General features: G+C 47.5%; 1 protein-coding gene across 1 annotated transcript; it reads left to right on the forward strand.

The window, feature by feature from the left end:
* Window positions 1-5,222: 5,222 nt before the first annotated feature.
* Window positions 5,223-34,535, forward strand: LOC146205053 (immunomodulatory peroxidase-like). Its single transcript, XM_084589739.1, has 16 exons — window positions 5,223-5,487; window positions 6,443-6,694; window positions 8,375-8,518; window positions 10,201-10,327; window positions 14,515-14,723; window positions 15,354-15,524; window positions 16,202-16,381; window positions 17,237-17,338; window positions 17,431-17,538; window positions 17,710-17,907; window positions 20,195-20,331; window positions 28,628-28,795; window positions 30,411-30,613; window positions 31,028-31,197; window positions 33,233-33,335; window positions 33,447-34,535. The coding sequence occupies exons 1-16, from the start codon at window positions 5,412-5,414 to the stop codon at window positions 33,526-33,528; spliced, it is 2,430 nt and encodes an 809-aa protein (XP_084445865.1). The 5' UTR covers window positions 5,223-5,411; the 3' UTR covers window positions 33,529-34,535.
* The last annotated feature ends 37,554 nt before the right edge of the window (window positions 34,536-72,089 follow it).

Consider the following 72,089-nt stretch of genomic DNA (forward strand, 5'->3'; position numbering starts at 1 on the left):
TTATTAAAAGCCCCATATTAACGCTGCATGATTTTCTCCCTGCCAAACATAACTGTTATCGCATATTTCGCCCCGTATATAATGACATTCATCAGGTACATAAGCGCACGCGCAGCATTCGGGCAAGGAGTGTGAAAAAATTCGACAGTAGCGAAAAATTCTTTTTCTCGTTCCAGTGTTGCTTCATCGTTTTTCGGATCGTCTCCTAGAGTTCGCAGCGTTTCCACGGTCTCGGCTGCTTCGCATTCTCGAGTCGGAGGCGCCTGTCGCCTTCTCACACTCCTTAGACCAACGAACTCTTCGACTAGACGGCTGCAGCATTCGTCGCCGGCGCCCGGTTTTCTGAGGCGTATCCTGTTGTGTCCCGGGTTTGGTGGCTGTTTTTGCACTCCAACTCGTCCCTCGCGCCATCGTCCTTGAAGCGAGGGTCCACCGGCGGGCCGGGAACCCGCGCACCGACGTTATTCGCGGCGCACCCCGCTGTCCCGAACCTGCCCGCCAGTGGGCCGTCGGCTCCCGAGCGTCCAGTCGGTCAACCCGCGCGGTCTCCATTACAGAAGCGCGTTGCGCCACCGATACAGCCGGTGCGAGTCCTTGACCGCTCGGCGGGCAGGGCCTATTTTTCTCGCCGTGGCACATGAGACAAACACGCGGCACGCGAGGACAAGAAATATGAGAGAAAAAATAAAATGCGCGGGTCGGCTGAGGGAGCGCACGCACAACACGTGCAAGGTGAAACTGGGAGGCAGACTGTTGCCTTCGACGAAGTGCAATCTCTGCGTCCATTTCGCAACGTGGGCTTCTTTCCTCGAATCATTTGCGAGCGTACGCTACGCGAAGAGAGGAGGTGTCGGGGTGAAGGTGGAAGAAAGCGCTTTTCATTATGTTGTTCTCCGACTGGGGCTCTCTCTGTTCTTCGCTCGTATTAACATAAGCGGAGACGAAAGGGAAGACGACGACAGTCGCGCCGAGGAGAAAGCTCCTTGCGAGAGCGTAAAGCCCCCCTCCAGCAGAAAGCAAGAAACGTTCGGCGGTCCGTCAGACGGAGCCTCTCCCTGGCTCCGACGGGCGCCTCGTCGACTTTGCGGGAGTGGAACTTGTTAGGGCTGTGCAGGAGGTACTTTCTTTTTTTTGTCCCCTGCATTCTTCTCGCCGCTTCTTCGCAAGCGACTCTTCGCTCGACGATCGGCCGTTAACACTGAGCGGCCGGCCCCAGCCACCCGCCTGACTCCGTCGGCGGCCACCGAGAAAAGCTCTTCGCCCTACAGCCCACTCACAGGTGAGATCCTCGTTGTCTGTACGCGCAAGCATGAGGCATCGCCCCGAGCAGGCTATGTATTGGAACTGCGCATGCAGGGAACGGAACAGTAATGTGAAGCTACCTTAACTACAGACGACCAAATGTCGCCACCTGAACGTTAACAAATGACGCAGTTGATTTATTTGTGATATGTGTCCGGAGACGACACAAAAACCTCAGAGAATTCCGAACGGCGTAATTATTTATTTTCAGGAAGAGTAAGCACAGGGAAGCTAGATGAGGTTTATAGGGAAGGTGGGGGATAAATATGACGTTACGAAATGAACACAGGCTGTAGGCTGCATGCAAGTCAACGAACTTGAGCGATTCACGCATTAAAACATTTTGCGCAGTGTGGGGTTTTTAGCTCAAATACAAAATTCACACTAACAAACACGCGCATGCGCACAAACAATACAGACACGCACGTGCGTGAAATTGGTGCATAATGCATATCTGCTCGTGTACACAAGATATTGCGAGAAGAGGAAGAAGCTTATGCAGTAGGCTGTTCTTTACCTCTACGTTTTGCTGTTGCATAGTTCAGATTGGCAGCATATCTTCTGTGCCACTTCTAGGGAAGAATAGGGAAGAACAGGAGTAAGAATATGGCTATACGGTATTAAAGAGAACGGAAAGAGGGTTGAGGGGGAGCTTCTCTCAAGCCGAGCCAACGTTTCGACAAGAGAAGTCCCCTTGTCGAAACGTTGGCATGGCTTGCGACCTGAGGCCCTCCTCAGCTCTTGTTCAGTTCTCTTTCATACCGTCCCACATCTAGCTTTTGCGCCCAGCCTTGACTGCCTTTGATATGGTACGAGAACTGTTCACAAGGATGAAAGGCGTATAAAATCAGATAGGCTGCATGAATGTCATGTGCGTACGTCTACGATGGTAAGATGGTTCCACATAAGCACTGACGGAGCGCATATAAATGCGCACATCCCATACCTAACAGATCAAGTTGTATTTTGTGTGATGAATTTCCTGCTTAATGTCCCGTCCAATCAACATTACCAGTGGGAAATGTGTGTCCGAGAACAAAGAATCCCTTACTAAATCTTTAGTGTAAAAATGAAGAGTTCCGGTAAATGAATTTGTTCCTGCGGTAAACGACTAAGTTTGTGCATCTGAATCGGTAATATAAAAAAAGCGATAAACGCCGTGAAGAAATCTTTATTGGCTTTCTGGCAGCCCCTTGAGCGGCAGGGAAATCATTCCGTTTCCCTCGTGGCAAAAGGCACATGGCGCCATTACACAAAGGCGCCATTTTCGAGGCGGCCTTTCTTTCGGCCCGGTCTACATGGCACCGACAGTGCACGCGAAGCACGTGTTTGGTTTCATGCCGGGCATTGCAGGCTACGCATTACAAACGTTTTCGGTTCTTATTCTATTCAGTATCAGAGACGCCATACAAATCGACCCTACTAATGGCCCCACAGTGCACGCCTTTCTTGCTAGTGTTTTTATATTTCCCGTTAGTTGACGATGTGTCAACTACGAGGGATTCTAAAACTCAAAATCCGCCACAAATAACTGTACAAAGACTACCGGGCCACTTGCTTTATGGAATAAAACATATTTATTCAATCATTCTTACTTTAAAAGACTCCGAGTTAATGATCTTATATTAATGGTAAACTGCTCACGCGTTCGAAGATGTAGCGTCAATTCTCACCTTTGAAACGCCTCATCTTTGAAAGATCTGAGGTGTTCGCGTCGATATTTCTAACAGGAAAGCACACGCGAAGTTTGGGTTTTGCCACTTGACTTACCTAGTATGAATGCGAACAGCATAAATGTGATCTTTTTAGGAATAATCTTAGGTAATTTTCGCAAGCAAGGTTGGCTCTTTACAGGTAAGCGGGCAGTCAATGACACCGTCTACCGGCTAAAGCTGCCGAGGGAAGAAGCCTCCCGTCGAGATTCGCATACGCAGAGGATGTCCAAGACGACTGGATAGATAACCATCGAACGACAAAGATTCTTCGTCTCCGGACTGGGAGCCACGTGGCCGGGCAGCACAGCCTTATCCTAATCTCTGTGGCACAGTGCCATATATGTTTTAAAGCGCGTTCTCATAACTTACAAGCTGCAGGCACCCGCACAAGTAAGTAGTTCAGAAGTGCACCAGGAAAACTTTTTGTCGGGCTTCTTTGTTTAGGCAACAAACGTGCACTGAATAATTCAGCGCATGTAGCAGAAAGAACGAATATTTCTGGGCCTTCACGTGAGGCGGATGTAAGCGACGCGACAGCGTTCACTCGGCGTAAAAGCGAGTGGCAGATGACTGAAAACGGCGCGCCTCTGTCCTCCACCGCAGCATGGCGCAACCTGTTTTCAGCGCTCCACACTGTCCCCCCTTTTTTTTTTTTCTCTTTCTCTTAAGTAATGTAATTTGTCTTACTGACGTAGTCGGAATGCCATGGAGCACTTTCGGGCTAACTCGACGAAACCGGAGACGTTGATGACGTTCATAATAAAAGAAAGAGGTATACGAAGAACTAGAACTGCTTGATTATTTTTTTCTTTTAACGCTCTCTACCGGCGTTTATGAAGTAAGGACTACGCAAACCTTACGGAAGCAGGTGACCGGTTGGCTTCCTTAGTGGCCTGGCGACTTTCCAGGAATCGATCTGGGGAACACGCCTTGTAGGTGGCTCGAGCACATATAGCCAGCAGCACACAAGAAAAAAACTGGCTGAAACAAAGAAACAAAATAACATACCGGTCATAACATGATCCATCATAACAACTGACTGTAATGGGGCTTGCACGCAATACAGAAGTACAATCAAGTCACGGTAGCAAGAGGAAAATGAAACTGAACTACGGAAAAGTTATAGAAGGGTCTTACAGCTATCGATCGTAAACAACTTGACTGAAAAAGCGAATATTTATTTTAAAAAATATTGATTCCCTGATAGCTGATGATAAAGCAGACGAATAAAAATTCCGCCAGCTGTAACAGCAAACGAAAAGATGCTGTAATACTCTCCCATGCCCTTTTTGTCCTAGGTTCCTCTATGTGCGCTATTTTTCCAAAACTGCGAATCCATGTAGAAACTTTAGGATTGCAGTGCCGTGACCGCTCCTGTAACGCAACTAAATCAGTCGACTCAGCTATTATTTAGAGTACATTGGCTCAGTGCTGTATACGCGCTGTTTATGAACTGCAATAAATGTTGGATGCAAACGATGCAAGAGAGGTTTATTGCAGGAGAATGAATCACATTCGTTTATTCAACTAGGCTTTCGACAGCCGTGCCAAGGTGCACGTATGTTATGCTGAGTGAGCAGTGACGAATGAGCTTTGGTGGGATCACTGACAACATAGAGATAGGGTTGCACTACAGCGCTGCCATAGGCGCCTTTCACGACATTTGCGGAACGAGGCACGTGCTTAAAATACAAGGAAGGAAAGAAAACAAAAAACATATTTCTTACGGACCAACTTGAAATCAGCAACGTTCTCTATTAGAACAATCTCACATTGCGAACTCTTAAACGAAGCAAGGAGGCTCCTTCTCAATCGTCAGCTTCAGTTTTCAGCCAAAACCGAAAACAAAGATGGATATTCATCTTCTCATAAAGGCTGCGCTGCTTAGTTGGACACTTGGACAGTTGGATAATTAGGCGCTTCTTTCGCTCGGAGTGGACGCGTTGTCCAGTTTCGCGGCCGATCTCGTTGCCCCAGAACTGTGCTGTTAAGCATCGTTGGAATCTGGCACTGAGAAAGTAATTCGCAGAGAGAAAATTCCAAGTTTTCGTGCGATAAGCTTTCGGGCAGCCGTCTTTTTTTAAGGAGTCGCTCGTGTCGCCTTCCGGCATCCGCGCGGCCTCTACCCCGCGCTTGTCCCTTTCGGCGTTGCGGCTGTGACCCTGAAACTCTGTTGCATTGCGCGGAAGAGCGCAGTCATATCTGCGGCGGTGAAGGCGCCCCCGCCTTGCGGTGCGGAAGACGTGCAGGCTTATCGGCTGCGAGCCCCAAGATCCCGACTTCCATCGGAAGGGAACGGCGTCTCCTGACGGGGGGAGTCTACGCCGGCCCTGACACCGGTCCAGTGCCAGTGAGGCGACTGAGCACTGCTCTCCTTTACCTGCAGGCGCCAAGATGCGGACCCTTCTCTTGACCGCCGCCTTGGCCTTGCTTCTCCTAGCCGGCTCGAGCAACGCGCAACGGAGGAGAGGTATGCACTTGTCCCGCCGTCGCCACCTGTGGAAGGCTAGAGCGGGAGAGAATTTGTGGCGACATTTACAGAGCCCCTGTTTCGTGAAAGAAGTTCATAACTCACTGTTGCCATTGCGATTGTCTGCCGCGATTAGCCAGTGCTCTTGTGCCGACCGATTTCGCAGCCTTCGACTGTAAGAGCAGCTTTGTGGGTCTCGCCTCCAGTTCGCATCCAGAATTCGATTTTTATTCTGCATCAGAATTGAACCTTTCTCGCAGCCTTCAAACTTTACAGTTCTGCGTAAATGATGCAACAGTGGCTTAAGTGTCACTGGGTTCGAGTCATATACACGACAAATCTAACATGGAAGCGGTCTATTATCAGTCAGCACCTTTCTTGTTAATTACGATTTAATTGGCCTTGATAGCGAGAACTCTTGTCGCAGCCGTTCGAAAGACGCTTCCAAATGGGAAAGGTTTTCTAAATAAGGGCTTCAATACTGCACATAAGATCCATTTGTTGCGGTTTGTCTAACCATAAAGATTGTGCTCATCAGACAACAGGGTAACAATCATTAATGTTGTTTCACTGTTATATTGCCGAAGTTTGCCTTCTTTAAAGGTGCGATAGGTTTAGAATGTGAACGAGAGTTTGTCTAAATGCTCGCCAAGGCAGGACGCTGTACCAGAGTCCTGGCTCGGTGGTCAAGACGCCGAGTTATGAGAACGTCGTATAACCTTTCATGATAATTCCTGCGTGTAAATTTTGTCTCGGAACTGCAACTACCTCCGCATACTTACATCAATGTGTGGCGGCTTTCAAGAGCGCTTCTTTTTTGCACATAACTCGCCTTTCCTTTTCGAGAGTCAGCGCCCTCGTGAAGTTGCAGCGCCAGGTTAGAACGAAGCTAACGTAGCATAGTTCTTCCCACAATAAACGTGGCACGATTATGCTGACTGGTGACTTGGCGCAGGACAAAACCAAGGCCGCGGCCAGGGCCGCGGTCAGTCCCGTGGCCGAGGTCCGCAGAACCAGAGCCAGAGACAAACTGCGTCGGCGGAGCGCCCCGTCTCCGACTGCCAGACAGCGTCCGGCCAGCCGGGCGTCTGCCAGGCTCTCAGTCACTGCGTATTCCAGTTCAACGTCATTGAAGACATCGCAACCTCCCGCTGCGGCGATGCCATCCGTGTGTGCTGCCCTCTGGACACGCCAGCAGCGGGACAGAGTAAGCGACTTCGCTGTCCGAATAGTTGGCCTGGTGCGTTAACAGAAGTCACGGACAATGAGTTCCAACATTCAAAGAAACCAAAAACTGGACTTTGAACGAGTTGCGTCCATGAGAACAAGACAATGTTTAATTTATTCGTTTTAGTGGCGAATATTAGATATATTTTTCAATTACGCTCATGCATCTTCTTCTAGTTCTTCGCATCTCACTCTTTCTGAAATTCACCATGCATTTCCTTGTATTTTCTAGCGTACCACCAAGAAAGTGAGTTGTCCTGTGTCTCTTGCATACGCGTGTTTACATATATATATATACCACTACAGAGACAATAAACTGGACAAAATATACGCTTTTGTTTCCTAACACCAGTGTAACGGTGGCTATTTTGACGGAGTCAGTCTGCATTGATACTGAATGTCAAGTGTAATATAGAGGAACGATGCTGTGCATAGGAATGAACTAGTCATTGTTTTTTTTTTAAGCAACGAGATTACAGAAAATGCGCTCATTCCATATTAAAATTGCGGTGCCTTGCGTGACATCACATGTGCACAGTGTTCCTCGAAAAATGCGACAGTTGGTCTACGCATTATTTTTGCAGCTTGCACATTTCTTCCACTTGTTTCCTTTTCCCCGCAAAATCGTCATTAATCGCTGCGTGTGGCTCTCCACCAGTGCTCTTACTACTTTTTGCAAACATCTTGCATTGCTAGATGCGCATAATGAGAATGCGCACTTTAAAAGCCGCATTTTCTGCTTCAGTGCGAACCAGTCCTGACACACGGCGTGCATGCATAGAGACGGAACGATGCAGGGATACAAAGGTTACGCGATGATACGAAGCAAAGCAGCTTGCTTCCTTTGAGCATGACGCGTGTTTGAGATTTATCTGGGCTCAATAGTAAACGCCGTTTATATTGCAACTAAATAAGTTATGGCGACAGCCTAGTGGCTCTGACTCTAAACCCCGTCACGGTGATTGGCCGGTCAGTGCGCTTGGCGGCTGATGTTGAGGACGCGGAATTGAATACCGGCCGCGGCGGCCGCTTTTCGGTGGAGGCAAAAAGAAAAAAAAAAAAAAGCGCCCATGTACTGTGCGATGCCAGTGCACGTTAAAGAACCTCAGGTGGTCGACGTTCTAGGTGCCTTCCACTACGGCGTTCCTCATAGCTTGAGTCGCTTTGGGACGTTAAACTCCCAAACTATAAACCTATAGCGGCCCTGAGCGAGAATTACTGGGCCGTGATCTGCCTTTCACAGATTTGCTGAGGTCCTACTGAGGAAAGCGAAAAGTGATTACTTTTTTAACTCTCTCTGGATCAAGCAGTACACCTATGCATCTCAATACTAATGTCACCTTTGCTTTCGCTATTCCCGTTTTTCACTATTACTAGCCACCTTTTCTTGACCACGTCCGATTATTTTATTCGCCCGGTTTCCGAGAAGCAACCAGGTGGCTTTATTTACAACCCTCCTCTTTAGTCTTGCATGGAATGCATATTATTGTGCCATTTATAGAAGTTTTTTTTTTTTTTTTTTTTTTTTTTTTTTTTTTTTTTTTTTTAGTGCTGTCACCGTTAACTACTACTGCTTTCCAAAATATTCAGTTCCTGGTTAGGAACTCGCCACCTGAGTTTTTGCGTCAGCGGCGGCAATAACTGAGAACTTTGCTCGCAGGTCCCGTCAGCCGGCCTGTGACGGTGATCGGAAGAAGAGTATCTGTGCCAAAAATCTCCAAGGACGACTTAGACATCGCTGGCCGGGCCAGTCTGAGCGTCGTCCGCGGTATAGAAGACGCCGAGAGAGCTCTGCTCAATGACGGTGAGTGGCCTCATCGTGCGACAGTGTTTGCAAAATGCCTGAAAGATCGCGCAACTCTCTGGTGCTTTTATCAAATGCCTCAGTGCATGAATTGCATAATAAGCATCAGTTTTGGTCACTTTTATTTCTCTACCATCTCTATGCGTGCAACAGAACGCCATATATAGCTTGCGGAACGACCAATACACTATAAGTATATTTTAGTTCTTCCGAGGCTGATACTTAAATAATAAAGGAGGCTGACCCCACATTCACTAGTTGAACGTCTGCATACCATCAAATAAATAGAAAGAATTGAGGACTTAGAAAGTTAGTTCGACTTTCAACCTTCGCATGCTTTTTTCATTTAGGGGCTTGTAATGCCTTTATAGAAGAGGTTTTGCGTTTGCTCTCCATCAATGAATTACGTTAAGCGTTAAGAAAAGCGTCTGTGTGCATAATTTTAGCGCATTAAAATTTAGACGCAAGACAAAGAAGAAATTCAGTCGGGGACAGCGTTTGTCCGGCGTGTGTGTGCTATTTGTTTGTCGTGTGTGTAAATTCTAATGAGCTGAATTTGTGCACTGAGACGACCGCGATCAACTGGCTCCTTTTTCTGCCTTAACAAATTAATGAATGTGATCGCTGTTGTGTAAAGGCGAATTCGGTGCACAAGAGAACATAACGAACCGAACAACCGTTTGCTACAGATGGTTCCAAAATACAAAAAAAAAAAATAAGAAGGTATCTCTGGCCTTTTTTTTTTTTTTTCTGTATTTCGTTTTCTCACGTTTATCAGCGGGCACAATATATGTTTCCTCTTGCGAATTTTTAAAAGTTATAGTGCGGCGTTTCTCGAGGGAACTCATCAATTTTATTTATAAAGACGCCATCAGAAGCGCACTGAGTTTTTCTTTTACTTTGCGCTAAGCATTTAAAACGTTTAGTATTCCATGGAGAAGTAATAGTTAAGATTCCGATGCTGCCCCTTCACTTAAGTAGGCTGCTTATAGTACACGCATCTAACACTGTAGAAGCATTATCACACGTGCAGCAACTCTAGACGAGATGTTTCTTCGTGTATTTTTTTTTTTTTTCGTTAAATGATTATGCGGGCTTATTTTCCGGTAAAGGTCAGCTAGAAAGGTCTTCGTATTTCTTCGTAAAGTATGATCTTAGGACTCAGCTACAAAGTATACTGCGGCTGGAATGCCGCTTCACCAGACTAGAGCCGAAGAAGAACGTTTTTGGGCCCTGTTTTAATCAATGAACTACTTCCTGAAGTTGAATAGAGAAAGCTAGGAGCTTTAAGTTCAACCAATTAATTTCTCTAATATACTATGCAATTAAGCGCAATATACTATTGGCATGTTGGTCACCGTTCCCGTCCCTGCTGCTTCGTGCCCTCTTTTTTTTTTTTTTTTTTTCTGAGGGGCAACGTCGCGTGAATGCGACTGTTGGGTGTGAAAGGGCCTGTGTCTACAGTTGTTTCTACGCGAGGTTACTGAACGTTTGGGTATATAAATTCCATAAATTAACTGCATCTTTAGCCTAGTTTAAGATGAACTCTATCATGAAAAATATAAAATCAGTTCCAGAGACTTCTCATTGAAACTTCACCGTGCCGTTCTACCTGGCATGATGCGATTTTAGGCATGCGCCAGCTTCCTTCTCGAGTTGTGATCAAGTGCGCACGGTTCCAGGTCTTTTTGCCAAGCGACACACGACCGCATCCCTGCACGCCGCCTTCTTCGGTTCCAAGCCGATCGTCCAGTCCCTGGGTAGAGACGGCCTCATCGGCCTCGAAGCCACGCGGGAACTCGCTCGCAGGTACGTGCGACCGCGGCTAAAGCGATTCTCCGCAGGCAGGGACATAAGAAAGGAACCAGCTTGTCTGAATGCCTCTTCGCCAGTCAAGCGGCTGCTCACAAAAATAAGGAAAGTAGCCATTCACTCAGTGGCAGAAGGAAAACAAAACATAGAGCTGGGGAGACGGTGTTGACCAGGAGAACGAGCGACTGGTCGCCAATTTAAAAACGCTGCTAAGGATGAAGGCAGCTTTATGCTGCGCTTGGTTGGCTGGCTTCAAATAAATATACCACATACCCACTGCAGGAAAGTGGATATGTGCCATTCTTCTTGCCTCAGAAGACATGACACATATCCGCAGCATGGGATCGGTGAGGATTTGGTGGAGACAACTATTTATTCAAACTGAATTGGCTGTACTGCATGTAAATTACGAATTAGGAATCATGGTTGCTGGAAAATGTTTGGGAAAAATTCGAAGATGGTAGGAATAGTACTGAAGGAAAAATATTTAGGTAAATAAATTTCGATACTGTAATCAAGGTTGTGGAGCTCTAACAAAAATATATATATATATTCCATTTGAATTATTATGCCCTTCGAGGAGGCCGGGAACCGTAAATGTAGCCCTAAGCGAGCGGGAGTCCAAATATTTTTTTTTTTTTCTCTGCGGACTGAATCCATACGTACCGTGCTTTGACGGCAACATCACCATCATCGCTTTTCTTTCTGCGATAGAATCGACTGGCGAGCTCCCAGTGGTGCTACCTAAGGCAGCAGCATCGATAGGGACGTTCACGAAGAACCAGTAACGCATACTGGCTTCAAGTGCTCCAAACTCTGGACTGAGAAGTCGCAGGTGCTCTCCAAACACAAGGGATGGTTCGTGGCTGGCCGGTGCCTTTCTCATCGGCTGTGGCCCTTCTGTTGGCGCCCCGCCGAGGTGGCGCAGTGGTTAGGGCGCTCGACTACTATTCCCACGGACGCGGGATCGAATCGCGGCCTCGGCGGCCGCTTTTCCATGGAGGCGAGAAGCCAGGCGCCCGTGTGCTGTGCGATGTCAGTGCACGTTAAAAACCCCAGGTGGTCGAAATTTCCGGAGTCCTCTACTACGGCGTCTCTCAGAGCCTGAGTCGCTTTGGGATGTTAAACCCCAAAACCAAAACTTCTGTTGGCCTTCTTGGACTGAAAAAAGTTGTGCACTGTCCAATGACACTGTGTTCTTGTGTAAGGGGCATTTTGCGGATACTGCTCCTCACCAGTGCGACCCGCAACTACCTCGCCACTTTATTATCTCCAGAATCGCGGAGACATTTCGGTAATTGCACCGCTCAATAAACTCGGACGGCCTCGAGATCTCAGCTACCTACAAATGGTGAGCAGGACTTCGACGTACCCTTGAGATGTGACCTCGCGCGACTGGCCACAACATGAGATTGCGTACCCTCGTGGCGAGGCTGACTCTACCAGAGGCCCCTATACGAGCCCCACAGATGATAGCCTGCGTCTGGTCGTCACTGGCACAATAAAGCACGGTTCTAGGGCAGTTCATTTAAACTTGTGAAAATAATTTTCGTAGCATGCTACAACAGCATGCTCAAACAACAACAACAACAAAAAAATACATGAGAGAGACGAAGTTACTAATGTGCGAAAACATTCCACGAAATTCCATTAACTGACAGATGGAATAAGTGTAGTAGATGGCTCGCAGCAATTGGCGGCCGACATTGTGGTGACACTATCTTTTCTAAATCAGAACCAGATTGTGAGAAATAAATAATTCTAAAGGAAGAAAGAAAACATGCGACCGCACCGTAACTGCTTTGCCTGATGCGAGAACATCGGTCACCAATTGCAGGAGGCGGATAAGATAACATAAAGCATCAGAAAGGGAAAGGGAGAAAGAGAAAACGCAGCTATTTCGGAGGCAGTAAACACCTTCAAATCGCGAAGCGATGCACAGGACGAAGATGTCTTACGTTGCAATTGTGGAAGCCAACTACCTGTAACCGCTGCCTGTAGATATCAGCAGCGCAGGGACAGACTCGGGCCCATCGAAAGAGCGCGCCAGCCTGCAATATGCAGCATCACGCGTTTCGGACATATCTCTGCGGCCACAGAGCTCCTTGCACGCTGTCGGCAACAGGGCCGAGCTTGCGATTGGTTTTGCGGTACGCTACAAATCCGCACAATGCACGTAAACACCAAGCGCTCAAAAACCTTTAATTTACCGCAGTCGCGACGAAAGGCTGACTGGATAAGCCGGACTTGAGCTTTGAGCGCCTGCGTCCATGCGCAGCCAGCTCCGGAAGTTCTCGTGTCACCGAACGCGGATCTCGGCAATCTGTTTTTATAGCGCGCGAAGTACGGATGCGGTACGACAAAAGGCGGCCTAGCACTTTGCATCCCTGTCAGCGCTGATGCCATCAAGGGCAGCGTAGCGTCCTTGTACGGTCATTGTACCGCGTCGGGATGCCCTTCGGCAGCGGCCGTGTTCACGTTGGAGGCGTCGCCTCCTTGGCTGTTCTATGATTGTGAGGAGGTGCGAGCAGCAGAGGCCGTGCCTGCACCGCTACCTGGCACGTGTCACTGTAATAAGAAAGAAAGAAAAGGATGCGGAGATAACCGCACCTCTCAGAGCGGCGCACCCTTCTCTGCGCCGCCACAAGTCCGCGTGCGGGAGGAAGTTTCGTTTCCCACCGTTTCCTACGTACGCGGCACGTGCAAGGTGACTTTGACAACTTGTGGCGGTGGTGGGCTCGCCGGACCGACAAAGCGTCGGTCTTTTTGGATAGTTACATTTTTGGAGCAGGAAAACTGCCAGTGAGGCTAAATATTTAGCTGACCTGCTGCCCTTTCAACGCAAGAGGAAGATACATAAAATACAAACAATGAAACGAACAATTTCAAGAAAAACTGGTTGTGATCAGTGAGTAGTAGTAGTAGTAATACTTTATGGAGGCGCAACACTTGGGCGCCTAACACATCGATGGCCTGCTGGACGAGCAACCCTGAGCACCAAGCCACCCAGGTCCAGATAATATGGGAGGAGGTGGGAATCCCGATTGCAATGCAACCGGACATGAAAATAGGCAGTGTGAAATGTTGGCATAAGGGGAAGGGCAGTTGGGGCTTGACAGATCACGACGGAATTTGTAGAGATATGCCGTGCAGGGGTTATGACTTATGAGTGTATTCAACTGTATTTGCTGAAGGATGTGAGCCTCCTGGACAGAAAGATTAGGATGAGGGTCGGGCTAGAGCTTGCGGTCTAAGCGAGCAGCATTGTAATATTCGCTGACGGTGGCGCGAAGAGACCCGCCCTCCAAGGATCTTGGCCAGGGGATGAACGGTGCCCGGTTACGAGTTTCACGGGCGAGCTGGTTCGCCAGCTCATTGCCGTCAATCCCCGAGTGTCCAGGGATCCACCGGAGGAGGACGGGCCAGGGCTGCAGCGCAACAAGTGCAGAATCATCAATGAAAATGATTGATCAGTGCACTATAAGCATCACCTCGCTACATTCTCTGGAGGGCAGCCAAAAGCGTTCTAAGTTAGTAAGACAGCATAGTCGCCCCTACAACTGTCCCGCATTAAAAAATATTTTCTGTGACTGAAGCTCCGCCTTTAGGAATATGAGAGCCCCACTTTAACCAAGCCGTAAGAACGTGCCTCCGTGGAGTAACGTGAATTCAAGGGTCCTGGCAGGCTGATTTTGATATCATCCTCCCATGTGAAAGGAGAGACCAGAGTTGCCACCTCCTGCCAAACCTAACGCCAGGCAACCCTACGTCCAGTTAGTGCTTGGCCATGTGAGCTGCCAGCTACCGCCTGCCAGCGCCTTGTTCGTGATTCCTCGCTCACAACGTCAATGCCGGCGGATGACCGCCGACGACGGCCGCCAACGCCGAATTTTTGGTGAACGGGACCTTTAACGCCCCATCCCATTAAAAAAGAAAATAAAGATGTGCGTTAAAAAAAAGCAAAAAAAGCAAAGAAAACATGAAACTGAAGCATCCTACAAATATTAATGCTGAGTGCATAACCATGCTGACCACTTAGTTTTTTTTTTTTTTTTTTTTCATTTGCCGGAACAGAAATCACGGCGAGGAAAAAGCTCAGTGTTTCGACACTGGCGTAGCACGATGTAATATAGGTCATTGCATGAGCTTTCATTCAGGTCTTCACACTGACGTTCTGCTCACAGGTTCAACCTGGACTCCACGCAAGGTCGGGACGGGCTCCAAAGGTTCAACTTCCAAAACACGGTGATAGCTGATGCTTGTCCAAAGATTCCCCGCTGCCCATCCACGAAGTATAGGTCCGCCGACGGCCTCTGCAACAACCTCCGAAATCGCGAATGGGGAAAGTCACTGACAGCCTTCGAGAGGTTCATGCCGCCAAACTATGCCGATGGTGAGCATGCGTGAAATTGCATTGCCAGAGTCTAATAACGCTCGCTCTAACGGGGAAAAGTACCAGCGTATTTATGTACTTATAACATCACATCATTTTTCATCTGATATGAAGGTGAGATTGTTTTCTCAAACAAATTTCGGGATTTCCAGCCTCTATACTGCAAATCAATCTTTTTTTTTTTTTTTGTTCAATGCGCGTCGACCTCTTGACGTGAATAATTTGGTATTCGTTCAAAGTAGCGAGGCGAACTATCGAATTGCCAGCGCATAGCTTAGTCGCTGGAGCAGGGGATGCTCACGCAGTGACACATGTGTCAGGAGAGCTGTCATCTTAAGCGATAGACTCGCAGTGAAAAGCTTCGTGTTAGAAAACGACCGAAATGAAGCATCACATCAGTGCCGAATGTCTCAAGTACGCACATTTACAGCCTCAACAGAAACCTAAACTATAAATTTTCCCAATGAAGCCTGAGCTTTTTTTTTAACTGAAAGCTTATTGAGATATGTCACTGCAGGCCGTGTTTATGGATTTGTAACCAATCCGACAAATACCTTAAACGGCGGCCGTACTCTTCGGCATCTGCGTTCTTTCTCGCTTAGTGTCCGACTTGCGTTACCTCGATTGCAGGTCTCACGCTGCCTCGGGTCAGCATCGACGGAGGGGAGCTTCCAAACCCGAGAAAAATCTCCGTAGCGGCCGATCCCGACGCTGATTTCCCCAACGAACGGAACACACTCATGCTAATGCAGTTCGCCCAGTTTGTGGACCACGACCTGACACTGACAGGAGTGTCCCGATGTGAGTGGTCTCGACGGCAACGACCTCCCATCAGATTTCACTTAGTTTTTAAAGTTGTAGCAGCACCATTGCCGCCATCATCGGCGCGGCGAGAAGAGTGAATCATCGGCGATGGTGCTGCTGCAGCTTTGAACAGCCTTAAAGTTTTATCGCAAATAAAGTGAACTACATAATGTCTAAACAAAATAATTGCATTGCACGGACAGTGGCACCAAATAAGTTCAAGCAACATAGTCGGCTAACGCGTTTCCTCCCGTTCTTATGCTGAAGTACACTTTCCCCTGGAAGAGGCTGTCCCGACGGTTGCAGAAATATGTCCGTGGCATCTTTTCCGTTTTCGCTTACCAGTGTTTATAATGCCTGCTGTATATGTTCACATGGTGGCCTTGTGAATGACACCGCTGTGTTTTGTCGTTTATTCTCAAGCTTCGCAACCTCCTCCCTCCCCGTCCCCAAAGCTTTGAAATTGGAGTAAGCGCCATATTGAATTCAATTTCATTTCTGCTGCTCTTTTATCAGTAGTGCAATCTGATTGCGTGTACGACCCTGTGTGTGGTGCCTCATTGCCTCCTCTCTCTGATATATTGATTCTGGCAGCTGCTTCTCCGTAGACTCGTCTTCCAGCAAGTAATACCCTCGTACCAATAGATCCGTTCATGCCTGCCCTCCGATCGCAGTCCGCAACGGCTCAGCCATCACATGCTGCGACGAGGAGCTAATACAGAACCCGACCAAGCGCCACTACGCCTGCATGCCGATCGACTTGCCTGCCGACGACCACTTCTACTCCCAGTTCAGGCTGCGCTGCCTAGAGTTCGTGCGCTCTGTGCCCGCACCGAGGCCCATGTGTACATTTGGTGAGCACTTAGGGCGAGGAAAAAAGGCTGAATATTTCACAACTACAGCATTTCTTTCTCGCAAGGCTATTTAAACACTCTGAAATACAAGTATTTGTTCGCATGCATATTGACGCGAGGTGTGAAAGTTGCCTCCTTAGATAAAAATGCCAGTTGGAAAGCGAGGCCTGATTCTCATGACCGGTTGCTTCAAGCGATATTTATGCAGTATTTTCTGTCTGTAGCGACTACTTGTATAACATTGCTAGACCATTTTGATAGGTTTTATAGGGGTGGAATGAATCAGTTTAGACATGAAACAAGCGGACCAGCCTGGCCATTGTGTAAAAAGTTAACTATGTGGGAGAACGATATTTGGTTTGCAATTAACGCAGACACTTGCCGGTGATGCCAGACGACCTCATGGCTAGTTATGTGTATACTCGCAAGTTGCCAGATTAAGTAGGTTGAGCATAATTTTAGAATATTTTTCTCAAGCTAAGGAAGGGTGCGATGAAAACTACAACGGAGCCCTTTAGATAACAGCATTGAAGAAAGCAATCCGAAACTACTTTCTTGATGCGATTTGTTACATCACCGTGTTGTCAAACCAGAAATCTAATTTCATGCGTCTTTCACAGCAGAAAAAGCGAATTTTTACTTTCTCAATTTATCGACAAGTTCAAAAATTGAGCGTATTCGGTCTACCGTGTGCTGCGGGCAAAAAACTTGCCAGCAAAGAAAAAAAATTCCTTCAAATAAAAAGGAAAAGGGGCAATTGTTGAAGAACTATTTTTGCAGGAACGCAAGCATTTCCTCCGAACTCATCGTTTCTCGCTTCTTATTTTTTTTTTTTTTTTTTTTTTTTTTTTGCAGGACCCCGAGAGCAGCTTAACCAGCTCACAGCATACATGGATGCATCTAATATTTACGGCTCAACAGAAGAAGAAGCAAAGGCCTTGCGAAGCTTCAGGGACGGTACGTGCACGTTGTATTTAAAAGTATAGTGTCTCACGTGGAAGATCATCCTATTGGCTGTAGCCTGAGCTCACCGCACTTGGCGATTGCAGGTCGCCTGGCGTCCACTTCCTTCAGCAGGGATGAACTGCTGCCCCGGCAGACGGACAGCACACAGGAGTGCAACGAGCAGGGCACGGACTTCATCTGCTTCCGGGCTGGTAAGTTGCCGATGCGCGTACCACACGTGTGGCGTCGATCCCAATGCGAAAATCCATGGGGGCGATCTGTTGAGCTTAGCGTGAGAGTGGATCTTGTCCGCGGAATATTAGGAGAGTATAGCGCGAATGTGCCTCCTGGGGCTCGCTCTGAGGACGCGCTCTTGGCCGCAGGCGACGAGCGTGTGAACGAGCAGCTCAGTCTGACTGCGATGCACACGCTGTGGTTGCGGGAGCACAACCGTGTGGCGGGCGAGCTTCACCGATTGAATCCGGGCTGGAAGGACGAGATCCTCTACCAGGAGGCCAGGCGCATCGTGGCTGCAGAGTTCCAGCACATCGCTTTCAACGAGTTCCTGCCCATCCTGTTGGGTAAGTACTGCAAGCCCACTGCCTCGACGTCCTGCAGGCGCACACATACTGACCACGAGGCAGTAAATACGCTACACAATTAAAACGCGTTCTACCAATCACTGGAGACGAAAAACAATCCGACGAAAGGCAATGATTCTGGGAGGAAAAATCATTCACTCAGCAGCTACAGCGCGTTTGTCCTGCAGGGCTGTTGACTGCGTAGTCTTCTTGCGGCAAACGGTGGAGCTGCGAGGAGGCTTGAGGCGTATGTGCCAGCTATCGGCAGTGGTCGCTCCTGCAGTGACGCCTCAGTCACTACGTAAGGCTACGCGCTTTGTCGCTTCAGCGATATGCGTCGAACGGTAAATGCAAAGCGCGAGAGGAGACATATGACGAAACACACTACACAATAGTTGATGGCATGCTTGGGGGAGAAGGGGGTCAAGAATGGCACACCTGTAACGCCAGCGGGAAATAAAAATAAAAAAGTGCCTTAGGCGATTCAGCCCGTTTCTCATCCTCCGCATCCGTTGACCACTTCTTATAAGAAAAATAAGGGAGAAGAGTGACAGCATTTCTGAGGAGAGTGCACATATTTTCAGCGCAAAATTAAAGGCAGGGCTAAAAGAGGAGACAGACAAGACAGGCAGACCTGTCTGTAATTCTGCGCTTAAAAAATATGCACTCTACTTATCAAGACCAACTAGCCCGTCTTTCTACGTTAACTAGCAATTCTGAGATAAGTTCGCACAAAAGGCCCACAATTTGTATGCTGCGAGGGCCTTGACAGCTCTCGTAGGATCTAAGCCGTTTCCATTTTCGATCGAAAAGTAAAAAAGTGCAATGAAAAACTCAAAGCGTAAAAACGGGAACCCATTTTGATATAAGCGAAAACAAAATCAATATAGCTCATGTCTAACTTGAGGGTGGAGTGGCTTGCAGAAGTGGAGTGGCTTTGGAGTGGCTTTGAATGCCTGAAATTTTCGTTACATCAAAAAAAAAAAAAAAGAATAATAAAGGAAAGCTGGCGTGGCCTGTAATCATGCATCTAACCATGCTAAGATTTTTTTTCCCCGATGATATTCCATTAAAACGCAACGCAGTTGCAACGCTCGGACACATCCCTTTTGCTGCTTTTCGCTTCCCACATGTAAGGTGTGGTCGGCGTTCACTGCCGAAAAGCATCATCCTCTATTACACTAGCTCCAACGCATACGTCGAATGCACTCTTGTTACACCATGTCGAAACGAGAAGATACTTGTCGCGCACGCTTTCTAGAGCATACGGTGACGCAAATACGCACCCAGTCCATGTTCTTGACTTCAGCAGGCGACGTATTCCGCTGGTAGTACCCTTCCGCGCTGTCCGAAGATTCGCACCGAGATTCTCCCGGTGTTCTCGTTGGCCAGCGGTCTGTGCCAGCGGGCAGTGCAGTCGCCGTTTTCACATACGAATCTCGAACATAGTGTTGTGAGCCGTTAGCTGGGGGCAGAGGACAGCATACGGGAGCGATTAAACTGCCACCTGTGAAAGCAGCTGCAAACAAACGTAAGCCTGATTTTGTATGACTCTGCTTCGTGGAGGCGGAAACGAGCAAATTAAATGAATGGGGAATCGTTCACTTATGCTCCTATAAGGCTGCGACATCTAAATTAAAATCATTAATGATCCGCCAATAAAGAAAATTTCCATCGGGCTTAACAGCCATACAAATTTATTGTGATTTGTGCGGCTTTTTCTTAATTAAAGCAGATGTAGGCTGCTACAATTAAACAGCGATTTCGAAGCGCACAGTTATCATTAGCTAGCCTGTATTAATCTGCAACAGTCTGTCCTTCGTAGTTGTGCTTTTTTATTGTCTGACTGACCTTGGGCTTTATATTCCGTTCATTAACGTTTTTTTTTTTTCTTGTTGTAAATAAACTGAATATGAGATCGTAAGATGAAACAGTGACGGCACCACTTCCTTTTTTTCTTCTTCGGTCCCTCTCACATGCTCGCGCAGGAGACATGGAACGGGTTATAATTGAAAAAAAAAAAAAAAAGCCATTGCTTATTAAAAACTTTGGGCTTCCACCATGTATGCTGCCTGTTTGCAAAGCAGTGCTCCAGGCACACAATATTAAAATATTCGGCAATACACAAGTACTTTAGCAATCTCTGTATTGCGGACGGCGGCTCTACTGAGAAAAGATACCATTTTATTTATTTTTTTCTCGCCGTTTTAATGCGCACTACACCCACGGAGGAAACTTCGTCTCGGTTGTTCTATTGCAATGATGTGTCGCACTCCTTCCATCACAGGCCGCAATGTGATGGAGCAGTTCGACCTGCTGCTGACGCCTTACGGGTACAGCCACAGCTACGACCCGGAGCTGAACGCCGGCATCGGCAACGTGTTTGCCGCCGCCGCGTACCGGTACGGACACACTCTTGTGCAGGTCAGTGGTCAAATGCTTCGATAAGGCGTATCGGCCTTTCTGATCTATCAGTTGCTGAACCTTACAAAGTCAACACAGGGAACAAACTTCGGGCATCACATGCGCGCGCCACATGGGCAGTGGTCGAGGTGCGCCGCGGGCTGTAGACTGAGCGAACTGCAACGGTTGTCTCGAGAATCGAGAGCTCGATTGACGCTTTCCGAGGCGGCGACTGATCTCCGCAGTGTCGATTGTTCGAGGCGTTGCATAGTCGAGCACTGCTCGGGCTGCAAAATATGTCCCGCGCTTTGCGCTGCCCAGGAGGCGCGCTTAAAATCTAGAGTTACTGTATATGCTACCAAAGGTAGCACCTTTGGTAGCATATACAGTAACTCTATTAAAATCGGACACCCAGCGCCGCCTGGTTTCAAAATGAGCAAGCGTATAGTAGCACGTAGCAAGCCACTTGTCGTACTGTGGTTGCGCCCATCGGCGGATTTGGAGCTTTCTTTTCGTGCATCCCTGACAGTGGGCACATATGTTGTGCTTGAGTGTTTCGTATCTTCCGAAAAGCCACTTGTCAATTATGTGTGATGTTACCCCTGTCTAGCGCGCAAGTTAAGTGCACTTGGCTTTGAGTCTTTGAGTCACACTTTGACATACGCGGTGCTAAACGGGAAAACAGAGTGCACTCGCAGTAAAACAAAATGATGACGGACAAACAGCTCGTTTTTAAATATGTACATTAAAAAGAAAAACAATATTCCAAAATTGATTGTTGTGCATTGAATTTAAATAAAAACAAACATAGCCTATTTTTTTTTCTCAACGTAAACGAAAATTATAACAGCGTATTAAATGTATTTCAATAACATGTCAAGTCCAGACCGACCGAGACGGCTTCCTAGCCTACGCAGACCAGCATGGCGACGTGTGACGAACCGAATAATTGTATAAAATGCTGTTAAATAGCTAAAATGAACTTCTGCGTCCGTTTTTAATGCATGCACACTGTTTGTACCTATGAAATCGCTGGCGACAAGGCTACGCACTCGGCCAGAAAGTGCGTTCCCCACAACGTACTTCAATCAAGGTGTACTCTTCTGCGAGTGCACTGCGGCGTTTAGATTGGGCAAAGTGTACTTATAGCGAGTGACACTTTTCGGAAGTGCACTTAACTTGCGCGCTTGACAGGTGTAAGTTGCTATTACTTTGTCGAGAGATATTTCTTGTGGCCGAGTGAGCCCTTTCGTGTTGTCAAACACCGGCGTTGGTGTCGCTTCATATAATCTAAGCTTGCTGTCGTGTTTTCTTTTGGTGCGTGCATAGTGCATCATCGATCTGCCAGGGTAGCCTTTAGTGAGCGTTGTTTGGTAAGGATTTAAGTCTATCGGGTTAGGCATGAAGTTGGGGTGTGGTGCATTGTACCTTTCAGCAAGCCCACCCGCTTGCGCGGCTGCGTTTCCCCCGCCGTGCCAGTATGTCCCGGTGTCCATATAATTTGAATTTCTATTCCAATTTCCAGCATTCCCTTCAGCCTCTTTCTGATGTCCTTGGCCACTGCGTCGTCTGTAGTTGGTGCCGTCAGCTCTGCAATCGCTGCATATGAGTCGGTTGAAAATCGATATCCATTGAAGTTGTCTTTTTTTGGCTGCAGCTGTCGTAATGGTGTTTATGGCTCCCCATATGTCAAGCAACTTGGAGTGTAAAATTGTTCTTCCAGGTAGGTGGCACGTGTGCTGTCCGTTGAGTTGCGGCGCTGGCACACACACCCATGCCACACTCACCCTTTCATTTCTAGTTTCAGCGTCAGTGTAGATGTCTACTGTATTCAGCGGTCTTGTGAGGGTAGCCCTCTGTTCCAAATGGTGCCTAGCCACCCCGTTCCGCCTACTCATAGGTCGTTATGGTCTTAGTGCGGTTACCGGCGCCTCCCACTGGGGTGAAGCGTCTGTCTCAGGGGCCGAGAGCCATCCCTTCTTTCAAATAAAGGCTTCATTCATTTCGTGCGTAATGCTTTATTGCGTGTTTAATGTTCTGAAGAACTTGGAGTTTCCTTTTTAATTGCTCGAAGGCGCAACCTGACCTCCTCAGCTGCATGCCAACTTGGCTACGAGCCGCGCCGCTACTGCATTATGGAAGCAATAAAGTCGCTACGCGTAGGTGAGAAACGGTTGTGAGTTAAGTCTTGCTTTTTTTTTTTTTCTTGCTATGGGACACTTGCAAAGTATAGCGTCTCTGCACGGTGAATTGCTGGCATACTTTCTAGCAAATAAGATTCTCCTGCAATGAAGCATCGCCAGTGGAGGGTAAATATATCGCAGCAAAATGAAACTATTTCACTGCTATAATAACATTCAGTAGGATTTGACAATACTGCGCGCGTTAAAAGCATTGGACACGTGCAGTACTTACCTACTGCCCATTTGAGGAACAGTAATGATTCAACTAGCTTCGTGATGAGAAAATTTATCCACCAAAAAGGTGCCTCATGTGTCGCAAAATATAATTCACCATTGAACGCATCTGTAGAGAAACAAAGGCCTGCAGTCGAGTTTCGGCACTTGCCTATTTAGGTCAACGAACGACAAGCAACTGATGGGTTTATTTGTCTTTTGTTTATTCTCCGAAGCGAATAACACCGAGATCCGCTGCGAAGCATGCATCTAAAAGGCTCACACTGCTAGCACTGTAAAAAGTTAAGTGGCCGCAATTGTCCTGTTCATAAACGTTGGGCGGAAATATTCGGTGCCCTACAATGTGAGAGCGTGGGGGAGAGTTGCCATACCTTAAATCTACTTGGTGTAAACCCGCGCTTTCTATTTTAGGAGCCAAGAATGAACTAGATCGAAGGATGGGGTTAGTATCAGTGACGGTTCATGCAAAAAAAAAAAAAATGCAGTGCGAACTCGAAACAACAAAGTTGCTTTGCTTTGTTTCTTGCACAGAATGAAAATTGTATCAGGCAGCATTTACCGGTGGGACGTATGTGGTTATACACTGACGTACCCCCCCCCCCCCCCACCCCCTCCTCCACCCGCCCCGTGCGCCGACTGCGACTGGAGATCGACGTATCTATACTATTTCGTGCCCAAATAAACGACTCGAGCAATCATGGTCAGTTAGCAGCATACGTGCCTTACAACAATCATTCATTATGAAGCAGCTAGATCGTACAGCCCGATATTTAAAATATGCAAGTTGTTCTGGATTGAACATGAAGAATATCTACCTATTGATTTGGACGTGAGTTAAAACAAATATTGCACAAGTTGTCTTCAGCGATACGTCAGCCACCAGACTAAAACATTCAGCTTAAAAACAAAAAGCGCTTTCTGTGAAGCAATACATATTTTATTTGAAGCAAGAAAGAATTCTCTAATTGTGAAGCTTCTTTCAATCACAGCTCACTTACTGACCCATTGAAACATTGTTGAACGGTCACTAGATGAGTTGCGATAGTTTAATGCAGGAAGAAGTTTGCCGGTTAAGGCATTACGCGACGCTGCAATTCCGACAAAATACTGCGCATTCGGATAGGTTGTTAACTCTCTCGGTTTATCATCTAGATGATCACAATATGCATATCGGGATGCCACTAACGTTCGCCCTTTGTTGACTTTAAGTTGTCGTCCATCTTGCAATGGCCCCACTCACGTCCAGTTCTAAAAGGCGCCCTTCACAAAACGTTTTTATCAGGTTGCGCAACTCATAAACATGAATAAACAGAACTTTATATATGTACAGGTGCGAACATAAGTAAATGGAACACGCTTTTCCGTTTAAATAAAATCGCGCCTTCTACACTGGAGATAAGAAAACAATATTTGTCCTAGTGAAAAGGCACTGGCGTCTAGTACCGGATCCCACATACCATGACTGCCAATTTCAATGATGCAACGCATGAAAAATAATAGAAGAAAAAAGCGCGCTCCGTTTACTTTTGTCCGCAGGGGTACGGTAGGACAGAAGAAGATGCGTTATGAAGTGCAATGAGCAGCGCTCAAACGAGAAGCTCAACAATCCCCCGTACTCATCTAATCTCCTGCCTCCAGCCGAGTTCTACCGACACTGTGTTTTGCACAGCTGCGGTGGAAGGAGTACAGAGCAATCTTTTTATCGTAACCAAGCGCTTCTAAGCTCGGCAGCATGCCTTTGGTTTCGCGATAAATTATATAGGCGCTCTTCAGCGCCTCCAGCCGCGGCAGTCTCAGCCATCCTTCCAAGGTAGTGGCGCGACGGCTACTAGGCGGCGCTGGCGGTACGCGGAAAACTCCAGCGCAGGTTCTCTTGAGCTATGTATGGATTATTCAAAATTAATCTCTGCAGTACACTCAGGCTGCCGAAGGAAAAAAACAGGGCCATGGTGTTGACCGAGGAAAAAAAAAATTACTCAGCGCATACGTATTTTCTGTGTCTTCTATAACTGGATTTCCTCACTCGAAAAGCATTACAAACACTTTTTTTTTTTTTTTTTTTTTTTTTTACGGGTGCTCGCAGCGTTTCGGAAATGAACTATTCACGCGCTGAAAACTTTCCCGCGGTTTATTAAAAGGCCACTCCTACTACTTTTTTTTTTTTTTTTTGTAAACACGAAGTGGAGAGAAAGCCCATTTGAAGACCGAGTTTGATCAGCGTCGCAAACTGTGACATTGAACGGTATACGAGATGAAGTTAAATATCACTTATCGGTAATTGAAGGGAATCAAAGCGCTCCCACAGGTTTTAAAACGCAAAATCCAGCAGCGGGCTATATATACAGTGGCGATCGTAGTGGACCGTCGTAACGCCTGACATATGGATTGTTTTCATGAGTGCGACTGCCTACCAAAGTGCACAGCATCGCTGGTTTGTGCTGTTTCAGCTATCAGAGAGCACACGCCGTCGGATATACCAGAAGACGATCTGCATCTGCTCGGTCTTGTGTTACTGCTCACGACATTTGAAGTTTCATATTTAAGAACAGCTGGAGAAGGGATTTCCAGCGACTGTTCGATGGACAGCTGCCTGTCCCACGATGCCCTCCCTCCGCCGCACAAAAACCGATCCGTATAAGTTACGAAAAGCATCATTCGAGAATAGCATATTGGTCTAAGAAACCCGGAGTTTTTGTACGCGCACTACACAATAACCAGGTGCATTTACCTTTCATCCCCATAGAAACGTGGCTACTGCGGCCATGAATTTAAACCGCGAAAATGTTCTGATAAACAACAACAACAACAACGAAAAAATCATTGCTACTGATTCGAGGTAGTTTTGATGTTCCGGAAGCCGTAAAAAATGACTGACTAAAAAATTTGCCGACGATTACGTTACTTCCTAATGCGAAATTTGAGCGCAGCTCACCAGCTGTTTCACCTTTTTCGATAGATTGAGGCAAAAATTTCCAGCAAGACATATATGTACAATTACAGACAACTTTTTTTATTTTTTACACATATTCCTTCAAGAAACACTCCACTAACAGTTCTTGGCTGTCATGAAGGAAGCTTTGTGGTCGGAGAAATGAAGAGAACAATTAAGTTATCGGGAGGTTGCGGAAGGCAGCGCGTGGGCCCGTAGGAACGTTGCGCGGCGGAGAGATAGCAGCGACTGACTGATGCCGCTGACGCCGCTAGCGACTCAAGACAACGTGGCTCTGCGTTTCGGCTTGGGATGCACGCACCGTGATCCGCAGATAGCGAGCCGGCGCTCCGGCAACCGGAGAACACCGTCGTCGCCACGCTGAAAGGGGGGGGGGGGGGGGGGGGGGGGGGGTATTGCAATCCGAGTGGCTTTGCTGACCACCCACTAATTTACTTGTGTAGCAGGAGGGTGCGTGTACAAAGTGGACAGTTTACCTCTTGAGCAATCGCGCGGACCAGGGTAGGGCCTCACTTCGAGCTTGCCTTGCCCGCGCTGAGTAGAGTCGCAGTAGCGGGCGCGAGCCGAACCCGGACTTGAAGCTGCGCTCGTGGGCCGGGCTAGGCCTGTTAGTCTCAGGTTCAGACTGGCACAGGCTTTAGAATGCAGCCCGCAGAGTGATCTATATTGCAATGTTCTCCATTGGAGAGCGGTGGCGCTTAGCGTGTCATCCAGGGGCTCGTTACAGTGCCCATACAGAGAAGCGTACGACGGTCGCGAACAGTGGTCGTATCTGTGAAGGGGCGTTTGAAAAAGCTCAGCCGGCCCACGACAGTTGTGCGAATATTGCTGCAGCACGGGAATACCATCATCGTTGCACGAAAGAATTGTTACGAGGGAAATGCAAGGCGAATAACAACGTGTACACGTCTCCATCAAATGCAGATGTACGTGGATGGGGCGGGATAGAATAGATCTATTGGGACAAAAAAGAAAAAACGAAGTAAAGGTTTTCGCTTGCTCACGTATAAAACCCGGGAAAAAAAGCGAAAAAAAAAAAACGGAGCACGTCGTATATTTTCGGATGGCAGCAAAATCGTTTTCGATGCCGAGATAAACAAAAACTGTCTGGCGGCACTGGGCGGTCGGAGTGGCGATATATTTACCGGCCACTCCGTGAAGAAAACAAAGTGTCCGGAGAGATGCATTTTTACCTCAGCGCGTAAGATGGTCGATTAGTGCGCACGTTATCTTTATGCTTGCACGCTTGAAGCGAATCGGTGGTGGTTCGTCGTTTGCACCCAGATGCACCGCCTAGATGAACGCCCTGTAATCTGTTACAAGCAGGTACACAAAGTCTGCAGCGACGTTTCAGGGTCGAACGCAAACACACGGATGTTGTCATTTCGTTCGTCGTGTAACATTCCATGGTGTGCCTTAGATATGAGACTGTGAGCATCGATGTCAGCGTTGCTAAATTAGCAGCTGCGTTTCGTTATGCTATAGACCGATGAAATCTTATTTCGGTTGTGCTCGTAGTGTCATTAGAGAGTTTTAGCTTACCGTGATCTGCGATCCGCTACCGTGATCCGCCACCGCGCGTTCCACTGCGCATGCCCAGATCACTTTGATGCCGATAGATGGCGCCACATACTGGATGTCGGCACACAGACCTGCCGCGTCGGGACCAATCGGCTTGAGCGACCCGCCCACGTGCGGTAGAGAGTCACGGTAGCGGATCGCGGATCACGCGGTAAGCCAAATCTCTCTCAAGACACGTGAAAAAAAAAGTGAATGGTGTTTAAACAAGCGTAAGAATACCTTGCGGAGGATCGTTGTTGTTAAAATCCTTTATTGCGCACCACATTTACACAGCCCATGACAGCTCACCAAGAACTTTAGTACTGAATGTTTTTCTGGGTCTTAGAGCCAGTAAATATAGTAGAGTGGTGCCAATGAGCTTTGTAAAAGAATATTGTGACCGTATCTAATGGAATGAGCTTGCCTATTCCCCGAGACGCTTTTTTTCTCGCAAATTAGTTATTTTGAGAAGAGTACGGCAGGAAATAAATAGTACCATAACGAATGAACTCATTCGAATTTCTTACGATTAGTGTTATTTTGCACGCCACATTTTGCCAAACGTGCGTAATTATAGACTTAAAATTTATTCGCAAGGGTTTGTTGTTGGCCGCGGATTTGGTCGCTCTTTCGTCTGCGAAACCGTAGTTCCAGTGGCGTCTGCAGTCGCATTGAGACAGAGAATCGAACAGACCAAGAAAATCGATCTGTTGTGCGCGCACGTCAAGGTGGCTACCTGACGCGCAGCTACTCTCACGATATAGTCCCCTCGAATATCAAATACGTGCCACAACTTGAGCAGAACACGTTTGCTATGAGATCGCAGATGTTTTCCCGCAGAGACGCGCTTGGGCATACGACTCCGAGAGTGAAATGAGCCGAGTACCGGCTTCTGTCTAGTTTACATAAATGTCGGCTGAGGGTAGCGACTTCCAGAGAGCCTCATACCAGGGCGCAAGTGATGAAGAGAGAAACTATAGCTGCAAGGAGCCCACCGTTCTTTCAAGCCGAAAAAAGCCTCGCTGTTGCCTGCTCTGCGCCTGGCCGGACACTGTCACATGTAAAGAGTCCTCATGAGCAGATGACGGACTGGGATGAATTATTTGAGTCGCGTTTGTTTACAACCTCAGTGTGTAAAATCTTGGCATGGCCTAGCCAGACGGCGCCATCTCGCAAAAGTCATGTTCGTATCAGCGCGGCTAATGGCATACGCTCGAACATGTCATTAGCTCGCCGCACATATGAAGTATATATACTCTTTGGGTAAGTTACACTGAATGCATGAAGTCTGTTGGTGTAGCATGTAGCAATTTGAGTGCTGCCCTGTAGTATTTTTTTCTTCGCGGTTTCGTTAGAGTGCCTAAATTCGTTCGCGCTCTCTCTCCTTCAGGGGAACATCGAGCTCATCAACGAGGACGGCTCCGTGCACAAGCGGGTTCCCCTTGCGACGCAGTTCTTCAACCCGGCCGAGATATACGCGCCAGGGAACCTGGACCGCTTCTACCGCGGTCTCATTAGCCAGCCGGCTCAGACCTACGACCGCTTCGTTACGGAGCAGGTATGTGGAACAAGCGGTGCCCAGGCGGGTTGGAAGGCTCAGATAAAGAAAAAAATTGTGGGGGTTTAGGCATGGCTTGAACCTAGTGATAGAGCGAAAGCTGTGCGTGTTGAAACGAATTTTTCTGCGGACACCTGGATTTAATGTGCCGCTGTCACAACGTTCTAACGAACCTTCGGTCCTAGCAACTCGCTTTTGTCGTTCGCCTCTACCAACTACCGAGTTATCTGTCTTCTTCCTTTTCTTCTTCGTCTTTTACGGTGCCACGGCGCCATGCCGACGGCTTGAAAACCTACCACAGTGTAGCTTTCGCTACAAAAGTGACGTGACCGGGCAGTGCAGTCGTTCTTCGGACGCCATCCTGTGCAAGGGTGCTCTTTCTTGCTTATCGAGGAATAGAAAAGTGGAAATCTGCTCGTTTGCTCCCACTATCACCTATCCCCGTAGTACGGCCATCAGGCTAGAGGCACATTCCTTGCTCATATCAATCTCAAGAGGTGCGATAACAATGAGCCGTTTTACCTTCCCGCCCTGACGTCAGTATGAAATGAAATGAAAAAAAAAAAAAAAAGGCAGCACAGAAACGGCTTCCGTGGATGCCCAACTTATCTAGTTTTGCAGTTCGTCTCACCGAATGTTTTTGCTATTGTTAGAAAGCAGAAATGTTCAGGTAATAGTTTGTGCAGTTTGGGCTCCGTCTGAGTCACGGTGTAAGAGTATATCTTGCACCGTGGTCTGAGTTTAGGGGTGATAATGAAATCGCCCTCAATGTGGCTCATAGATGTACACGTTCAATTTCATATAGGTGTGCACAGGGCTGGCGGTATAAATGCCACTGTCACTCTCAACTTTGCATCTGTTCTCACGAGCGGAATCATATCCTCACAAGTACGAGAGTCGAGTTGTGCGCTTAAGTTGTGAGCCTGTTTGATGCTGCCTGTCGTTGCGACGTGACCAGGCACCTATGACTGCATTTCGTGCGCAAGGTGTTTCTCGGCCAAGTGGTTTCTGTTTCAATCGAGATATTGATTCTGTAAAGCGACGGGTAGTAGGACGATGCAAGTGCAGGGTAAACTGCGCTGCTTTGTTCGGCCTACGCTGGTATAAAACCGAGCGCCGAAAGTATGGAATGAACCTGCGCCACCATCAAAGACGTCTTCATTGACAGCGACCCATGACTTATGCCAACTAAGGATTCAAGCCGGACGTAATTGTTTACCCATTATCCTAAATGTGTGCCCTTGCTGTTTGCCGTGTGAAGGTTCCACGGCGCCAATATTTTAGCGAAATAGGTATACATACAAACTGCATTTTGCTTTACCAAGCTAAGTTTGTCTGTCTCTACTTACAAGCAAACCACGGCGACCATCGACAGTCTGAAATTTAACGCTGCCGCCCTCAACTATTAACGAAACATGACCTTCAAGTAAAACTTGCAGAAGATTCTGTCTAAACAGAATCAGTACGATATTAGCGGAAGAGGCTGGAGTCCGTTCCGAGCTCATGGGGAAAGCCAGACCCGCTTGCTTCACCTTAGGTCGCAACGCTGCCGAATACGTCCGCTTTCATACTGAACCGTTGACAGCAAAGCTGGCGCGGTTTGTGGCGTGCGCAGTTGACGAACCACCTGTACGAGCCGTTGGGCCAGGGCTTCGGCATGGACCTGGTGGCGCTGAACATTCAGCGCGGCCGTGACCACGGCATCCCCAGCTACAATGATTGGAGAGAATACTGCGGCATGTCCCGCATCACGGACTTCTCGCAGCTGGCCGAAATCATGACACCAGAGTCGGCACAGGCCTTCGCGCAGGTCTACAAGTAAGCGCGCCTGTTTCATTGTGTTCGTGCATCCCAACAGTGCTTTAGCGTGGGAGTGTCACAAATTTAACTGCCTTGGGAGTGTGTACGACTTTTTCTTGCATGCGGGAATGTAAGCGTAAGCATTGTGTGAGAAACAACTGCTTAATCGCCCTGTCACGAAATACTATAGGGAAACACGGGGCTGCCTTTAATTCGATGCGCCTTACGCGCAAATATGTTGCAGCTTATACGGATTGTAGTGGACTCGAAACGGAATGCGCTCGTGCTATGGCTCACGAGCACACCATTGCGCGGTTATCTCCTTTAGGGCGCTCTGATTTAACTCTTTCACGTGCTCGACCTGTCTACGCTGGTTTTTCCTGAACATATCAGAAAGAGCCCGCGCATTGAGATGCGGGTGCTGCATCGCAGGTACCCCGACGACATCGATCTGTTCCCGGCGGGCGTGAACGAGCGATCGGTGCCAGGAGGCACGCTGGGCCCCACGTTCGCCTGCATCGTGGCAGAACAGTTCCGCAGGATGAAAAATGGAGACCGCTTCTGGTACGAGAACGGTGGCCTCGAATCATCCTTCAACGAAGGTCAGTGCCACGTGGTTTCTCCTCACTTTTATCGCCCCTTCGTTCTGAATGTTCATACTCCGAACTCGCGTTCGCTGCGTGTACAAATGGAGCAAACAATTAGTAGAAACACCACCATACTCACACTTGTCCCCATCATTGACACGCGTGCAGTGAATCCGAACGTCAGGTGAAAATGTTGCGTAAACCGGCGGTGACCTTTATACGCTTTTGACTTCTTTCGCCGATCGTCTCGCAGCGCCGTATGCATGTCATCATCGACAGGAGCCAGGTAACGTCCCCTGCGACACAGGGGCCTCTCCCATCAACCTGAGGCTAGCCCCATACCAGGAAATCTACATTTCCTGCTCTCATCTTCGTACCGGACATTCTGGCACCATTTCCTTTCCCTTGGTATATAGTCAGTTGCCGTGGAAAACCACGCGCTAACTGTTCTTCGCATCATATGTCCCACCCTGCTCCTTTTTTGTTGTCTTCTTCTCAGCTGGTAGCATATTATTTCTTACGCAGTCATATGGGCCTAGTCCGTGGGTTATGCGGTCTAATCGTGCTGGTCTCAAGTGTAATATTCGTTCGAAAGCAAGGGAGTCACAGCTGTACTGTCATCTTAGTTGTCGTTTGAAGAAAGACTAACCAGCGAAGAAGACGCACTTGTTTTCTGGTTAGTCTTTCTTCGTGCTATGCACCAACTAGCCCAACAATGTGTTTTACTAGTTGTCGTTGCTTACGGGTGCGGTTTAACTGCGTGTTTCGGTCCTGGTAGAAGCAAAAGTGCAGATATGTATGCGTGATTTACACGCAGACATCAGCTTGCCGGCTGGCCAGCATCATTGCCGGACTACAATGGAGCAGGAGTGATGAGTGCCCTGTATTGCGCCAGCCGCGACCAGAGTGTCCCCGTAGATGTCTGATCTTCTGTGTTTTTTTTTCCGCCGGAATCCTTTGGGCGGTTATCCCAAGTCCATTTAGTCCTCCATGTTTCTGCTTGTAAAACATGCATTCTCTAATACACGTTGTTTTCTATCTGTATCTAGACGTTATCGTTTTGCTCTTCATAGTCCACTATCATGACTGCCGAAAGGAAGTGTTCTGACCAGTCGCGGACTTGTTCGTACGTGCCTGATTCATTTATTGGTGCCAGTTGGACTTTCCACTTCAAGCAGTCCTGAAGTGGAAAGTACAGCTGGCACCAACAAGTCAATCGGGCACGCAAGCGTCCGAATCACGCGATGATCGTACGATCATCGATACTCTCAAGTCGTATTCTGCGGGGCCGCGGCTCACGTCAGCCTCTAACGTCATGCGTGTCCCCCATACGGGGCAAGGTGGGAGCTCACGTCGTCGCAGTTACGTCGAAAACACTCCTCTATCGATGCTGCTTGCACATAGATAAGCGGTGTGCCAGCGCATCAATTTTCCATTTTTTCTTTGTAGGCACAATAGAGAGCGACAAGATAATGGTTATCAGCCAGAGCCCTCCTGTAACGAATCGTAACTGCATGCCACCGACCAGGCTTCCTTTAGTGCCCTATTAAAATTCAACCTTACCTCATGCAATAACAGTTCACATATGGTACGTTCAACTCCACCTCGAAGCCGCATTGCAGTGCGCAATTAGAGGCAAGTAAGGCTAAAAAGGTTAACACATCTATTGAAATGGCAACATAGTTTCTCATTCCCAGTGAAAAAAAAAAGACAAACTACAGAATAATGTCAAAAATACGACAAAATATTCCATAGTGATGTCGTATACGTGAGATTTTTCTGTAGTACATTTCTGTTGTCTAGTTCTGTAGCACTTTTCTGTTGTAACTACAGAAAGTTCTGATGTTACTTCTGAACGCTATGTTGTCATAACAGGTTTCCCGTCAAAATCCACGCAGAAATTTTGTCGTAACAACAGACAACGTTCTGTAGTTTTTTTCGACTGGGTTGTTTCGCCTTCCTGGGAACTTCCACTGCCCGCGCTTTCAAAATGAGCAGATTCTCTCCCTATTTGACTCTCACAGTGTGTCGTCCCCTTTTCTATCTGCAGTGCAAGTCGAGGAAATCCGCAAGGCAAGCTTGGCACGCATCCTTTGTGATAATACTAACCTGCAATACGTACAACCTCTCGCCATGATCCGGGAACAAAGCTGGTGAGCGTGATGGCGACGTTTCCTCATTCCCGATTCGGCAGTGCGTGCATAAATTGAGTGCGTATTCTCGCCAACAGGCGCAATGACAAACTCATTTTACGCCTCACGCAGGAATCCCAAGGTGGACTGCAATGGCGCTGACATTCCACGAGTCGACCTTGACAACTGGCAGAACGAACCAGTTTGGACGTGAATATGCATCAAACTGCACGTGGAAATTAATGGTGAATTCCAATCGCAGAACTGGAGCGGTCCGCACGCTTCGTGGCAGAGAGCTTGAATCCGGCGCAGATCAAGCGTCCGGACTGCGCATTTGGAACACTCGTGTTCCGATCGGAGCATGAAGATGGCGCTCGCTAACTGGCGGAGGAAGTACCCGTAATTCCTTGCGCTTTCCGGAGCTTCATGCGCACGTGTCGCCTATCTTCAAATCTGTAATGAATCTACGTTGTTCCCGCTGCTTCTTGAGATGGAGCTAACACCAACAGTTTAAGCTATTCTTTCATTCATGTTCGCACAGCCGAGCGCGGGCACACACGGCAAGGGTTCTTCGGCACTTTTTTTAATAAAACAAAGTAGCGGTCCATCATATTCAGTCTTCCCGGACAGAACAGATATCAACTGGCTTTCAACTTACGAGGTAGAAAAAGAAAAAAAAAAGATGTTTTCGCGAGTAGTTTTGAAGTCGTTCTTCGAGCTATCTTTATAAAGATCCGTCGGTTCTATTGCTGCTTTCCGACTCACTGTCCTCATGAGCAAGCACTATCTCGCGACAAGAATTTGAATTCCTAGCGGTGGCAAATACTTATCTGCTACGAACTGGCAAAACTGGCGCAGCGGAGCAGAGAAGCCGCCGGACTGAAGAGCGCTGCTAAAGAAATACGTTAAGCAAACTTCCGGTTGAATCCGCCGATTTCAGCAGAGCAGTTCCGACTGCTCCACAAAGCAACCTTGGCTCTGCGATCGCCCTCTATCGAACCGCTTTATAGACGCGGTCCGTGGTTCAGATCTGTGATTAGAACGCAGATGCCCCGGAAGCGCTTCAAGTCTGCGATTGGAAATCACCTTAAGAGTCAATGGGACAGACACCTACCCCCTCAGTGCTAACGCGCTTCGCTCATGTTTCATACTGTGTCTCTTGTGCTGTTCGAATGTTAGCTGTGTTGTGAATCGTTCTTCATTAAATAATTTTCAACGAAATGGTTCCGTTTCCTGCGCATTCATGTGGGCCGAGCTGTAGATGGCGTTATCGACACACCGATACAAGTCATCCAGTGCTTACTGTCAGCAGTACGCTGAGGGAAGTAGTTGCCGCACGTGTTTCATTGATTGCTGTGGGTTACTGTCAGTATGGCAAGGTAAGCTGTTGCAATATTTCATTTGTTTCGGTGCCTGATTTATTTCGGTCGCTGTAGCTGCAGCTATAGTGCGGCTTTGCTTAAAATAATTATTGACGACGATTTCCACCTCTCAATACTTTCTGATATAAACATCAAATGTAAGAATTAAAAAGCAGCGTAATAAAGCCAAATCTTATGGGATGGTGCTCCAGGCCGAAGAGGGAGCAAGTAAAATCAATGGTCGACCATTCTGCCTAATTTACTTACAAAGCTCACCGCCAGGAGCGCGGCCGTTGCATTAAAAAGGGAGATTTGGCCGGGCTGCCTTTCGAAGCACGGGAAGCTCAGATTAAAATACATGGGAAACGCCCGAGGAAATTGCGCAGTAACAGGTAGACAGCTAAAGTACTTAAACACCTATGCCTACATAACGATGACTAACCAGTAAGTATCCAGAGCACAAAGACAGACGGAGAAGTAAAGAGCCTTAAACGACGGGAAAAACAGTGTACAAATTGGATAAATTCAATGGAAAAGAAGCAGAATGTATAACTATACCGAAATTGGAAAGAGCAGGTCATGGAGAAATCTTTGACAACTGAAGAGGCAGTGCCCTACTTTTTGTAGCTAGACAAGGGCGCCTTAGAATACTCAGCTAAAAAAAAAAAAATAAAAAAAAAACAGCTAAGATGACACATGTGCAGTGAGTGGTAAATACTTAGAAACAGCTGAACATCTTACTCATATGTGCATGATGGCATACATCCGGATGTCTATGCAGGCACACTCTCCCTGAGGCTTTAGTATTTAAAGTTAACAGTGGTCAGGTTAATGAATCTGCGGTGGAAGTTAGCAAAAAGCGACTGAAAGATTAGCGGCTGAAAGTAAAAAAAGGTGGCATAAGGTTAGAAATGTAGGAATAAAAATTAAGTAATTGAAATGACGAAGTAGTTGACGGATTTATAACAAAATTAAAGAACTGTAAGAAAAAAATTCTAGCGGGCACTCTGGACCACTAAAGCGCGATGAGGCGAAATACATTCGTTCTATAATTCGTTTACAGGGAAGGAATCCCACTATCATCCTCACGGTAGACAAGGGGAATTATGATGAGCGCTTCACGATCCGTGGCGTGGCTCAGTTGGTTAACGCCGTTGTCTGGCTATCCAAGGTTGTCTGGAGGTTCGATTTCCGGTGGAGTCGAAGTTTATTTATTTTTATGGTGCGCTCTCGAAAGTGTGACACGCTCTGCCGACAGCTCCTGCTGACAACGATGAGGCATTAAAGGTAAAGGCAGAACATGGTGGCAACTGCCACTACCCTGTTTCAAAGCGGACGCTCTTCTATTCTATCCATATTCTATTCTAACCCCCCCCCCCCCTTCCCCCTTTAATTTCCATAATAAAGTTTGTTGGTTGGTTTGGGGGGTGTAACGTCCCAAATCAGCGCAGGCTATGAGAGACGCCGTAGTGGAAGACTCCGCAGTAATTGCGACCACCTGAGGTTTTTTTATACGTGCACTGACATCGCACAGCGCACCAGAACACGGTCGCCTCTTCGTTTCGCCTCCATTGAAACGCAAAGCCGACAGTCGAGATCGAACCCGGGTACTCCGGCACATTAGTCGGGCATCTTAACAACTGCGCCACCGTGGCAGGGCCCACATTAAAGTTGTATACTTCACTTCGCTGGCCACTTCACAAGAGCACTGTGTTACCACCGTAGTCGATCATGTTTTACTGCCAGCTCTCTCGCGCTGTGCATTCTGCATCATTGTCTTCATCCACTTCTATCTGTGAGCAATGAATCTAAGCGCACTGCTATCTGACCTCTAAGCACACACTCTTAAGGTGTGGTAAGTGGACCCCAAATGTTATAGTGCACAACCCCTAAGGTCCCGACTGACCGATTTCAGCGATGTTTGCCCGAATTCAAACCTTGAAACTCTATAACCTCTAACCGAAGGCGAATTGAAACACGATGTTGTGGCCAACTTAATTAAATCGGCTGCAATTTTCATGTGTGTGCTCTGTCTAGCACTATGTTTCAAGCGAATTCCAGCATCCTTTGCTGCAAATAATGTGATTTTAGTATGCCAGCTAGAAAACGCAGAAATAAATATGTTTGATAACGCTGACCGTGGTAATACGTCTACCGCCATTTTCTACCGACAAATTTTGCCGCCAGTGCTAGTGTCATATTTCAATGCGTTAGCACTACAGCCTCGATTGCAAAAACTCGGTTGTTGAAGCCCATTTGAACTTTGCGACCCACAGAAAGAAATAAAATAAACATAACTAAGTTAGGCTGGCCTGCGTTTCGAACTCACGACAACGCGAGTGGATTGGCATTGCTGGCACTTGTACGAATGCTATTAGTTGGAACACTGACTTATTCATCCAGACCGCATCCATGCCAGCCATCATTCTGGCCGCATATAGAAATTCTGGGACATACACACATGTATTCAGTAAAGGCAGCTAGTGAGGAGGCCTACCTTGCGCAGCACAGACCCCCCCCCCCCCCCTTTTTTTTTTGTTTTTTGTTTTTTAAGCGCCCAACAAGCTTTCGAAGGTATGCCGGCGCATCACTGGCTGTCCTGACGGGGACTTCAACAAGAGACGTGGGAACGCCACGTGAACGGTGCCATAGGAGTGGTATACTGCATCTCCCTCTCATTCAGTGCATCATATGCTGATTAAACTGGCCGCTGCTTTACGTAAGTATACCGAAAGCGCTGAATATAGGGACAAATATGCAAATATCATGCTGCGCCTTGCTTCGTGTGGCAGCGCGTGTAGGGCCAGATTTGAGGAAACCACAGTTCTGGCCAAAATCGAAAATAGCAAGGCTAGGCTTCTGCTAGACGCTTATCATATTGGAACGTTGTCTGGTCGTCGTGTCAGCGATACGTTTGTGCAAGTTCATTCTCCTGAATGTGCTTTTTTAGATTTCTTTATTAACTATTATTGCTTGATTTCTGTGCCTCACATTCCCCCTCTCAGTGCATTCGTGCCTCGCCGTTTATATATGCACTGTACGACGACATGATTGAATTAAGCGTTGGTAGTGCGCTGGTTAACGTCTTATGTGTGTTCTCTTTTGTCACTCATCCGGATCTACCCTTACTTCTTCACATCATGCAGCACAGCCTGACAGCATACTTTCCTGTTCAGATCTATGGGGAAAAATTGTAGCGCAGCAGCTAACTACATTTGAGCCACTTAGGCTCCAGTGTAGTTTTGTCTCAGTTTTGAATCGGTCCGAACAGCGGAGCTATAGTCTTAAACCGTTTTTCGAACAACTTGCGTTTTCATTCAGAAACCAGCCAGTGCGTTAACTGGAGATAAAATAATATACAGTCAGTAAGTAGACGATCGCATGCACACCCAAGTTCAGTTGTGAAGTTCTTATAGTGTTCAGAGGCTGGAAAATTCTGCACGCATCTCACCTTTCTGCCAAAATACTGAGCCCTTGGAAGCAAGCCCTCAAACTGCACTGTACTTATCATTGACGCTACGTGAAAACGAAACATTTTTTTTTTTTTATCCAAGAAGTTCACACGATGAAGCGAAAATAAAAATTGGAGGGTACACTTAAGCTCCGTTTCTAATGGTATGAAACGACAGCAATAGTGGCTTTCGCCTGCGACTTCCTTTGCGGACCTTCTTTCGCGTGCATGCACTCTGCAACACTCTTAATCACTGACCTCCTTACGTGTACCTCTATTATTTCCCACATGCTCATTACCACACAGTCTTAAGCTACACAACTGTGTGAAAGACCCCGCTTATATAACTAATCCGTACGAACGTGCCTGCGTGGCCTATATAGAAGTTGCGTGTTTGACTCGGATTTCAAGTGTGCCGAAAGTTTCGATTCCCATCACACTCCTGCAGTCTCAAAGGAGACGCCCCCGATGCCCGATCTTCTGGAGAGCGTAGCCTTTAGCGCTATCGTGTCAAAGAGACAATAAAACTACAGGCTCGCAGCAATCCACGCGTTTGTCGCCACATTCGAACCGATCTGGGTAGTACGAAGAAAGCGAGTAAATTATGAGCCTAACGCGAGCGTTCAGTTTAGTACTAAAACGCACAAGCACGCTTGTACAACGCTTTTGCGCCGCCAACCAGTACGTTATAAAAAGCGTTAGTTTGAAAGGCGCCTTGCCGGATGGCTCGAGCGCGCCGGCAACCGCAGGAACTGGATACGTGCAATGACGGCATGATCATGTGACCAAATATGGCGGCTCCCATGCTTCCGCGCTGTAACACACGTTGTAAAGCATCTATAGGAGTGATCTCAATGTCGTTTTTTAGCGTCCGCTGAAGAATGTCCCTCTGCCCCGGAAAAAAATAAACGACATCCCGGCAGAATAGGGTACAATGATTTATACTATATAGCCAGTGGCGGTTGAAACAGGCGGGAGTTCACTGACACAAATGTTTCCTTAGCACCAAGCCACTTTTGGACAGATAAACGGAGGTTAAAAATGAAGGCCTTGGAAGCTGATTTACCGCGCATCCGTTGCGCTTTAGTACATGTTCTCTCAAAAGGCAACGTAAGGCTGTCAATATATCGGTACGCCAAATAACGTCTCAACGAGAAAATTTGTCAACTTTTTGTCTCGAATGAAAAACGTACAATGGGGGAATGTGCCGCAACTTATTTCCACAAATACTCTCAAATGACCGTCATATCTATGACCAGTCGGCGGAAAAAAAAAACGATTAGACAAATGGGCGCTTAACAATCTGTTATGTACAGCTGCGAGGAAGGGTTGGTTTGCCGTATAAGTGGAGAAAACATTTGGCCGACCATTACGATACCCGGTAACGCGAAATTTCATTCGCCAGGTATTCTAGTTCTGCAATATTGATGCGAACTAATCTTTATTTCTTGCTTTATTTGTTTAACGCGCCGAATGATTTAGGCAATGCTGCGAGCATTTTGTTCTGTTTGTTTGTGCACGATAGAAACTACCGGATGCGGCGTTATCCTTTTCTCTGTCGCGCAAAATTTACTTGGAATATCTGAAGGAAACAGCATTCGTCGAGGAAATCAGAGGAAAAGGGAAAAATAAAAACAAATAAACATAAGTTGAAGTTTCGGCACCTCTACGGGTGCCCTGTGCACAATGAAGATGAAACAAGATGGACCATTGTTTATGAAGTGAAAATATTGCATACAGAACGCATGTACTTATATCTCGGATAGATTGCCCCGCGTCCTATTTATCACTTCGCTTTTCATTTTAATGTGTAATGATTCCTTGAGTAGGCGAGTAGATAACAGTTTAACAGTTTACCGAATATCCTTGGGGAATTGCAGTCAGTCAGACGGCTCGTGTTTTGATTGCGCTCTGCTAAAGCGTCCGAAGTCACTTTTTGCTTCTTGATGTCACGCTGCTGTCCTTTCAAGCGTCTTCTAAAGTCACCAGTCTCGCCTTTGTAGGAGGCGTCGCACTCTTTGCACGAAATTTTGTAGACGACAACAGGACAGCTTGCCTTCTCCCCAACGGGTCTCTCACCCGTACCATATTGCTTTTGAGCTTGCCAGATAGTAAGTGGGCCACTTGGATGTCAACGAATATGGGAGCTGAAGATGGCGAAATTGTTTTTCTTTTCCTTCTTCCTTTTACAGTGCAGCCTCTGCAATAAATTCCAAGATGACCGGCGTAGTCTTGCTCACGTTGTCATTGTGTTCTCGTAGCCGGTCATTGAGGCATCTGCCACTTTGACCTGTGTAGTGCTTCCTGCATGACAGCGGAAGCCTGCGCATACTATTGCTGATGAACTCGACAGATCTTTTTGATGCAGCTTGGTAGCCTGCCTTGCTTGTGTTGCAAGAGTTCACCATGTGACAAAGTTTAGAGAGCTTATCGAGCGCGGAAAAAACCACATTCACATTGACACATGAACCCATTCTATCGAGGTTGCGGGAGATATTATGCAAGTGCGGAATAACAACGAGCTTTTTTTTTTTTTTTTTTTTCATTTCAATGGCTGTAATGCGTCCTGAACTCAAGACATCTTTTAACAGGTTCGCTGAGACGGAGATCAAAAGATGATGTTTGAGATAAAGCACTTAGAAAAAGTCGATACTCTAACTTTCGAGAACGATTGCTCTAGAAAATCATCCACAAATTTAAAAACGCACGCCAGACTTGTATCTTACTTGTCAAGAAACCTGTATTGGAGCGCGATAAATGTCACTTTTAAGAGTGGGATATACATGAGCCGATGCAGACGCTTTGGAAGCTTGGATAAACGCTATCGTGAATGGTCTACTTATGCCTTACTGTGAATCGCGCTGTGTGTGTGACGCATTAATAGCCGTGAATCGGTGGCAGCTGCTTGTGAGCAAACTTAATTTGCTTGCACCGCGGTTATCACTCCTGCCAGTAATTCGGAACTGGTCAGGGATCCTCAAGGGTGAGTCTTTTGTTTGTTTGTTTGTTTGTTTGTTTGTTTGTTTGTTTGTTTGTTTGTTTGTTTGTTTGTTTGTTTGTTTGTTTGTTTGTTTGTTTGTTTGTTTGTTTGTTTGTTTGTTTGTTTGTTTGTTTGTTGTTTTTTCGGCTCAGTATTCCAGATGGCAAAAAATTTTAACAGGCTGTAATTCTGGCGTCGGCGCAAGGTATGCGCCGTTAGTGTGCCTAGACACCGTACAGCCGCGTCGTTGACTCGTTCACGTTTGTACAATTTGCGGGGGCGTGGCCAGCGCGGCGGTGTTTACGGTGGTCGAGATCGTGCGGTGCTTGACTGCGCTGTTGACGCGCCGTCGGACGGCACTCCAGAAACTGTCAGATAAATAAGATATTTGCAAATGTAGCTTCGTTCCGCCGATCACCGCGTCGCTACGGTTGTTGGAGTTAGTCGGCAATGGCCGCCGTAATCGAGAACGGGGGCGAGCTGTGTAACAACAGCGAACCGCGATTCGCGTTAACCTCGATTAAGCGAAACCAGGGTTAAGCCGACCTTCCTCACAGTGGCTCATGGGGCCCCCCATTTACAATTTCTACAAATATTTTATATCCGGTCATTGCCCGGATGGTAACAAAGCTATAGAAAAGGAGTGACACGCATGTACAACCTTTGCCAAAAGTAAGTGGTCTCGTTAGGCGTCAATAACGTTCCAGGTCCCTTGAAGAATAAAGGTAGTGCGTCGTGACTACTGCGAAACTTCTGGAATTGCACACATGACACACGGACAGCTTAGAGGTAAACACTTAAGCCTCTATTTTTGACAAAGGTTGACACGTTTCATTTTTACGTAACTGGTGCGCGTAAAGCAAAAATAATGGTCTGTGGGAACATTGCAGGGACTTCTCCGTATATTGTAAGAAAAATATTAAAGAGAAAAAAGTCATAACTCCAGGATTATTCTGAAGTCTAAGGTAACGTTCAACAGCCTCGGGAAAGAACAGCAGTTTACGTTAGGTAGCGAAGCACTGGAAGTAGTGGGCGAATATGTCTACTTAGGACAGGTAATAACCGGAGATCCGGACTATGAAATGCAAGTAACAAGGAGAATAAGATTGGGATGAAGCGTATTTGGCAAGCACTCGCAGATTATGACTAGCAGTTTACCGGTATCGCTCAAGAGGAAAGTATACAACAGTTGCATCTTACCTGTACTCACCTATAGGGCTGAAACGTGGAGGCTAACGAAAAGTGTTTTACTTAAGTTGAGGACAACGCAGAGGGCTACGAAACGAAAAGTGGTAGGGGTAACATTAAGAGATAGGAAGCGTGCAGATTGGGTCAGAGAAATAACTCAAGTTACTGACATTCTAATGGAAATCAAGAAGAAGAAATGGGCATGGGCAGGACATGTAGTGCAAAGAGAGGATAACCGATTGTCTCTTAGGGTAACAAACTGGATTCCAAGGGAAGGAAAGCGTAGCAGGGGGCGGCAGAAAGTTAGGTGAGCGGATGAGGTCAAGAAGGTCGCAGGTGTCAAGTAAATTCAGCTAGCACAGGACCTGGTTAATTGGAGAAATATGGGAGAGGCCTTCGCCCTGCAGTGAGTATAGCCTGGCTGATGATGACGATGATGATTATGATGATGATGAAGTAGAAGAACTCCAGGACCACATTTACTTCGTCATATTTCCTCAAAACATAAAAAAAGGCAATAAAAGGACTGTGTGCTTGAAGAAAAACTAAAATAAAACGACTTTATTGTTCGCTTTCAAAAATGTGACATACATCAGGCTGCGTCCTCAATCATATATCATTCGGTCCGCGTGCGCGTGTGTGCGCGGAGGGTCTTGCACAATGTAGAGGAGCGGTGCACAAGTAGTGTCAAAACATCAAAATGGAAACCTCTCAGCGCTGACACTGTAATGACGTGTTCGTAGACGGTCTTCAAGAATACTTTTTATGGGCTTGCACCCTCTTTTGTACATAAGCCCCGTCGTGGTGGCGCAGTGGTGAAGGCGCTCGACTACTGTGCCCAAAGATGCGGGATCGAATCCTGGCCGCGGCGGCTGCTTTTCGATAGAGACGAAAAGCGAAGCGCCTGTGAGATGTCAGTGCACGTTAAAGAACCTCAGGTGGTCGGAATTTCCGGAGTCCTCCACTACGGCGTCTCTCATAGCCTGAGTCGCTTTGGGACGTTAAACCCCACAAACCAATCTTTTGTACAAATACTCCTGTTGGTAGAATAAACCTCAGTAAAGTCCGGCCTTCGTGTTGTCTCTTCTGCCTTCGTCCGTGTTTTTCGTTTGCTGGAATAGTGTCTCACAATTGAATAGTCTAAAATTCAAATAACAAAGGCGTGGCAACGTGTGCACTTCCCCTTGAAATGCACTTGCGGAATCGCCGGGCGCTAAACAATTGATTTCACTTACGTTTCGACTATCTGGAATATGCAACTGCTGATTAAAAGGCAGTCAAGTCGGCAGATCCGCTCGATAAGCTGTTACTGAGTGTTCCGTTCAAGAGCCAGCCAAGCACGCTCTGCAGTGCCGTCCAGCGTATCTGAGGAACAGTATAGAGTTAAATTAAGGCGCGCCTGCACGGCCCGCACCTTCAACATATTAGTTTTCTGTCGCGCCATGGCATATCTCTATATCTCTGGGCATATCTCTGACACACACCAAAAAAAAAAAAAAAAAAAAAAGGAAACAAAAAAATAACTCGTTTCTAACCTTGCATATGAGTCATAAAAATGGCATTTATGCGGTATGCACTTCCAAAGGCTGTACGCAGCAATAGGAAGAGTACTACACGAAGCGGAAGCTGCCCAACGAATTGAAACGAGCGTTCCAGCTCTTGCCGATGCTCGAGACTTGGTACGAGCCATTATTCTGAGCATGCATCGTTTCTGACAAGAATACGTCATTATTCTGCCTCAAATATCTGGTAGCTCCGCTCAGTTTCCTCTTTCCCTATATCAATCCACCAGCTCCTCGATTGGGCTGAACCACGCTGAAGTATACCGCACATTGCAAGTGAAACGTGCTCCCAGATATGGCTAGTAAAGATTCAAGTCTGTTTATTGCTCCCACTGCCGTCATAACGTGACGCCAATATGTGTCACACAACAGCGCGCTCTTTTGCGATGTATGGGTCCAGTACTGGTCGGCAGGCTTGAAGGCGGGTTGGATTCATTGTGATAGTAAGTTTCTTCATTTTTAAAGAAGGCGCTACTATAACCATTACGCGCAAATGTCGTAGGTGTGAACATCTTATGGTACCCAACATAAAATTCTAAAGGGCACTAAGTTTGGACCACTAAAGTGCGATGAGGCAAAAGCCGTTATAGTGCGGTGGATCGTAGCGACACATGATTTCGTAAGCGTTTTTACCGAGCTTCTTTTTTTTTTTTTTTTCGCAGGTGTCAAAACGGGTTCTCAGATATTCCTTCCTGTTTTTACGGGAGTGTGACCAAAGCAACTCCTACATAACCCCTTGTGAGAGGAGAGATTTTCCACCTGCTACCTGCCCGCATCCTGCGAAAATGCCGTGCCAGGATTAAACAATGGAGAGCTTGCCGGAGACCCCGCGTGCGCGCGTGCCTTGACAGGCTTGAAATCAATCGCGGCCGCTGCGCCTGCGTGGGAGGCGTCCGGAAAACCGGTGTACGTATAGCGAGCTCAAATTAATAATTATTGGAAACACACTAACCCGCAGCATAACTTCGGGGGATCTGCATGTGACATTTGTGTGACATTATCTGAAATATTTATAACAAATAGTTTCTTTTTTTTTTATTAGATTGTCATCATTATCATCTGCATGTACGTCTGCTGATACGTATGATACGCACAGCTAAAACGCGTTTTGCCCCGTGTCAGCCAAATACGTATACGTCAGTACGTCTACGTCTACGTTGGTACATCTCCGGCAAGCTAAATATTTCTATTTAGTTTATGCCGGTCTACCGGATTCCTTCCAAGCAAGCGCAGTGGCTGTGATTGCACTCACCCCTTACAATGCCCGGGCGCAGGAGGGGTCCGGCAAACCAGCATACGTCTCCGACAAGCCCCTATCGGCAGATGCAACATGATGCAACATCTGCAGCGAAAAAAATTCTAACATCTATCTGCGATGAAAGAAAAACAGAAACGGAAGAAGAATTGAAGATATTATTGGATCGTGACCTATCCTATCTTAAAGCTTAAAAAATGAAAGAAAGCCTGTAAAGTAGCAATATTAAATCTGTATTCTCAAAGTTGGCTTTCGACGTAGTTGAGCTTGTAGCAACAAAAAAAAAAAATGAAATATATACTACTTAGTGTTGCCAGTTCGAAAGTAATTATGTGCAAGGATAAAATGTAACTTGCGCTAAAATTATTCAGCTGTGCTAATTTTATAAGAGCCGAATTTTTTCATCCACGTCCTGTAATGGGCCGGTTGTTCTGGCACAAACAAAGTGAGTCACAAGGACAGAAGCGAAGAAAAAATATGGTAACGCACGCAGCCCCTACGTTTATCAGTTCGTGCTTACACACGCACGCACACTGCGGAAAGGACTACAAGTAACCTTTTTCTCGTCAAAAACAGACGGGAAAGCGCTACGCTGCGACTGCGGATATAGAACAGGTACATATACGTGCAGCACTCACACCGAAGTTTGTTCGCCGTCTGACAGCAGATAATTAATATACTCTGACATAAGCGAGCACGCTGCGAAAAACGCAAATTTACGTAGCCCAGCTAGAGTGTATACAGTCGAAAAATTTAAGATAGATCACATACAGGGAAAAACATGCGTTTCCTCACACTTGCCCAGAACTATCGCGCCTCACAACTGAAAGCATAGTGACCCCGCCGGGGTGGCGCAGTGGTTACGGCGCTCGACTACTGTTCCCAAGGACGTGGGATCGAATCCCGGCCTCGGCGGCCGCCTTTCGATGGAGGCGAAAAGCAAGGCGCCCGTGTGCTGTGCGATGTCAGCGCACGTTAAAGAACCCCAGGTGGTCGACATTTCTGGAGTCCTCCACTACGGCGTCTCTCATAGCCAGAGTCGCTTTGGGACGTTAAACCCCACAAACCAAACCAGAAAGCAGAGTGACACCGAGGCAGATGCAGACATCCCTCGCATTAGAGGGCCTCATTGAGAGCAGCAGCGACACGTGCAGCGTACGCGCAGTGGCAGGTACGCCTTTAGAGAGAGCCAAGGGCTGCACCGGTTGTGGCAGCTCGACTCAAGTGTGGAGATGTGTCATGCCAGCGTATCTCTTTGAAAGACCATCTACATGCTTGAAATCTTTCAGGATTTCGCAATTAAAAACATTCCTAAATTACATTGGTAAAAATATAATGCACGAAATCGACGCGACGCAAGAACCAATTAAAATGGCCCGTTTTTTGCAATAAACGATATCGGAGATATGAGAACTTTGCGCAGGGATGTACCACCAGGAACATCAAATGATTATTTGCCGATTGGTGTGCTGAACTGCGGAACTTGATCGGCCCATTCCGCTAAATGCACGCTGTTAACGAAGTGGAAGTGATGCAATCTACCAATCAGGACTTTTCATTCACGCTCAACGACGTTGACACCGACTTTCCTGAGACACGCGATTCTTAATGCAATCGTGTTGAAGAACTGCCGGTGTCACCCATTAACTTAAACTTCGGGCCTCGAAAAACTTTTAAGCTCTACTTTTAGCTTTTCTTTGGTTTATAGACCTCAACATTCTAAAGCAACATCGACACTGAGGGACCGTACAGTCACAGGACTTGGGAAATTTGGACACCTGGGTAGCGTACAGAGTCGTCCACTTCTAGCTATAACACGATCGCTGCTTCCAAAGCGCCATTGCGTCCGACCTGGCCACGCAATAAAACTAAGGCCATGCGAAGAAGCCCGTCTGGGTCCCTGTGTACTAATGGATTTGCATCGATATGTGCCTGCCTCGGACGCAATGTTGCTTTGAAACCATCGACCGTGTTGTAGCTGGAAGTGGACGACCCTGTACATTGACACTGCACAGTACACGGGCGTCTTCTCACCTCCTTCGAAACATGGCCGTCGCGGCCGGGATCGAACCCGCGTCCTTGGGATCAGCACTGGAGCGCCATAACCACTAAGCCACCGCGACGGGGACAGTTTCGGCATATTAAACTCAGTAAAAACCATTAAGAATTATTTTTAACGCTTGATGGACCATTTCGTTGCAGGCACTCTTTTCAGCGCAACTGATTTGCTGTTCATGTGTGGCTGCGCCAGCCATCTCATGGTTCATCACAAACAGGTAAGAAGCAGAATAAGCCTTGCCTTAGATATATTTGGTAGCTACAAGAATCATTGTGGCACTTCATACAAAGAGAAAACGAGTTTCAATTGCTTCGGGGTGTGTCAACGATGGCCAGACGGGCATGCTGCTTCTTGCTAACAATGGTTGTTCTGCGCCAAAATTGTAGCCAGATACTGAAGGGCAGCGGCTTATACATGACCACCGGTTTAACTGCGTAAGCTGCTCATTGAAAAAGAAAAAAAAGACGGACTGATGGGCGGACACATTGAAAAATCAGGGGTTCGCCTCTTTACGCTACATTATGCGCTGCAACGTCCCCTTGTCTTTCTAACCATTAGCCACTGACTCGATCCATCAAATAAAAGAAAAGCGAACACTTTATAATGTTTACAAGTACGTCAGCCATTTTTGCAACACCATTAGATCGGTCTGCTTCAATGACGACTTAACAGGCCGGATGTGTGCGCTCAGGTTTGAAGCGCCTGTGTCTCCGCTTTGCCTGACGTCCGGCCACTCACCGTCGGCACCTTAGCAGTACAATGTCCTCGGCGTACAAACAGATCGACAAACACGGACGGCAGACAGTGTTATCAGCACAGGCTGACGATATATGGCTGAGCATCACTGTAGGCATTCTCGAATGCAAATTTCTCCAGCAAGAGAATGTAGATAACCAAGCCGGTTCCAGCTGGCTGTTTCGTGCTGTAAGCACTGGCCTGCCGGTTCGGACCGGATTTACGCGCTCGATATCAAAATGCGGTCCGACTGATCAAGATAGGCCCTTATCGACGTGTGTAGCCACACAGGATGAGAGCGTAGGTCCGTGGCAAAGTGCGCATGTAAACAAGCTAACCAAGCGCATGTGTCCGAAGCTGACGCACCCGTTTTTCGTGTGGCTGCCACGTCTACCGCTCGAGAACGAGCCCTTTCACCGAGCGCGCTTTGTTGCCTCGTTTAATTGCCATCAACGTACATTCGTGAAACACCTCATAAAACTGCTGCCATTGAGTCTGGGGAAAAAGTTGTGAGTGAGTGAGTGAGTGAGTGAGTGAGTGAGTGAGTGAGTGAGTGAGTGAGTGAGTGAGTGAGTGAGTGAGTGAGTGAGTGAGTGAGTGAGTGAGTGAGTGAGTGAGTGTGTGTGTGTGCGCGTGCGTGCGTGCGTGTGTGTGTGTGTGTGTGTGTGTGTGTGCGTGTGTGTGTGTGTGTGTGTGTGTGTGTGTGAGTGAGTGAGTGAGTGAGTGAGTGAGTGAGTGAGTGAGTGAGTGAGTGAGTGAGTGAGTGAGTGAGTGATTGAGTGATTGAGTGATTGAGTGAGTGAGTGAGTGAGTGAGTGAGTGAGTGAGTGAGTGAGTGAGTGAGTGAGTGAGTGAGTGAGTGAGTGAGTGAGTGAGTGAGTGAGTGAGTGAGTGAGTGAGTGAGTGAAGCAGCCTTGCCGGCCAGGGCCAAACTCGTGCACCTGGGTTCAACACCTGGTGGTGGTGGTGAAAAACTTTGGTGGAGCGCGAAATATTTATTACAAGGGCTGGGCCGGCTCCTGATCACGGGTAGTGGCCGGCAGGCCGTGCCCGACGGCGGCCGCTACCGCTCAGTCGACCAACCTCTTTTGTGAGGCCGTTTCTGAGCTAGAGACTGCGATCTCCCAACCCTTGTTGTCCGTAAGGCCCCGTTTGACCGGTGGTTGAAACTCTGGGCATATGAACATATGTTCGAATGTAGCTCTCAGGGCTCCGCAAAGGGAACATTCGGTTTGATGACTGGACGGGGAGAAGAGTGCCAGCCATGCTGGCGGGGGAAAGGTGCGGGCTTGAAGGTGTCTCCACGTTGTTTGTTGTGGTTTAGTTATGGAGGGGTGTGGCGGAGGGTAGTGAAGTCTTTCAGAGCGGTAGTGTAGTGTAATGTCGTACATGATCAGCCGATCTCTAGCGCTGCCTACGTCCTCGGTATCTGTTGCTCGGTCGACGCATGCTGGAGCAGCAGAATGGGACGCTCCTTTATCGGGGTTGCCCGCATGGGCTGGTACACAGACAAGTTCTATGGGAAGGGGTGGTTGAGAGTTGGTAGTTATAATTTTGTGAGAGGCAGCATGTAGCTGGCCTCGGGCGAAATTTTGTATGGAAGTTTTAGAATCGCTGAGAGTCGGGGTGGCAATGGAAGAGACTATCGCGATGGCTATAGCGGATTCTTCCGCGTCTACGGGCGTTCGGTAAGTGCCAGTTGTAGGGCAAAAGGACGAGCCGATGACCCAGGCTGTCACCATACTAAATGACTAAAATCTGTCTGCTCAACTCTGTCAAGTTCGTTCCATTCGTTGTTTGTTTTAAAAACAGTCCTTTAGCACTCTTCGTTCTAAGTGCACGCCTGCTCCAAGGCTCCAAACATAAACATCAGCTCGCAGCAGATCGGCCAGCAGCCCTTTCGGGAATTGCACACGACAAAAAAAAAAAAAAAAAAAAAAAAAAAAGAAGAAAAAAAAAACTCAGTTTTGACGTTTTGCAGCTCGTGGTGCAAATGAGTGTGAACTATGGTTTCCCTGCCGATATTGAGTACTCCCAGCAGAGAATTCAGGTGCACTGCTGTGATGTTATCGTTCAGCCCAAGAGCGTTGAAGCAGGCTCTTATTGCTTCTCTGCGCGATTGCGAACGCACCCTGTATAGCCGACTGCGCACGTCTCTTGAGATGCGATGAGCACTTTCGTCTGCTTCGACGAGACGTCTAACTTCCGCGTCGAAGGGCATCTCGCACACCGGAGGAGGGATGGGTGCGTCGCATGCCTGGGATCGAAGCGTTGTCCAGGGATGCGGCCGACCTGGAGACAAAGGGTGCCGTGTAAACAATTTCGCCAGACAAGTGTGGAGTGTTTGGCTAGCGTTGCCCACGTGCCTCGCGCCAGCTTGCACGTCGCTGACAAAAACAGTGGCATGTGGCCAAAATCACGCGCCCCAAGCACGGTGCCCGCTCGCGATCAGGTGGGCACCCAAGGCGAGACGGGGCAGCCTGGAACTGCGCAACGGACATAGCGGCGCTGCATCCGGCGCGCGATCAAGGGGTGATGAGTCAAGGAGCTCTTCTTGTGCTTTCTCTGGTTTGGCTTTGTTGTCCTTGATATTTATTTAAAAGCTAATTTAGGTCATTCAGCGCCCCACAACCTCGGATTATTAGTGTGTTAGTTTTTTTATTATTTTTTTTAACGACTACAGAGTGGCTGCCATCGCATGTTTTTTCTAACGCTAGCTGTCCTTCTACACATCTACTATAGGACCGCCGTTCATGGACTACCCGAGAGGAAGACACCGCGTTCATGAACGCAACCACAAGAACGGAGACCTTTCTGGACTCTGATTTTCGCGTATGCGGTTGTGAATGGACAGAAGGAGCATCACTTGCAAATCGGCTCCAATTCGCGACACTATTGTAGGTACTACGTCAGGTTTGCCCCTGTAGCTTCGAGTAGGTTAGCAATACACTGGGAGCAGTAAAGCAGCACCGAAAAAAACAAAACAAAAATCACCTTCACGCAGTGGTAGTGAAGAAAAAAAACATTTGCTACGTCGATGGTGCAGAAAGTGAGTATGTTCACGAACAATGTTTTCCAAGGGCAACTTTAAAGCAAGGAAAAGATAATTTATAACCGAGTATCGTCTTTTCGCATGTTGTCGATGTCGTGTTTTGTTTTTCGTTCGCATTATCACTCCTCGCTTTCCTACCCCTCTCTTTATAGTAATTCCTTCTTTCGTTGCATTTTGATGGAATGCTGTGCATACAGCTTATGAAAACCAATAATTTTTTTTTTTTTTTTACACTGGCAAATTACTTGCGAATTTTTTTTTTTTTTTGCGAAATTATTTTCGTAGTGCTTTTGTAGCGTTAGCTACACTGGCCGAGCTTGAGCTGTTTCGCGTGGCTCCTGGAGAGCCGTGCTGCTCAAGCGCGAGGAGCAGTGACGTCACACACGCTCCGCCACCGCCGAGCGCATCGCCTGTCTGCGCATTCCAGAGGAGTCCGACGCACTGGCGCCGAAGCCTGCCCAGCTGTGCGCCTCCGTTGCATAGTAGCCATGTCTGACTCTGCTCTGGAGCCGCTTGGTAACTAATCGGATCCCGAATTAGTTGCTTGGCAGTTGGCGGTTGAGCGTACGAAGAACGAACAAAAGAAGGCTAAACGTGCTGGAAAAGCTAAGAATAACCAGCTGAACCTTAGCTAACGCTACGTATATCTTGGCATAGCCGAGCTAAGCCACTGCCATTTTTTTTCTCTGTTTTTTTTTTTATGTTTTTCTCGTGCTGCCTGTTCCTGTACCGGTTTATACCAGTCTGCCTAAAGCTGGCAGACTGGTACAAACCGGGTCGAGTTTTCGCCCGTCATTGTTTTTATTGTCCTGTCCTCTAGAATCACCTTCGTACCGGTGAAACAGATTGCCTGCCAGCAAATAGCAGCGAGCGTCTCAGTGAGCAATTTAAAGTAGTCCTAAGGATATGGTGTCCGAAATAAAAAGGAAGTATTTTCATGCACACTCACTCAGCCGCGGTGGACGCTGTTTACTTAAGAAATTCTAACCACGTTGTTAACTAACATTTATTACGTTTGAATTAACGCGGCATGATAGTTCCAATGGTAAGTTTGTATCCATGGTAAACACTATAAGTAGCTTTTGAAACAGATCAATACGTCTGCAAGGCCCTGCAGCGTGAGGAAATCCGCACGAAAGCCTAACTGAGCGCAACAAGCGCGCGGGAACTGGAGCGGAAATGCAACGTTCACTGATGAAGAGTTGCATTGCTTATGGCATCCAGTTCGAACTTCGTACGCTAATGTAGCATGTCATGTACTTTCTCTTCCTTCGTCGCGAAGGGATATGTCGTCGCCAACTACGTGCGCATTATTCATGTGAGCGATAGCGCTCTCGTTACGGACGTAGCGGAGCTGCTGTAGCTGAACATGGTGCAACCTCATTTGAAGTCTTGTAGCAAAGTGTCACGCAGTTCCGCAGGTTAAGCACCCAGTCACTGCAAGCAGTGAAAAAGAGAGAGTTCAATATGCTTCACCGGTCTGGGTCTGCGGTTCAGGGTGTGTTGAGGCTGCAGCTTGGCGCGATGTGGGCGTTATCCAACACGTGGGCTACTGCTGAACCGTCCTTCCTGGGGAGATACATACAGCGGGTAATGGGCCTAGTCAATATGACGTGACAGCTTTTAGCAGAATTGCGGCGCAACGTCACACGGAGGAAGGAAATGTCATGTCTTCGTCTTGTCATTTGCAAGCGGCACACAATATGGACGTAGTTTGTAATGTGTCAGACGTAGGCGCACGTCGTGTTGGTTGCGGCAAAGCTTTTATCGTGCAAAGCGTCTCGGACGGTGCTGCGTCAGCGCTTCTCCGGAGGATATTCCGGCCCGGCAAGCGGCTGTTAGCTTTGCTGCTCCTTTCTGTTACTGTGTCGCATTAACCAGCATTAGCTGCATCAATTCGGTCGAGTTGTTACGGATGGGTTGGCGCGTGGACGATAGTTTCACGTGTTTGTCTACGTTGCGCCGCAGTTCTGTATATTATGCACCAACTCGTCCCACAAGCTGTTATTTTAAGACAGCTTTTAGACATTGGCCCCTTTCCAAGATATATTGTTTTGGGGAAAATAAAGAACTGAATTGAAACACGAGGACTTGTACTCGGAACGATTTCTAAACATCGGTCACTTCGTGACATTACAGCGCTTCGGCGTTCAAAAGGGCTCCCTATGTCCGGACAGCTTCTTCCCCCTCGGCTGTTATCGGCGTTTCGAAAACTGCGGTATTGGGCCAACATTTTATCTCGGCGAGCCCTCAGAGTCGACTTTCGAGGCACTGCGGGACATGCACTGGAACCACACGTTAGAACAAGAGCAGCTGGACATGTAGTGGAAACAAATGCAAGGTTATCTCTGCGTCTTCTCCGCTAAATGATAGCGGTATCAGCAATCGCAATGGGACGTCGGTTTTAAGTGCGCTATCCCCACCGTTTCGAGCATGTGGGTGACATGCATACATGCAGCTGGTTCGAACGTCCACATAACTCCTCTTTCCTATCCATAAGCTGCATTGGCTCTTGCCTTCTGGGCCATTCACCCATCATACTAGAACTTTCCATCGACCCGATAAAATGAGCCCCACTGCCGGTGTCCGTGTTGATAAGCAGCTTGTGTCATAGGCGGCGCGAGAAATTAGTAAACCGGCTCCTAACTAAAAAATTAAAAAAAAAATAGTTTTCATAACGAAGCGAAAAGGAGGGTCAGAGATTTCGTGAGGAAGAGCCTGAAGCAGCGCTTCTGTTCAGGGGGGAACCTACTTTTGTCCGCGAGCGGTTTCAACCGTACCTCGGGTTTTCGCGATGTACGATGCACACTGTATAGTGATTTTCAAAAGACGCGCCTGCAAGGCGTGCATGGCTGCAGCGACGCATGGCCGTACAAGGGCTCTGTTACCTTCGGAGCTCAGAAGGGGCGCTTCGCGCTGAAATGATTCAACGTTACTTGGGGAAAACGCTCTCACTCTTTACCGGCGTGGAGCGCACGGTTCGTAACTGCCTGCAAGAAATACTGAGCAGGCGATATGACATTAAAAACAGGAACCAACAGTATAACAGAACTCTCCAGCATTGGAAATGAAGAGAGAGGTCTACTAAATATCTTAGCGTTATTATCCGGTACTGGCTATTTCGGATATAGAGTTACAAAAGTATCGATTCATTCGCTTGGTGTGGGGACTTAATTATAAAGCCTCTTGTAGATCCCCTACGGCGGGGAAAAAAAAGCTATTAAAGATTGGTGTATGTAAAATGTATGTAACGAAAAATTAAAATGTTTTACTTTTTGTACAATGACATAGTGTAGCTTTAAAAACTATCACTTTGATGACAGATATTATCTATCGTTTGCAAAGAAAAAAATCTTTGATCGCCAAAATTTGAGTTTCGCAAAAAAAAATTAATAAATATGAGAAATAAATTTAATCAGGAAAGGAGAATAAAAAGCCTAGAAAATATACACTCCATGCGTGACTATGTCATGACTAGAGATCGGAGTTTAAGCAAATGCCTTTTGCAGCGCATCGTCGCGCCATTTTTATATATGAGCACCAATTAGGTGTTGACAATACATTTACTGCTAGTTTTAGAGTTACTATGAATGCTTATTTGGGGCGTTAGTGCCTTTATATGCCTATTTCCCAACACTTTTGTCTAAAAATGTCCTATTTTGATGGAAATGGCTTTGAAATATTGTGCCAACCACGAGCAAAAAATACAAAAAGAAAAAAAAAAACTATTTTCCAGTTCCCTGATATTTTATCTTTGTAGCTTGCGCTACCCTCAGGTTGCGCATTTTTCAGCCTTTGTTTCAAATCTCTTACGTCCGCTCTATGCAATCGCCCTCCGGGTTCTTTTGGTTGCGCATTATTCCGCTTTTGCCACACCCCCTGATCTACCTGTTGCCTCTCACGCTCTTTTCTCTAAATCTGGGAAGGAGATTTCTATCGTTCCACCCTGCTAGCCCTAACAGGTGGCGCTTCGCTGCCACCTGTCATAAGGTTGTCATAAAATAGAAGAAACTTAATCTGTCACGGCTGGCAGGATACGCCCATTACTACACAGGCAACAACTGCGTCGATGACGTGAAATTCGGGAAAGGGCGCCTGAAGCTCTGCTCGAAAAACATATAGTGTTCTTCCCAAGCACTTTTTGGCCAATCCATAGCGTAGTGATAAAGCCAATTCAGGACCCTTCTGGAGAAAACTCAGGCCGCCAATCTACTTGTGCGTACGGAAGCGCACAGAACATGCCTGGCAACGGCGAACACTAAATTTACATGCGGCCACCTGTCGGTACTCCGGGCTTGACGGAGCAGTCCTTCCTGCCCGAAATAGGACAAGAAGGCCGTTGTTTGTATCTGTCAAATCAAGCGTCGATTAATCCCGAGAACACCGCCGCCGCAGAGCGATACGAGGAGGCCGCCTTGAACATTATGCTTGCTATGCGATGGCTCCGTGTTGACAGGTTTCTTGCCAAGTTTGAAAATATTATCTCGTACGGCTGGCGAAAAAATCTGCATCGGAAACTAAAGTTAAATTCATTTGTAACCAACTATAGAAAGGGTTACTTTTACAGAAGCGGCCTGGATGGCGCTGAATTAGCCGTTTTTCACCACCGTTCGAACTGAACAATGAACAGTTTTATATTGCAATTTTCATGGGCTATGGGGGACTGGAAATCCACTATGGCCACTATGACACGGCACTATGACACGGCAGGTGGACTATCCTTGGGTTGTGCTTGGCTAAGCGGCATTTAAATACTTGTGCGAGCGTGCTCTGGTGCGAAGATATACGCACGGTACCGCCCGTACAAGCCCTCTCTGAGTAGTTGCAATAGAAGTTACGGCTCGGGTGTGGCTCGAAACGCCCGGTTGCTGACGCCGTGATCCGGCACGTGCCAAGGCTGGTGCTCTATTAATTTCATGGTCAAGGCAGCCAGTGAGGGAGAAACGCTCGATACATACGCGAAGAAGAAACACGAATACCGATAAAACACCTGATCGGGGTTAAATGGCATTTCAAGAGGTCGCGTTGTGGATTTATACACGTATAGTACAAGTTTTCCGAGCTCGCGTTTCGTGTGGCCCCGTTTCTCACCACTTCAACACGCTCGCTGTCTCATCTGGGCGCAACAACAAAGCATCGATACAGAATACCAATGAAATGTCTGCAGTGAGCATGTTAACACCTCTGATTGCTTTCGGAGGACCACCATTAGGATGCGATTTTGATCGACGTAAATCATGAGCAATCCTCGACATGTTTTTTTTTTTCTTTTCTTTTTTTTTTTAATTTTTCAGCCACGATTGCTTGACAAGGGAGGTATACCACCGGCCTTAAAAAGAAGCCGCAGCTGCCTTTTTCGTTACCATGAACTTCGGCACACATTCCGGAATTTAGTGTGCATCCATCAATTACTTATTGTAAGCTTTACATACATTTAACCGCACAGATAACAAATGTTCCTCATTTCTAAAAAACAAAAAAAAATAACAGGTCAAGGATTCTGGCGCACTTTTCTGCAGCAACTGCGGTATATTCTAACATATTGTTATGCACACCTTGGTGGGGATGGTCTAAGCTCCCGATGCGTGGAAAAAAAAATTCTTCTCAAGTTTCTGCCGCGCTCGCTGTCAGTAGTTAGGACTGCATAGAAAGCCAATAGGCTGTATTTTCTTAGAAAAATTAATAGCGTGAAACTAGAAGCCCGTCATGGGAGATCTGCGACTATATTGATCATTATCGTGACGTCCAACGATATGCAAAAAAAAGAAAAAAAGAAACGATCAGAAACACTTTCCCAGAAAATGTCCGAAATTGATGGGTATGCAGTACCGCGAAATGTTCGCCACTGAAAAACGTTGCCCTCGAGGTTGGTTCACCAACTTACGTCACTCAGCATAACTTCTCAAAGCAGATATGCGCATTGCAAACCGTCATAGCTATAGGTCACAGGGTTTCCAATACGAACCTTGGTTTGTATTGGAATAAATAAATAATTACTCTGAATATTTAAAGCCGCACATAAAAACGATTTACATGAAGAACCCCCAAAAAATAAGATAGTATACACCGCATGTACTGTCGATTAGGGAGTGCTTCTCCGTCGTCCCCATTTTATCATGATGCCTTTGAAGGTAGGTAACTAACTCACGCACCCCCCCCTCTCCCGATTATATTAATTAACTTGGTTACCCCTCCTTGCTGAGCACAGAATCTAGAGGTAACTTGTGAAGGTCCAACCCACCTGCGACTGCACAGCCCGAATACTGCGATGGATACAAAATTATAGTTTGCTTTAATCTATATGATCTTATTATGCGCTTCGTACGCACGCAAATTGCATCAACCCGTTGCTATGGAAGAGAGACATGCAATCCCAAACGCAGTTATTCATTGTAAACGGTTTTCAGCTGAACTAATGCACAGAAGTTGCGCGGAGGATGCTGCACCAAGCCGGGCGCCGTTTGCTGATTTCGTCCCATGGGCGATACCGGAAGCGGCTGTGCAGCGGCGTGAAATTTGGGGCGATAAGGAATGAGTACAGTAAACGCTCGTTGTTGGACTTCCTTCCTGGTGGTTTGCTTCCCACTAACTGTTAACGAGATTGTCTCCAGTGAAGCAGGCTCTCTATGATTAGCAGTCGGCCGGCCAATAACAGAACCGCCAGTTGTGTAGTTTGTGGGCGATTCCTCTGCCCGAGGGATGCGCACGACAAACACACAGTGGGCCGTATGATAAACATCTTTAATCTCACAGGGATCGGGGATCGTCGAAGTCGGTGTCGTCGTCCGGGTGGCTGCGGGTCGTTGAGAGCGCCGGAACCAATTGAGCCAGGGACCAAGGAGCCAGAGACCAAGAGAGGGCGAGACGGCGGCGCGTGCCTTCTTTTATAGCCCCCTCGCGCGGGACCGGTTATCCCCGAACGAGCGGGGAAAGGGAAACGGGCCGCGCGCAGGGAGCATCGGGAAGTGGCGCGGCCTTCGAATGCGCGGCGCGCCACGAGCCCTACAAGTTAAACTTTTTTTTTCACGTTTTCCTTAGAACAAAACGGCCTAATCCGTAAAAAAAGAAGGGCTTTGCTTCAAAGGCCTGTCATAACATCGCACAGCATGGCTCAATCATTCACATCAGTGAACACTCGATGCGAGCGTGAATTCCGACAGATATTGTGATGACTCGAGTTATTTAAAGTGGTCCTGGGTCCACACTTGGCATGAGGAGATGGAGGCACAGACTCGGGATATAAATTTAAACATATTTAGGTAAAACAACTGGCTCAGTTTCGCTTACGGCTGGCCGTCACTGGGATGCGTCGCTGCTTTGGCGGGTGCTGCACGGGCTCCGAAGAAGGGCCGGGTGTTCGTCCCGGCCCGGTAGTGAAATGCCGAGGGCTGCCGCTGCTTCCTTGTCTCCAGCTGGTGGAGATGATGAGTTGCCAGGCGAGGAGGCAGGATGACAGGGGCCGAGCTTTGAACGGTGGTTAGACCCCGGGCTCGCAAGTCGTGGCGCAGCCCCAGTCTTCTGCCCTGCTCGTCTTCTGTCCGACCGTCTCGTACGCTGCCTGCGATCCTCTGTCCCCGCTCTCCCGTCCACCTACTCTTTTTAAGCCCTTTCGGTCCTTTCACAGGTGGGGAGCAGTCGGTGGCTGTCCATAAGTCACTGACCAGCGTCCGCGGTCTCGCGCACGTGCACGAGCCGTCACGGGTTGACCGGTTTCCGTGGCCACCAGCTGCCTTTGTTAGCTCCCCTGCGGCTTTTGCCCTTTCACAGGTGGGGAGCAGTCGGTGGCTGTCCATAAGTCACTGAACGGCGTCCGCGCCTCGCGCACGAGCCGTCACGGGTTGACCGGTTTCCGTGGCCACCAGCTGCCTTTGTTAGCTCCCCTGCGGCTTTTGCCCTTTCACAGGTGGGGAGCAGTCGGTGGCTGTCCATAAGTCACTGAACGGCGTCCGCGCCTCGCGCACGAGCCGTCACGGGTTGACCGGTTTCCGTGGCCACCAGCTGCCTTTGTTAGCTCCCCTGCGGCTTTTGCCCTTTCACAGGTGGGGAGCAGTCGGTGGCTGTCCATAAGTCACTGAACGGCGTCCGCGCCTCGCGCACGAGCCGTCACGGGTTGACCGGTTTCCGTGGCCACCAGCTGCCTTTGTTAGCTCCCCTGCGGCTTTTGCCCTTTCACAGGTGGGGAGCAGTCGGTGGCTGTCCATAAGTCACTGAACGGCGTCCGCGCCTCGCGCACGAGCCGTCACGGGTTGACCGGTTTCCGTGGCCACCAGCTGCCTTTGTTAGCTCCCCTGCGGCTTTTGCCCTTTCACAGGTGGGGAGCAGTCGGTGGCTGTCCATAAGTCACTGAACGGCGTCCGCGCCTCGCGCACGAGCCGTCACGGGTTGACCGGTTTCCGTGGCCACCGGCTGCCTTTGTTAGCTCCCCTGCGGCTTTTGCCCTTTCACAGGTGGGGAGTAGTCGGTGGCTGTCCATAAGTCACTGAACGGCGTCCGCGCCTCGCGCACGAGCCGTCACGGGTTGACCGGTTTCCGTGGCCACCGGCTGCCTTTGTTAGCTCCCCTGCGGCTTTTGCCCTTTCACAGGTGGGGAGTAGTCGGTGGCTGTCCATAAGTCACTGAACGGCGTCCGCGCCTCGCGCACGTGCACCAGCCGTCACATATGTGCATCTGTCATCTTTCAGCAGATCAAGGGGCAAAAATGGGCATAATTTCTAGGCCATAAACTGGAGGCCAGAAAAGGCGAAACCTTGAGAATGGGAAATAAAGTTACGCCTGACGGCCGGATGTGCCTTACCTTTTGAAACATATATAGACGACCGTTTCGCTGACACGATGTATTATCTCCGCCATCAAGTCACACACCTTTATGAACGATCAGCACACATCTGTCAAAAGTACTACCTTTAGCGATATTTCTGTAGGCTAGGGGCTGAATAACGGCCGCGCGAAGTGCATACTAGCTAGTTAAGTAAAGCGTACTCGTCACTGCACGCAAATGAAAGGTCTTTAACAAAACGGCGCAACGTATCAAGTGGGAAAATAAAAACTTACACCTAGCATGCAGCTGCTGTAGCCTGGTCGCAGCTGCCAGGCAACTGCTGCTTTGAACCGACTATTTAAGCCAGCCTATGGTAACCATATGCGGCCCGGCTTATGTGGACGGTTCTGCGACAGCGGGCTTTCGCAACGCTCCAAAATGCCTCCGTAGCTTCTTGTTGCGCTCTCTTTTTTCCATCGTGTAACAATCAATTGCTACTGCATTTTAACGCGACAGCGTTAAATGTCCTATTCTCAGCGTCGACATTGTTGGCGAAAAATCACGGCTACGGCAGGTGCCGGCTGGCAGCTGACACGGACGAGTTCTGAGCGGTGAAGTGTGTCGGGTTCAGGGGGCGAGCTTCACCGCAGCGGGCTCAGGAGGCGACGAGGCATCGAGACGGAAGACAGCCAGGGAGGAGAGGCAAAAAGTAAAGTTTATATACACTTTCTACATACTGAAGAGGGTACAAGTCATGAGAGGAAAACGGAGCTATCTGTACAAACAAAAATCCGTCAGTTAAATATGGTTTGGTATCCCCAGTTCCCTAGCTGGGGAAACAAAGTTCATCGATGCTATCCAATCAGTGGGGGCAAGGGATCACTCGAGGTGCCGCCCACTGCCAAGGGTGAACCTCCTTGCACATCTTCCGGTGGCGAGGGCAAATCTTCTGATGTCGATGACGATTTTGTGCGGGCGATGGAGTTTCGGTAAAAGGGCAAAATGGTCTGAAAAGTCTCCTATTGACGGTGGTCATTCACCCCGCGAAATTCCAAGGGGGCCACCTGCTTGCCTCGAGAATTCGGCGAGCGGGGTCAATGCTGCTCGGCGACGCGTCTCGTGCCCATTAAGCACAAGAATAGGTGCCCTGCTGTTTCCGTCGCTTCGCTGCTTTTGTTCGCGGTCGCTCGCCGGCGTCCGCTAAGTACGCCTCCATTGTGAACTGCTGAAGCCTGGCCGGAACTCCGGCCACAACAGCGGTAGCAGGGTTGCGTGATGTCACGCGACCATGTGACAAAGCCAATTTCGAGGGAGCTGCCAACTCGGTCTTCTCATTTCAGACGGAAGGCAGAAGCGAATCGAACCATCCAAGATCCTTTTGCATTCTGGGTCAGACATGTTACCCAGAGGCCACGCAGGCACTTCAATGTCGGGAGGTCTTTCATATCATGTGGTTCCTTACTACTGTGAGCTCACACGTGTAAGATAATAGAGATAAAGGTGGTTGTGTTCAAGCTAATTCCAAAGTGCGTGTACGTGAGCGAGGATGCGAAGGGGAGTCCCAGAGGGAAGCCATTAACGCTGGCTCGTCAGGTCCTTAAAGACGGAGCTTATATTTGTGTGCCCCCCCCCCCCCCTTTCTCTTTGGGTTCTTATTTAAGAGCGCGCGCACGCACTAACAACAAAGCGCGAGAGGTACACAGTATTGTATGTCTTTTCATTAATCGCGTCACGCCCACCCGAGGCGGATTCTCCTTCACTGGCGCGAGGCACTGCCATACGCTCGTTCACTAGATAAGCAACTGCTGGGTTGTTATCACGAATAATTGTGACGACTGCCGTCGACCTTGAATGGGCACAGAAACAGTCTGCGCACGCACTGATAACAGTCCCACTCGTGCACAGAAGATCGTGCCAACCACGTCGTGTTGTGTGGAGGGCACACACGAGAGAAAGACAAAGAATTCATGAGACACGACCGAGAACTTTGGCAAAGGGAGGAGCGAACATCCGCATCCTATTTCACCAAGTTCATCGTTTGGGCGCTGCGGCCTTGTGGACGGTCACGGACGTGCGAGCCATGCTTCGGGGCGGCCTTCGCCAAAAAAATCCCTCCCCTCTCCACCGAAAGTTTTGCATGAAAACAGCGGCGCCCGACCAGCGACCGCGAGGACCGTCGCAAGCGACGTCCAGTCGCGGCTGAAAATATATCTATAGGTCGCGCGTCACCCGATTTTTAGCAGCGCGAAAGTGTGCGCAGCACGTCGACGTTCGTTGAACCCAAGGCGCAGCGTTTAGAGTGGTGGAATCTCCGCGAGCTGCCTGCGCAAATGGTGGAAGCGATAGCGCGCACCTGTGCCAAGCCGCAATCAGAGGCGCGCAGAGGATGCGTTTATCTGCCTGCAAACAGGCACTCTTTGTTGACAAGCTACGCGTCCCCCAACAACAAAAGGCCTCCACCGATCGGTGCTGATGTGTCGCGACACGAGCGATTACTTGCGCGACTGAAGGGACTCTCACCTGCTGGCCTGACGCTGTCTAACAACCCGCTCCGTGGCCTCCGAAAGCAAAAAAGCCGAGGCTCAGCGCTTCCTTCCGATAACGTTTTGCTTGCAACGAGCAAAGATAGCCAGACAGCGCTACACGTCGGCGGCGAAAACCAGTATTGCTCAACAAGGGAAGTCATTTTGTTCCTTTTACTGCGACACGCACAACCCAGTTTTCTGGGACACTTCTTAATTGTGAGGCAACGGTGGAATATAGCGTCATGCATATGTCGACGTGGGAACGGTCCAAGCTTCCGGTGCGTGGCAATAATTGGCTTCTGGAGATTGTCCTGAGCTCACAAAGAGCAATTAAAGCTTCCATAAGTAACCAACTGGGCACGTTTTTGAAAATAAATAGCATGAAACTACCAGCCGGCTGAGAGAAGATATGCGAGGATATACTGATCTTGTGCGCTTAAGGAATGTGTAAAAAAGAAAAAAAAAAAAAAGTTTAAAACCTCAATCTCAAAATTAGTCAGAAATTTCTGGGTATGACTATTATGCCTGTAATTTAGTGCAAACACTGTGTTCAGTGCAACTTTATATTCACGATGGCTTATGGGTTCGCTTTCAGAAAAATAGGGCGTAACCACCCCCATTGCGGTGCCCCCTTCCCCCCCCCCTTCCCTTTACTCCTCCTCTTCATGAGTATCCGACTGAACACTATGCCTTTCTTTTTCATTTTTATATGTCGCCACATACCGCAGCATCACGCGGCAATTATCAGTGTTTTCTTTTTTTCTTTTTCTAGAGACAATGACTGATTTGTAGTGCGTCAGGCATATAAAAGCTTCTTATCAGGGAAGCCTCAGAAAAGCCTTTCGATGCTTTTCTTCGCCGAGACGGATATTCACCTTCAGGCCCTTTCTTTGATTGTGCGAGTAAGGGAGCAGGATACGCGCGATGAGGAGTTCGTAAAATGCGTTTTGGCACACGGGACGCTGTGTTCAGTGTAACTTTATATTCGCGACGCCTGGCGGGTTCGCTTTCAGAACAATAGTGCGTAACCACACCCATTGCGATGCCCCTCTCCCTTGCTTTGTGAAAGTCGGATGATCACATCTGAGGAGAATTTATACGTTTTTTTTTTTTTTTTTCTCAAGCGTAAATAATAGAAACCGCCCAGTCAATAGACTACCTTTCAACTTTTGATTAGCATGAAAACAATTTCGGTTGCCACAGCTTTAATCCTACTTTTCATTATTCCAAGGTTAGGTACCGAATATGTCAATACCTATTTCCTACAGTCAACAAATCACCACTTTCCATATCTGTTTTTCAGAAACTTGGCTTTACCCAGCAGATGAAAAACCGTTTTCTTTGCAAAATTACAAACCTAAGTTTATCCACCGCAGCAGCTGTCCTCATGGAGGAGTAGAGATATTTGTTTAATCCTCTTTTTCATACAACCGGCGAGAGGATTCAAGCATTAGTGCCAATAAGTCCGAGTCGTCGTGGTTAGAAATTGGAAATGTCTATCCTCAGTACCGCAAATGGAGAACAGTGGGATATGCTGATTTCAGCATATCTTACTGGGATATGCTGGGATATGCTGAAATCAACAATTGGGATATGTTCAATTGTTGATTTCTGCAATTCTGTCTCCGCAGCGCTAGAAAAATTATCCATCGAAAACAAAAATGCCTATCGCTACTCCACTATTACTTTACCTGGCGATGTATGTCTGCTACAAGAAGAGTTTACTAATTGCTTCACACGCTTCGCTTTCCTGTCCCTCATAAATGCACCGACTTTCTGCGTCACGCGCGGGATCATTCTGTACTGGATCCTACACTAACCAATGTTGAGTTTTGCCCAAATGCTGGAGTGACCGACGTCAACATCACAGACCACTATTCCATCTTTTTTTTCTTTATTTCAGCTTACAATGACAACCATAGGAAGACGAAACTTGATTTGTAGGTTTACAGCGATGGAATAGCATCTGCCCGTGCACGGGCAGATTTCTCAGCAATTTTGCAAGTTCAGACGCTGAGCTGGCATTCAATTAGTTCTCATTCATCACATCAAGTGTACTTACGTCCTCTATAGTAACATACCGGCCAAAAGGTTTCAGGCACCCAGCTGTCCTGGGGTGTCTCCTGGTCTACTAGAACCTAAGAGAAATAAAGAACCACTTGTATAAAAAAGAAAAGGACAGCAACTCAATACGCATGTGTCTTGCGTCGTCACAAGTTGTGTAAACATTTAGACCAGGCTTTGCGAAATTGTAAAAGAATAATTTTTGAAAGCAAGGTTATATAATGCAGTAATAATGCTAAAGAAAAATGGAAACTATGAACGAACTCATAAACGTAAAAATGTCATTAAAGAAAATATTGCTCTCCAAGACACCTTACCTATATCTGATGCTTTTTGTGAGTTTTTCTCCATTTGAAACCTTTCAAGTTGGAAATTTCTATCTATCCCGTGAGCCACGGTCATTAAATGGCGTGCATGGCATAGGAAGCCTTAGAGGTGATAAGAAATTTAAACAGTAAAGGCGGTGGATGCAACATACATTCATCCCACATTATGTAATAACCTCTCTAGCACGTTATCGACCTAATTTTTGCGACAGGAGTTTTACCCAGTTGATTACGACTGGCCTAGGAAGTTCTGATATAGTTCTAATATCTGAGAATGTAGATGGATAACAAATGCAGAATTACTGCCCTATTTCTATACCGCCTTTTCGAAGCAAGGTCACTGAAACGCTATTTTAAGTACAAATATACACCTACTATGCCAAGTTCCATCACGTTTACGAAGGAAACATTTGGTTTTCGAAGGAAATATTCAAGAAAAAAAAAATGGCTTTTTTTTTTTTTTTTTTTTTTTTTTTTTTTTTTGCGAGCGGTTGAGAACACAACTTGTAACAGTAAGGTAGCCGGAGTTGTCTTCATTGACTGCATCTTTCACTGAGATCACCAATTGCATTGCATGCGTTCAAAAAAGAAGCTAAAATGTTAAAACAGCACATGTTTCAATCCTCAGATATTTAATATTGTTTTGCTAAGCCTAAGCCTGAATAAACCTAAGCCTACTGTTCCACCCTTGTTTATGTTCTGCTCCCCCCCCCCCCCCCCCCTCGCTTTGTTTCTTCTTTTTTCTCTTGCTCAACTTTTGCTCCTTGAATTGTTTTGCATGCACTGGTTTATTGTAGTCTTTCTTTATGCTGTTACAGGAGGCTCTATTTGCTGTTTCGGCGTCCTTGCCTCTTTTTGCACGCATTAATCGTAACCATGCGATGTACTGCAATAAAAAAAAAAAAAACTAAATAAACGGGGAAAATATTCATCATCTTTTAGGAGAACAGAAACGTCGCATCAAGATCAGAAACGCGACGCGACATAGATAGGCATACTCTCTGTACCCTTTATATGACAGCATATGTGAGCATATGCTGCTGCCACAAATTAAACAAATTAAACAAAACGATTTTCTTCTGTAAAATAGATGCCGAACATTCCCCACACCTCTTTTTTGTTTATTTCCTTCTAGGAAGTTATGCCAGTGAAGATGACCTCGCGGCTGCTTACTCAAGGACAAATTAAATAAAAGCTAACAAAATCAAAAGGGGAAATATCTGGAGGAAACGGACACTTGGCACCGCCTTTAAGTGCCATTGGCGTTATAAGCAACTAACTATAGCGTGCTTTAAAATGCAAGTTAAGGAAGCCAAAACTCAGGAAACAGAGAGCTAACTGCCGGGTCATTCGACACACTAACCTAAAGCTGATGCAATAAACTGGAAAATGAGAGTGTTAATGCAAATTTTATGCCCGGCCTTAAGTGCCGAGCACATCGAAGGGGTTAGCTTATGGTGTCTTCGACTGGTCGCTCCCACGATCCGGTTCGGATTTGGCAAAGTGAGAGCCGCTCTAGCTCCGAGTGCATAGCGCAACCGGTCAAGCCGAATGGTCAGCAAGGTTTCAGAGCGAGCGAAAGCGCAGGAAGCAGAAAAAGGACGTAATTTCCGGAACCGCACACCGCAGGGGCAGCAGGGGCGCCGCCGCTGCCGCTGAACCTGTCCATTGCCTGTATCGCTGCCCCAGCTGTTCTCAGCGTTCTCAGTCTCCGGCTCGCGTCGAAAAAAAAAAAAAGAATGAGTGTCCCGTGGTACCACTCTGGATATGCCGCGGCAGCCCCCGAAAGCCCTTCACCGGCCGAAGTCGTGATGTTTGCCGAAGTCGTGATGTTTGTTGTGATGCCCTAGATGTGACAGCAACACAGACGGCGTACCTAGCGTAATGATCCGTCTTCTTTTCGACATTTCGCCTCACAAATCCACACAGCAGGGACGTTTTAACTGCATCTAATACATAAAGCGCCTAAACTTGCTTCTACGGATGCGTAAGAACCTCAAATACCGGTCGTGGTGTCCCCTGGCTTCGCATCGGTCCCTGCGAAACGGCGGAAGTGGCTCTGTCACGTGAGCACATCTCTGGGCCGCTCCGACTTTTTTCTCGGAGCGCCTCAGAGCGCTCTGAGCTGGAGGCGGGCGCTTATAAAGAACCAGCCGAATGTAGTCAGAGCGCTTGATTTCGACCAGCCGAATGTGCCGCTGCATCACAGAGCGCTCTAGAGCGATCTGAAATGACCAGTCGAAAACACCATTAGCTTTCCGCTCTTCCGACCTCGGAATGCGCAACCCCGGAGGTCGCAGCCAAGTGAGGCCAGCGAGGGACTCGCGTCGCCCTGCGCAGTGTCCCGAGGAGCGTTCCAGCAGTCCTTGTTCTGCAACCTCACAAGTGTCAACATTGGCCAAAACTGTGATAACACTCGCGTCCGCTGAAGGCGCCCAGTCGGGGAGCCGCACATGGTCGCTTCCCTGTCAGAGGAGGCCACCGTTGCCGCAACCGTGATAATGGCGGTGCCCTCGCAACGGTGAGTGCAACAAGTCGATACCGCGTTGCAAGGCGCCCACGACAAAACAATGCTTTAACAAGGCCAGATAACGGAAACTTTAGTCAATAATATAGGAAAAAGATGCAGTACAAGCGGCGTTGGAAATCACCCAGGTTTCTTTAACAGGTTTATGGAGTTTTAACGTCTCAAAGCAACTCAAGCTATGATAGACATCGTAGTGGAGGCCTCCGGAAATTCCGACCACCTATTGTTCTTTAATGTGCATTCACATCGCACAGAACACCCAGTTCTGTGTGCTAGCTGCATCCACTTGACCCCTGCGAACTTCTTAATCTCATCCACTCACCTATCTACCTCCCTTGCTACGCTTTCCTTCACTTGGAATCCAATTTGTAACTGTTCGCGACCATCGGATATCCTCTCTTCGCACCACATGCCCTGTCTACGTCCATTTATTTTTCTTGATTTCCGCTAGAATATCAATAGAATGTTAACGGCTGTATAAGCGAGGACATTAACTGAAATCGCAATATATAATATATATATATATATATATATATATATATATATTGTCGTGACGCTGGGGCTATGTCGACCCGGCCTTCACTTGGTAGCGTGCAGAGACTCCGGGTTGAAGAAGGATTGAATCTTCGAAGTTGGTGAAATATGTACAAGCAGGTTTAATGGCACTTTGAGAAAACTTATTTACACGATTATTTACAAGAAAAAGAGGGGTACATCAGCAAAATGGCAAGCGTTAAGAGTTCATAGCGAGAAGCGACTGGATGAGCCGTTTACCCAGGGCTCAGAGCGACATTTCGTGCTCTGCAACGTCCTTAAAACCCCCTATGTCCAGCCCCTCTCTGAAGATGCTGACCAACCAAATCCAGGGCACGCCCCTCAGATATCGGCATCCAATCGAACACATCACTGCACTGATGGTCTGAAGCACTGACTGGCCCGGCATTGTTTCGTTGGGCCTGGTCACTTGTTGGCGGGAAAAGCTTGGGAACGGCGAGGAGGTACATTTCTATTCTTCAGCCAAGAATCGATAGGCTGGTTCCGGCAAGTGGATTTACTTCTCAGAAACCCAAGTGCACGTGCGCGCCGCTTACTGCTCCCAGCATTGTCCATTTCCGGCAATTGCAAATCTTTCCTGCATTCCCGGGAAATCCTCTAATGGCCGTAATCACCTTGCTCCTTTCTTGTCCTGTACGTCAGCGGACGTGTCACTCTGTCGCCTCCTTTGGACAATAGGCATTCCTTACTTGACCATAGCGCTTCTCGACGGGAAGGGTGAACAATTGAACGAAAGCACTTCCGGCTATTTCCCGCAGGGGGACATTTCTTTGTGTTTTTCTAGACGTTCTTTTGACAGGGTCAATTTGGCATTTGCAGGGTGTCCACAAAGCAAAACAGGCTTACAAAACAGGATTCCTGGAAACAGGCTCACTTAGAGCCATTGTACCAACACCACATATCCACAGCACTTATCCATGCCCACAGGCGAACAATAGAGCGCGCAAGTGCGGATGATGCACGGTCGTAACAATATATGTATATATATATATATATATATATATATATATATATATATATATATATATATATATATATATATATATATATATATATATACATATATACAAGCAATGACATTAACTGAAATACATATATATATATATACATATATACAAGCAATGACATTAACTGAAATACATATATATATATATATATATATATTTCAGTTAATGTCATTGCTTATACAGCCGTTAGCGTGCACCATGCTAAGTGAGGCATGAAGCGGCGGCATCACAAATCTGAAACGAAACACTGGCGCTAAGGAGCCCCATTCTGGCGATTACTATATATGCTTGCTCCGTGCGAAAAGACGTTTGCTTCATACGCACCGCGGAAGGCTGTAAGCATACACAGTCGACAACTGCAACATGCACATGACTAACGAGTTATCTTTAGATTAGAGGGCAGAGACATACCGGCGTCACGTGGAGGAATTGCCTCAACCCCACAACGGTTGCATGTTGCTCAGGCGAAATATCGATTTTCAAGCGAGCGGACCAACGCGAAGCATTTCAGTAATGCCTTAGTCGTGCTTCAGGCGTCCGTAATGAAAGCGAACGGAATAGCCACCCTGCGCTTTCGTATCCATGGAGAGCGTGTAGCAACTATCAAGACGAACACGCGCGATGGTGAATGATAAAAGCTGTCCCATTCATGCAGAAATGGTCACGCGATGCTTTTCGGCTCTGCTCTCTCTGCGGAAGTATAAAGATGGCACATTCTTGAAGCATTCAATAAATGCCCAGTTTTTGAAGCAATGACTAGCAAGGTGCGCAGCTACTGCGGCTTATGATGCAAAGCGGGAAAGTCGCATAAAGAACGGCTTCTTTTGCACACACTGCAGAGCCGCCCATTTCTCAAATAATGAAGCATGCATGCAGCAAAAACAGAAGAAAAAAAAATCTCAGAACAGTTATGAGTTTGTGACGCAAACGATACAGCCTGAGCTGGTTTGTGATGGCGAAGAAGTTGATGCATATTAAGGTTGACAAACTAGAGCGGACGCTCTAACCATGAGATACCGTAGCGGTGGCTTCGGGCTGCCGACGTATGGTTAGAGTATCCGCCGGGTGATGTTGAGAGGTAGCGGGAAAGAGGCAACGGTAAGATAGCGGTAAAGGCTCCGTTCAAGTGTGGCGTCGGCGGCCGGCGTTGTGAGCGAAAAATTACGAGGATGGCGCTGGCAGGCGGTAGCTGGCAGAGTACATGGCCGAGCACTAACTGGACGAAGGGCTTAATGACTTTACGTTTGGCAGGAGCTGTCAACTTCGGTCTCTCTTTTCACATGGGATGGTGATATCAGAATCAGCCTGCCAGGACCATTGCATTCAGTTTACTCCTATAGTTCGTGCAGGCACGTTTATACGGCTTGGATAAATCGGGGCTTTATACATATGTGGGCTGATAGCCCACGATGTCGTGTCATGCCCTTAAAGGCTGAGCTTAAGTGTCCCACATAATTTCATTACGGGAACGAGCCAAGAACAGCGAGAGAAACAAACATTTGGGGGCGGCACTGAAGCTCCCCTTGAGGATCCTCGTTCACGTACTTGTGCACTTTGCTACGCACTTAGTCTTGAGCTACCCCATAATGCATAGATAAGCCACTTCAACGAGGCCATACGAATGCGCCTGCGTGGCCCAGTGGTAGCTTGTCTGACCCAGGATCATGGAGTCACATCAACGGAGCCATCCAAATTGGCTGCCCCAGCTAACTCGGTCATGTCATGTGCTCTCATGACGCCACACAGCCCGAAGACCGAGCAGCACCCGGCCATGCCAACCATCAGAGCCATTCCTAAGATTTTGACTGCCGACGCCGATAAAGAATGGAGCCTTTAACGTTGTCGCGTTAAAAAGTGGGAGCTGCAGGTGTTCCTGTTGTTTGCAAACTTTACTGGAAAATACCAAGAGTTCCTGGTGCGGGCTCAGTCTTCCGGCTAGTGGTTCCTGGCCGTGCCTTTTGGGCAGCAAGGTCGAAAAGAGCATTTGAAAAATATTTTCAAGTCTGCCGTTCGCGTCCATGGATCATTTGTCCGGGTCCGGGAAATGAGGATGAAATGTGAAAATAGACGTTATTGTCAATGCGTTCACACAATTGGATCCGTCACGTCCGCGGTTAAATTTCTGGGCATGTCTCCTTAGCAAGTGTAGCATCATAATATGGCCTTCTGTAGCTCCAATAAGAAGATGGCTTCGATAGAATGCAGGGGCCTGCGAGGGTAAGCGGCACTGGAGGAATACAACGTTACCCCGGGGGATTGGAAGGAGAAGATAACGAAAATGAAGGTGCAGGCCTCGATAAAAGGCTCACCGCAAGATAGGCTTGATAGAATCCATAGAAGCTATAGATTTAATGCCAAACCAGGTTATGCAGTCCATCGGACAGTTAGATTTCGCGACAAACCGTGTTAACTCACGTAGTGAACGCACTTTTTCGCCCAAAATATGTTGTCTCTAAAAGAATCAGGAGGTGCGCACGTTACGCGAGGAGAAAGTTGAAAGCAGTAAAAGGAGAGCAAAAAGTAGGCTGACGGAATAAAATAGCACACTCTTCAGCACGGTTTCCGTGTCCAAGACCTTAGCCGACAACTTTTGTATTAAACCCGCCGCCGAAGTTGACTGTAGCCTTTTGTCCAGCATTCGTTGCGAAGCACAATAAGTTGCTACAATCCTTTATATAGCAGATCGAACAGAGAACTATTGGTACCAGGCGTGGCTACCTACTACACGGATTTCTCGCGGGCTATCCTTCATGTAGGGCGAAATAGAAAAGTGGCGAAGTCCCAAGATTCGAACGATTCCAGAGATGGTCAACCTCAATCCCAAAATGACGTCAACCTCACGGATATAGGTGAGGCTGAGGTGAAGTCGACCAAGTCCACCACAGCTGGAAAATTTTGAAGGTCACAAAAATCGAACCTCGACTTCGTTCCTGAGTTTGAGGTTGAGTGAGGTCGACTTTCGGTGATTCTGGCTTTAAGCACGCGCCGTCGACGCTCGAGTCCGGCAGTGATTGGGGTTCGGTATCCTCCTTTAAAGACTGGAGCCGCGATCCTCTACTGCCGTGAGGGCGCCTTAGGAGGCCTCAACCTCAGTGGTGAGGTTGAGGCTGAGGTCGAGTCAGGTGACGAAATTTTATTTAAGGCTGAAATGAGGCCCAACGTTTTAAGGTGAAATGAACCCCTCTGCCGATCACATTTTATAGCTTTGCGTTTTTATTTCGGCATTAAAAACCGCTAGCAAACATTCTGCCATTAGGAGCAGACTGCGTGCCAAAACAAAAGGGTTTGTTTATTACGCAAGGGCAAAAAAAAAAAAAAATTCACAATCATTTTTTTTTTTTTTTTGAGGAGATGCTTTCGTTATGCCAAC

This window comes from Amblyomma maculatum, chromosome 1, assembly GCF_055883805.1.
Source record: "Amblyomma maculatum isolate TAMU_Amacu chromosome 1, ASM5588380v1, whole genome shotgun sequence".
Classification (NCBI taxonomy): Eukaryota; Metazoa; Arthropoda; class Arachnida; order Ixodida; family Ixodidae; genus Amblyomma; species Amblyomma maculatum.

What these genes read in the sequence shown, in the direction of transcription:
- LOC146205053 (XM_084589739.1), top strand. Translation starts at nt 5,412, where the DNA reads ATGCGGACCCTTCTCTTGACCGCCGCCTTGGCCTTGCTTCTCCTAGCC. An exon ending in GCCGCCAAACTATGCCGATG is followed by an intron (nt 14,724 to 15,353) that starts GTGAGCATGCGT and finishes CCTCGATTGCAG; the next exon opens with GTCTCACGCTGCCTCGGGTC. An exon ending in ACGGACACACTCTTGTGCAG is followed by an intron (nt 20,332 to 28,627) that starts GTCAGTGGTCAA and finishes TCTCTCCTTCAG; the next exon opens with GGGAACATCGAGCTCATCAA.